Raw genomic sequence first — 72,089 nt, 5'->3', positions numbered from 1 at the left:
CCCCAGTATCAGAATTCCCACACTACACCAAGACGAAGAGAAAGATATTAGAAATCCCTAACAACGTACCAAAATATCCCCAGTTAAATAATAACTCTTTTTAATCAAGAAGAGGGGACTGTGAGCAAGAGGTGAGAGGAAGAGGGCAAGGTGGTGGAGAGACACATAACTAATGCAAAACAAATATACTTTGTGAATTTTTTTTTCCAAAATCTATTATGTCAGCTTTGCAGTATCTCCTTAATCAACTCAGGAAGAGCAGGGATATCCTGGCCAATCTTGTTTCCTTTGCATTCTTCCACACACTCTCTAGTTTTGTTTTTTGTTTTGTTTTGTTTTGTTTTGTTATGACCCATCTAAAGAGCAATATTTAAAATGCAACAAACAGCACCTATTTAACAATACTTGACTGGCTAAGTTTTGCTATGCATCTACACCTGTGAAATCATCACCACAGATAAGTTCATCAATGGTTTCTTTGTGCTCCTGCACAAATGACTGGCTTTGTCACATGTGATCACTTTTGTCTGGCTTCTTCCACTCCACATAATGATGCTCAGAGTCCCACACATTACTGCATTGTACCAATAGCTCATTCCTTTCACTGCCAAGTACCGTTCCATTGCATGGACGTACCACAACTTGCTTATCCATTTACCTGTTAGTGGAAATATGAATTGGTGAGATGTTTATTAGCAAAGATGAAGCTGCTGTGGACAGCCTTGTGTGAGTATTTGTATAGACACACGCTTTGATTTCTCTTGGATGAACACATAGAGGAAGAATGGCTGAGTTGGCATGGTTGGTGTTATTTAAGTTTTTAAGGAACCGGCGAATGGTTTTCCAAGGTGGTGTACCACTCTGAACATTTAAGAATTTTCAAACGCCCGTTTTAAAAAAAAAAAAAAAAAGATCATGTGGCTGCAAAATGCAGTGGGTGAAATGCTGTGATTAAGATTTTTTAAAAAAACGATATTTAGTCAGCTATGTCTTCAGTCAAGCCCTTGGAAATATAATCCTCTGCGTCTGCTTTGCTAAACAAGACAGTTCGAGTATTCAACAACGTGAGGACACGTGCCAAACAGAACGCATTCACCGACCAAATAACAGCTGTCCTTGGAGGGCTGCTGATGAACCAGCAGGGCTTTGATAGCACTGCAGCCTAAGCAAGGTGGCCCCGGGCCAGGAGCATAACTATCTCATTCATTTTAATGGTTTTGGCAACGTGCAACTACTCATGTCATCTTATTTTGATGAAGCTTCCAATTTTCATTACCCCTTTGGGAAATCAGCTTCAAATAAGCTGCTGATGGCACTGTGTGTGTGGTGTGTGTGTGTGAGTACACACGTCTATATACATACATACATTTGCACAGATTTACAAGATATCAACCTAGACATTCTCTCTTGCTCTATTACGACGGAGAGCAGAGCTGTGATTCAGTCTGTGTTAGGACAGCCAAGCAGTTTCTCACTTTGAAGTTACTCAGCCTAGTGAGAGACCTGCGGCATCGACTCCGCGAGCTTCCAGAGCTGGGACAAGGACACACAGGCCGATGTGGACGGGTGGGGGAAGGCAGGTAAGTCTGGACTAGAATAGCAGGGTAAGGGTGGCGGTGGGGATGGGGGTGGGGACAGCTCTCAATGGAACACAGAAGGTGCCAGGAGGCAGCTGCATGTAGAAGGTGCTGTCCTGGGCACTTCTGCTGTTTATTCCAATAATTTTCTGTTGCTATCACCAGCTCGTCCAAACTGAAAAAAAATTCTCCTTTAACGATGGCACTTTTGGGGGAGTTGGGGACTTCCTCCATTTTATTCTGCTGCATTCCTGCCCGTGATACTGTTTAATAAGTTCGAGTACCTCGCATCAAACTATGATCTAACACATGTCTGGGCATCCAAACTTCCATGAAATTTGTTAAGCTATAGTTTAGCACTGTTTCCACTATTAGCTGTTTTTTGTTTTTATTTTTGTTTGGCCAACGCCTCCCTATTTCCCTTCCCTGCAGGGCCTGGTTCCTTCTCTAGACCTGACTTCCAAGACTCACTTTATTTTCAATGCACACCAAGGCACGGATCCACTTTAGAGGATCACAGTCTTTCCCTCCCCCCCCCGCCCCCCGGCTCTTTGGGCTCCATTTACTTTCAGGGTAAAAAGGTCTCCCTGCACAGACATCAGTACGACCCCAGAAATGAAAGGGCAGCTTTGCTTGCTTTCCCTTATTCTTTCTGGGCACCCAAGGGTATTGTAGCATCTTGGGTGGCTCTTCACAGTTAATGACTATCATGTTTTCTCCAATCCCAATTCTATTTGAATTCCCTGTACCTACCTACTTTGGAGAAATTCTTAATTCCATTCACTTACACCCTTCTCCCCTTTCAGGAAGCCGCCTCCCGGCTGTGCCTCCTCAGAGAGCATCACCATCGTGATCTCAGTGGCTGTATGCAAACCTGGAATGGTTCATTTGGAGGAGTGCTGCCCTCAACTTATGTTGAGCAAAGGACATAGGCTTTAAGTTCTGGAGGCTGATTAGTAACTGGCTAACTTTGGCCACGTTACATCGAACCACAGTTTCCTTAACTGCAAAATGGGGTAATAACAACAACTACCTTTCAGAGGTGTATATGAAGATCAAGAGGGACTGTGAGTGCAAAATTACTCTAAGACATGAGTTCCTCTTAATACACATGGTTGGGGAAGAACAGTGGTCACAGAAGTGTCAGGCGTGATTTAAAGCCTGACTCTGGTAATAACTGTCACCCTGAACGACTTGCTTCATTCTTAGGCTTTCAGTTTCTTCACCCGTATAGCTTAGGATGATAATGATATACAAGTCTTCTAAGGAATGAATGATATTGTGCATGTGAGAATGCCTGGAGCCTAGTAGGCTTGCATAGAAATGACATACACTCAAAGTCTGGTGTAATTAGAGAATTTGAAATATCAAGACTTCCTAGAATCCTCACTCTGTAAACAGAGAACCTCATTCTTTCTGTCTTACCTTTCTGATAATTTTTAGAGCCAGACTACAGGAAGAACAATCCAGAGAAAGGCTCCTTCCTACCTAATTCTGAACTAGCAATGATTGAACAAGAATGTGAAAATGACTCTCTAATCTTCTAATTCAAAACAGCCACCAAAGAAAATACTAGATGTTGTGTGAATTTAAGGGAGTCAGTGGCCCTAAAGCCTGACTTCACTATTACTCAAGCCTGATTGGCTCCTTTTCCAATCAGAAAAGACCTTCATCCTTTCCCGTATTTCCACACTTGGAACCTTGCTCCCATGTCACTGGAAAGAACAGAGGTCATCTAGTAAGGGCTCCTCCTGTTTCTTACCTTCCACCTTGTCTTGGCCACCTGCCCCCATCCTGCCTCACTTCTCCAACCACGCGCCCACCATCTGTCTCATCCTTTCATTTTTTTTTTTTTCATCCTTTCATTTTTTAAAAAAGATTTATTTATTTATTTTTGATAGAGAGAGAGAGAGAGAGAGAGAGAGAGAGGCAGAGACACAGGAGGAGGGAGAAGCAGGCTCCATGCCGGGAGCCCGACGCGGGACTCGATCCCGGGACTCCAGGATCGCACCCTGGGCCAAAGGCAGGCGCCAAACCGCTGAGCCACCCAGGGATCCTCTGTCTCATCCTTTCATATGTGACTTCAGACTAAGTTCTCTTCAATCTTCAATTCCTTTCCACTACTGACCTGTCCTCCCTTCTTCCCCCACGCACAGCCATTGTCTGATTTCTCTCATTGTAAAACTACTGTCTGCTCCCACCTCATCTCATTCAAGCTGCACCCTCCCTGTCATGGCAGATGCTTCCTTTCTGCGACTATACATGCCAGCTCCACTTCTCCATCTCCTCCTCACACTTGGGCTGCATCTGGCCTCTGCGGTACCATTTCCCCCCTTTCTGACTCCTCAAAACATAGAGGTCTCACTTGGGTTTTCGATTGCCTGGAGCCGTCTATAGCTGGTGATGCTGCAGATCCAGCCTTCACTCTGGGAACCCCTCTCTCTTCCTCTAGCACATCCTCCCCAATGGTTTCCTTCTTACTTTCCTCATCATTATTTCATGGCCCTCCTCATGGGCAACTCTACCCCTGCCAACACTTCCAGGTCGGGCTGGCCTGACTCTGCCCCTTGCCCTACTGTGATCCCTGTCTCTTGGTGATCTCATCTACTCGGGGCTAGCTGCGCCGTAACTTGTGAGGCCTGGCATATCTTGAAAATGCAGGGTTCTTTGCTCAACAGCTATTCTAGATGGCAAAAATAGAGCATGAAACCAAGTGCAGGCCTTTTGCAACTGCACAAATCACATGTCGACTCCAGAACTTTGAAGCACATAGTGTTTTCTAAAACTGTATTTCCAGCCAAGACCCCTTTCCTGAGCTTTAGGCTTAAGCAGTGTTCTGCATGAACATCACTCCCTTCTCACTCAAGGTAGATTTTGTTTAAATCCTGGTGCTTTTGCTTACTAGTTGTGTGATTCTGGCAAAGTCATTCTCTCTGAGCTTCAGTGTCTCAGTGTAAAATCTGCAAGGTTATGGGAAAGTTAGTGCAGGTATCAAGCTGATAATTCAATAATAGAGGTTAATAATAGATCCTATAAACAGCTATAAACTGTCCACATTCATAGACTGTAAAAGCCCTGAAGCAGGAAAACTGCTGGCTGCTTACCCAGTTGTTGGAAATTGTGTGAATTATGACAAACAGGTAGTAACCCTGCAAAGAGCTTGGGAATAATTTTTTTTTAAATAAAAAACAATCCCACGGCATCTATTTTCACTTGGTAATAACACGAAGGTAATCAAAACAATATGAACAAGTGTTTCAGAACTACAGTCCCAACAAGCACACCTAAAAAACCCAACTGTATGGCCTTCTCCAGAATTTCTCACTTCATCGATCATTTCAAGTTGGAGACACTTTGGAACAGGGTAGTATCTCCTTTTAGCGTGATCCGATCCAGTTGTCTTCATGACTTTTACAATCAAGCCCTTCTATATCACCTAATAGGAAGTTCTTACACTCGTTGAAATGAGTAACCTGGTCCTCTCTCCACATAGTCGCTTGCTCAGAAAGCCACACCGGAATCCAAGATCCATTTCTCAATCTGAATAGGATGCCTTTCTGCCCTTCCTGGCCCTGGCCACCGTAGAGCCCCACAGAGGCTGACAAAGACCACACAAATCTGCACACTACCCCAGAAAGCAAATTGAGCTTGGGAATAATTTTTTGCCCAAAAGGAATATTTTAAGAACATACACAGTATTGTATGTCAATGAAGGAACAGGACTCTGAGAACAAGTTCACCTAGTGAAGATCTACTCAGTCTGGTTCTAGGAACTTGACATCATGTACTCTGAGCTGATGGCCAGGCTCCAGCCTCACAGGCAAAGAACACAGACCCACACAGCAAAACTAGTACAGGTCAGGCCTGAGCGGCAAACACCCATAATGAGACTGTTTGGCGAGTGATGTATTTCCTACTTATTTCTGGTCACCACAACCAAGAATTTTGGTTGGAACCCAAAATTCAATATGCCCCACACGAACTCAACAATCCTCATCCGTCTCGAAGCTGCTTTTCCTCAAAGCTGCATGTCAGTGACCAGTACGACTGCAGCTGAAAATCCTGACCAAGTTCTGCGCTGCTTTTCCGCCCTCATCCTGGCAACCACTCCCCACAGACATCCAGAAAGAGTATTAACAGTAAGTATAACGGATCCCACAGAGCTGATGGTCGGATTTGACTAGATGAAAACAGACAATAGCTCTATATGACCATAGGCATATAAATAAATAGACCATGTAAAATATTGTTTACAATACTGATTTCATGTTGAGTGCCCTGATCATATTATTATGTAATTACTGATTTTCTTCCTATTTTTTTCATTATTTTGTAGGTAGACTTACCACCCAGCCTATTTTATTTTATTATTTTAAAAAGATTTTATTTATTTATTCATGAGAGAGAGGGAGACAGAGACACAGGCAGAGGGAGAAGCAGGCCCCCTATGGGGAGCCTGATGTGGGACTCGATCCCAGGACCCCGAGATCATGACCTGAGCCAAAAGTGGATGCTCAACCACTGAGCCACCCAAGCATCCCACCACCAGACTATTTTAAATGTCTATAAATCAACAAGAAAAAAACACAAACACATCAACAGAAAAGTGGCCAAAGGACATGAGTAGTCAATTCACAGAAATAACAGAGATGACCTGTAGACTTCTCAAGAGAACCTCTATCTAGTCAAGATTTGGGAAATGCAGATTAAAATATTTTCCATTCATCAGGATGTCTTTTAAAAAGGAGTAATATTTAGTTTTTATCAGGTGGTGGTAAAAGAGTAATGTCTGAGATGAGCAGTACTTAATATGTGCATACCTTCTGACTCAGAAATTCTCCTTCGAGGTGGCTATCCTTAACAAATTCTTGCACGTATGCATAAGAAAGCATTCACAGAGCTACTTCATGGACACTTACTGTGGTAGAAACAAAAAGGGGGGCGGATAACCTCAAGGCAGATCTGTTGGAAAATATTAAGCAAATTATGGCCTATCTATGCTAAAATATTAAAGAACAGATTAAAAAAATGAAATGTCTTTATAAATTCAAACTTGGAAAAAAATCTCTTCACATTAAGTGGAAAAAAACCCCTAGTTCTTGTCAAATTAAAACAAAGTAAAATTTAACCGTATCACACTTATAATTATGTAACTGTATAGAGACAAGTTCGGAAGGATCTTCACTCAATAATTAAGAGTGGTGAGGGGTGCCTGGGTGGCTCAGCGGTTGAGCATCTGTCTTTAGCTTAGGCCATGATCCCGGAGTCCTGGGATTGAGTCCCATGTCGGGCACCCTGCATGGAGCTTGCTTCTCCCTCTGCCTGTGTCTCTGCCTCTCTCTGTGTCTCTCGTGAATAAATAAATAAAATCTTTAAAACAAAATAATTAAGAGTGTTGAGGGGTGGCTCAGTCCGTTAGACATCTGCCTTCACCTCAGGTCATGATCCCAGGGTCCTGGGTTCAAGCCCCACAGCCTGATCCCTGCTCAGCTGGGAGCCTATCTCCCTCTCCCTCTGCCGCTCCCCCCTGCTTGTATGCCTGTGCTCTCTGTGACCAATAAATAAATGTTTTTCTTTCTTTCTTTTTTTTTTTTTTAAGAGTGGTGAATGTCATGGTGAGAAGGGGACAAAGGGGAGAATGGCACTGTTTCCATAATTCCACATTCGAATCTGCTTAGCAGGAATGTTACTATTTAAAAAAAATGGCAGTCATTTAAAAAACATGGTTCATCTATTTTATCATCATTCTTGGATCAAAATACCTGATCCAGTAGTTGATTGTATCTGACTAGTATGTATGTGTTGGATAATCTAAGGCAGAGCTCAAAGCGATGTGTAGACGCTACCTCTGCCAGAATCCTTTGGGGAACCTGAAAAAAAAGGAGAGAGAAAAATACCAATGCTCTGGGTTCCATTCCTATTTAATTCTATAGACGTGGGATGGTCCCAGGAATCTGCCTTTCACAGACTCATGATGGGGGCGGGGCGGAGGGCGGGGAGAACCACTGGTGCAAGGAACTGACTTTGCTTGCATTTCACTGCCCTTTGAGTGGTTTTAAATCCCTGGTTCTCTTTAAAGAGAGGAGACAATAAGGCCACATTAACACGGGGTAGGAAAAGGAGACTGTAATTTAGTGGCTAAATTTTCAAAAATGCTGTGCAACCACCTGTGTTTGTGGATGCAGGTGCTGACCTGTGTCTACCAGAAGGGGTTACTTGTATGCAAAGCCACTTGGGCCAGATCTGTACCAACTCAGAGCAGGTAAAAGGATGTGTTTTCTATTCTGTTTTCCTGTTTCCAGGGTTTGGGCTTCTGTTCCTCATTGTGGTTGTACTTTTTTTTGTTGTTCTTGTTGTTTTTGTATTCTCCAAGGAGATTTCTCTCTGCTAGCCAACACAGAGTCAAGAAAACACAGGCCCCTGTACTTCAGCTATCAGAGCGCTTACACATCAGGGTTTGATACTTACCTGTGTCCTTCTCAAGACTGGGAGCTACTCAAGGACAGAGCTAACAAGCACTGAATTCCTGCTGACCCATATCAGGTACTATGCTGTTCACATATTTTTTCTACAACAAGGTTTGTTTTTTGTTTTTTGTTTTTTCCCAAAATCCAATCTAGAAATTAGTCGAAATAGGCCTACGAGAGGGGCCCTGGGTGGTGTAGTCGGTTGAGAAACCAATTCTTGATTTCAGCTCAGGTTGTGATCTCATGATCGTGAGATCGAGCACAGAGTCTGGTGGGGATTCTCTCCCTCCCACTCTGCCTGCTCATGCTCTTTCTCCTGCTCATGCTCTTTCTCCCAAAAATATTTAAAAAAAAAGAAATCTAGAAAGCAAGGAAGCAAGCTATGAAATCTCTGAGATTATACTGACTTCTATTCCTTCAGGGTGTTTTACTTCTAATTCTTTTCACATTTTTTATATGCCTTTAACACCGTCTTTTATTAAAATGATTAAATATTTAGGTGTCTGTTTCCATTTCCCGGGCTGTCTGTTCCTTTAGGCCACTAATGGACCCAGTGCCTGGTACCTAGAAGGTGTAGCTAAGAATTTTACACGACTTAGAGGAGTTTATCCCTTTTGATTTTTGTGCTTCCTCCTGATATAACAAAACCTTTAGAAAACACCATAGTTCAAGATCTACAGCATACTTCTTTTTTGGGGGAAAACTGTTGAATTTTTTTTGTAAAGATGCCGTTCTTAACTTGCAATAAATTTTCAGCCCTTTTTCTCTGGCCCTTTAACATTTGAAGACTAGGGGAAGAGAGGGGAAAAAATCGATTGTCCAAATATTGAGCCACTTTACAATGTTGGTGCCACCTGAGTCTTTAGCAGCCTGAAAGCTGATAATCGCTTTTCACCACCAGCAATTACTGCATTGTCCCAGGCTGAAGCTAGTGATTGCATCTAATGCAGCACTCCATTTCATGAAAAAGCAGTTCACAGTCACCTCACAGGTGACTTTTCCAGGTAGGACAGCTGACTCCAATTTCAGTTTTGCTTTGATTCCCGGTTCTTTCCAGACATGCTAAGCATAATACAACACATTGTTCTATTTATTAGTCTCTCAGAGAATTCATGATCTTTAGCTGATAACCAAACTCTCCACAGTTTATAGGGCACCTCAAGCATTTGCTCTCATTTGCTACCCAGGATTTCATCTATTTTTTTCCTGCTGGTCACTAATAATTTGCCAGAGGTTTCATTTCAATGCTGTGAAGACGGTGCTACTTCCATCTGCTTCTGAAATGCCATTAGTTCCACTAGGACCTTGCCACATTAGAAGAATTGTATTTCAGTCTTTTATTAGTTGTAACAGACTTCTGCTATCATTTAGGAAAAAAGAGGGTGGATCTATGTGTGTGTGTGTGTGTGGGGGGGGTGTTTTTGTTTTGTTTTGCCAAGTGAAGACTACATTTAGGTTGTACCCTTCAAGGATATTAAAATGCATTTCAGACCATCTCTGCAAACTACCTTGGTCAACTGATTATCCTAGCTTCTCAACCACCACCTTAAACATTGAGCACATGCATTGAAATACTTGATTGAAATTCAGACAATGAAGTTTTGTGGATTCACACCAAAGTCCTCTGTACTGGTGAATAATTCAGGGGTAAGATAACCCTTGGTTCACTCAGCTACTGTGTCCAGAGACAAAAGGGACTCTGAAAAATGCAGACATTTCTTTTGGGTCTCATTCATGAGGCTATCAAGCACACAGGTGAGGCCACTGATTCCCACTGGACTCATCTGGGCACATAAAATATTGTTCCTGAGCCCACGTCAGACATACACGGAGTACATCTTTAGGAGTTATCCGCAGATATATTTTTAATGAACTCCCAAGGTGATCCCAACCTGACTCATTTGGGAAGCACTAACTCAATCAGTGCCTCCTAACTAATATGCCTAACAGTCACAGAGAGCTCATTAAAATGCAGACCCTAAAGCTCCAAGCCCAGAGATTCAGATTTAGTAGGACTGCCCCAGAGCCCAGGAACTTGCATTTTTAACAAGCATCCCAGTGCAAATGGTGTTGGTAGACCAAAGAAACCCACTTGAAGATACACGGGTACAGCAGTTAACCAGGCTCTTGCAAAGACCGAGAATTACTGAGCGGGCCATCTGATCAGTGCTGGTTATTAGAAGGAATATTTCAGCAGTTGAGTGCAATATTCATAATTATTGGAATAATGCAAAAAGCTATCTTTCCATAGTGAAATATGTTTTAGCTTTCATACCGAAGATAGAGCAAGAGTATGAAGAAATAAGTAGAAAAAGGTACAAATTGCTATCCAGCAGGTATCACTTCTAGGACTACAGAACACAGGAAAAACGTGAAAGGCTCTTTAATTTTTCTCCCTCCTCTTCTCCCCCAGTCACTGCATGCTCACTGCAGGAAAACTGGAGAAGTTAAATAAACCAAAGGATGCAAGAATTTAGCATCTTCCCAGTACTTCCCCTGTCTGACGCTACTGTTAAGTTTACCCAGATTAACCTGTTTTTAAAACTTGTTTATTTATTTATTTATTTTAAAGATTTTATTTATTTATTCATGAGAGACAGAGAGACACACAGAGAGGCAGAGACACAGGCAGAGGGAGAAGCAAGCTCCATGCAGGGAGCCTGATGTGGGACTTGATCCCGGGTCTCCAGAATCAGGCCCTGGATTGAAGGCGGCACTAAACCGCTGAGCCACCCGGGCTGCTCTTGTTTATTTTAGAGAGACTGAGTGAGATAGATTGAGAGAGATAGAGCAAGAGAAAGACAGAGAAAGAGAGCGAGACAGAGCAAAAAGAGAGGGTTAGAGTGAGTTACGTTGAAAAAGAACGAGAGATAGAGCAAGAGGGAGCGAAAGAGCTACAGTGAGCGAGAGAGCGAGAGACAGAGTGAGAGAGGGCCCAAAAGCAGGGGCAGAGGGAGAGAGAGAATCTCAAGCTGGCTCCCCTGCCCCCCCATCCCCGAGGTGCAGCCAGGTGCAGGCTCTGTCCCATGACCCCCAGATCATGACCTGAGTGGAGAAGGAAGAGTTCGTAGCTCAACCACCTGAGCCACCCAGGCGCCGCTGGCCAGATCTCCTAAAAAGCAATCAGACTAGGTAAACGTCCTGCAAATAGTGCCAGCGGTTCTCAGGATCAACCCAGACTCCTCAGGCCGCTGAGAACGGGCTCACGATCTGGGCCCTTCCCGCTGCCCTACACCTTGCCCTTGCTTGGCTGTAGGTCAAGTAACCAGAAGTTGAGTCATTGTTAACAGACTCAGCCAGACAATGGATTATCCCAGAGGTAGCCAAAATACTTTCCAAAAAAATGTGTATTCTTTTCAAAAACTATAAAGTTTATGGCAGCTTATATTGGATGGGATTTTTAAATAGATTCTGATGACTTTTCATTTGTTTTCAAAGAAGGGTTTTAAAGACATTGAGATCAACTCTTGCCTTTAACACTATGGCCCAGCATGGACAGAAGCAACTTCTTTTGCAGGTGTGCAGGGTGGTGTGGTGGGCATGGGGTGGTCTGGGGAGACATCTCTAAGTAACAGGTAACAAGAGGGAGCCAGCCATGAAAAGATGTAAGGGAAGAACATTCCAAACTCTTTCATAACAAAATGTAAGTTTTCTTTAATGTTTATAGCACTTAAAATTTTTTTATACCAAACGACGTTGCCCTGCCCTAGCTGCCTGCCCTGCTTGGCAATTGGATAGCTGTTTTTTTTTTGTTTTGTTTTGTTTTTTTAGCTTTTCGACTAGGAGGCGGTTTCCATCATGTTAGGGAATGTCCCCACTGAAAGGGGATTCAAACCTGAGTTGCCAAAAACAATGATAAATGTTATTGGTAGCACGCGGGAGGAATACTGAAAACAAAAAGGCAGAACAATTTAAAACCATACATAAACAAAATTTTCCTTTAGTTTGCAGTTAATCTCACCGAAGTCATTTAACTTCATTGTTAGTTACCGGCTAAAGTTTCTGTACTTGAGGTACTTTGGATTTATATTTGGGGAATGAGGAAATTCTTGCAAATTTCAAATTGCCTCTACTAAAGAAAAAAATCTAAATGGTGAGAAACACCCTTAAAGGCTGTTGCAACCATTTATGAAAAATGATTTACCATAACATCTGGAGAAAATCAAGGTAAATTTTTGATGAACCAAGAAAAGGACCTCTTGGTCATTCACTGAATTAGTACTACTGAGAAAGAAGCTTTGGTAAATCCTACAAGTTAGTCTCTGTGCCGTAGTCATACTGATCTTTTTTTTTTTTTTTTTCCAGTAACACAAAACAAAACAAAAAAACCCCACCAATCTCTGGCTTCCTCCAGATGTTCACACGTGAATTTCTCTCAGCCCAACCCTGCAGACCACAGGACTCTAACTCTGACACCCTCCCAGTTCTCAAGATTTTAACAAGGTCATACATTCTCCACCCTGTAGGACAAGCACACTCGCTTTCCCTCTTTGAAAAGTAGGCAAACGTAATAACCCCACAACATCTGATGGAAAACAAGAAAATGATTCTTTTAACTAAAAAGACAGCCAGTAAATAGGACTATCATACATATCAAGGAGCGGGGGATCCCATCTTGTGGGAGGCGGTCTCATGGAGGCGGTCCGGGTCTCCCGGAGGCCCCACCTGCTGGGGCTGCACAGGTGCTGCAGAGCCTCGGCGGTCTGTGGCCTAGATTCCAGACCTGCCTAGCAAAGTCCTCAGAAGCAAGGACCCTGATGCTATTCCCACCCCCCACGGCTCTATCCGCCCCCGCCCCAGGGTTCTATGCCCTCAGGGCTCTATCCTCCACCCAGGGCTCTATGCCCACCCCTCAGGGCTCTTTCCCCTTCCCCCCCCCCCCCAGGGCTTTATGCCCACCACTCCGAGTACTCTATTTCCCACCACATCCAGGGCTCTATCCCCACCCCTCCCAGGGCTCTATCCTCCCCACCCCCCAGGGCCCTATCCCTACCTCCCCCAGGACTCTATCTCCCCTTCCCCAGGGCTCTATCCCACCCCCAGCTGCCTGCCCTTTTTCGGGCAGGTAGTCTCAGCATCTAACCATGTGATACACTGTTCCACCAATCGCCAGCGAGGAGAGGGTGGGGAAGTCAGCTCTTGGCTGGAACACCGGCAGCAGGCCAGCTGCCATTGGCCGTTGCTGTTCCTACCTGATGAGCCCCCCACCCCCACCACCACAGCCCTAGGATTGGGCTTTCAGCCTCCACCCTCACGTATTAACCCCCCACCCCACCCCCCAGTCTCTCTAAACTCTGGTAATTGTCTTTAAATGTTATCTGAGGGCAAAACCACTACTCCAGAGGGCATCCGGTTTGTTCTTAAATAGAAAAAGAGACTCATACAGAGAAGGAGCTCACAGCTACAAAGGTGTGCACACGCGCATCAGTATGTACACGTACAGGTAGGTCATCCCCCGCCTTCTGAAAGTTTACCCCCTGCCTTGTCACTTTTCCGGATCACCTACATTAGGATGATAAAGGCTTTTCTCCCGAAGCTGAAAATCCTCTAAACAGGTACTAATGGAGGTTTTTCATAAAGCTGAGTGGCTTAATAGCAAACCTTCAGGAAGCAGGGGATACTCTACTGAAAGTTCCATAGGCACGCTCTGCTTTGAATGGGAGGTGAAACCGGTATCAACGTATACTTAGGTTTGTATAATAATAACGTATGTATGATTGTTGTGCATTGGTGTCTGCAGACTGTAAGCTCAAGTCACAATTTTTCATTTTAATCCTCACATATTTAAGGCCTAAGAGTGGGTCTGACGCATAGTAGATGCTCAAAAATATTTCATGAATAAACATAATGAACCCCCAAAAACCTCAAATTTAGTATAAAATTGAATATATTGCTCAATTGATGTAGCATAGAACCACGTTAAAAATCCCATTATTTGTGAGATGCTGCACGTAATCAAATGAAAGTTATGAAACACAGACAATAAATTATAAAAATACTATAAGAATAAATTATATATGTGTGTGTATTAAAATGTGGGCAGATGTACTGTACGATATTGACATGGGTGTTAAACCAAGTCACCTGAAATTCTCTACTTCTACTTCTCTCTTGGTCTTCACCGGTTCAATACATTAAAAACTGAAATCCTAATACTTTGCTCATACTTCTATATGCAGTTCCTAAAATATCACCTGAAACTCAGTAAGTATTTGTTGAGTATAAAATAGCCTGATTTGATTGCTTAGGCAAATCAAGCACAGCCTAAAGGCGTATGAATTTTGCCTTTAAAAAGGTAGAAAAAAAAATCTTTTCCATGTGCCTGATTGTTAAGAACTGAGATACAAACATCTTTCTACTTTGTTTCCTGCATTAGTTTTCTGTTGCTGTGTAATGAATAGTAAGTTCAGCAGCTTAAACAGTACCCGTTAATCAGCTCAGAGCTCTGTAGGTCAGCCCTCCGTCACGGCTTGACTGGGTTCTCTGGTTAGGGTAGCATGAGGCTGAAATCAGGGTATTGTCTGGACTGCGTTCTCATCTGGAGACTCCGAAGGAAAATCCACCTCCCAACTCATTCTTGTTGTTGGCAGAATTCGGTTCCTTGAATGTATAGGACTCACATCCCCCCCTCCTTTTATTTGCTTACTAGGGGTTGCTCTCAGCTTCTACAAGCATCCCTACATTCCTTGCCATGTGGCCCCCTCCACCTTCAAGCCAGCCATCAAATTACATCAAATCCTTCTGGCACTCACTTCGAATTTCTAGTTTTTTCCATCTTCGATCGCTGGATCCAGATTTAAAGGTCTTCTGTGGTAAGGTCATGCCCACCTGAATACTCTCCCTCTCTTGAACTCCACTGATTTGGGAAGTTAATTACATCTCGAAAATTCCCTTTGCCATAACATAATCATGAAAGTGATGTATCATTACATTCAGATTCTACCCACACTGATGGGAAGAGATTATACAAGGGCAAGGGGCATTGGGATCATCTCAGCATTTTGCCTATCATATTTTCTTGCCCCAGGGCTTTGGCTTGAGTCTAGATATTATCAATCCTCTGCATGTGTGCACGTGTGTGTATGTGCACGTGCATGCAGGTGTACGTGCATATGTGATGTGAGAGAGAGCGAGAACATGTGTGGTATGTGAGGGGCTGAATCATTCTGATCTCTGAGGTCATCAGGTTGGTCTATGAAACAGGATCATCCACAATAGCATCATTTTAAAATATGAATATTCTGCTCTGTTTGGGCTCTTGGACACCTTCTGTTCTTCTTTACCCACCACCTTTCCTGTCCCACTTTACAATACTTGGTTCAGCAGGACTTTCCCTTTTCCCTTGGCTTCTGTCTTCACAGAAGAAGACATGCCACATACTTTTGGTGAAAATAGCTGGATTGAAGGACTGAGGCCCAAGAATATGAGCACAATTTTTCCTCATGGTAATGGTTAGAAAGCTGTGGTGCTTAGGGCAAGTCTTGTAATTAGTTTCCATGGAACTGATGTCAAGTGATTATTCAAGATCTGCCCAAGGGTTTTGATTACAAATGTTTTTCCTGAGATACTGTATTCCTGTCAGCGTATTTGGGCAAAAGCTGCCATTAAAGTAGTGCAAGGTCAGTTATCTGGAGGTGTGAGATGACATGTTATCTAGCAAGAGGCTTCAATCCTGTTATTTCTGAGTAGAGGCTCTGTGTAAGGGGTGTGGTTTAAAATTTCAAAATCATAAAACAGAGAGCCTTGTTCTGGGCCGGGGATGCTGCACTGCTGGCCTATGGACCTCCGAGCTTCTCCGGGTAGGCTTCGAGGAGAGCCAGGGACCTTTTAAAATCGAATGCTAACTATAAATTTGTATGCTTATGTTTCTAGAGAGGGAAGGATGATATGATTAGGTCCACTCATGAGTCCAGTTGACCGGATTTAAAAATCATCAGGCTATTTGAAGACTATCTTTTCATGATCAAAGAAATCAGTGCCCAGGGAGGTAAAATGGCTCACCTGCAATCACAGGACTAGTTTATTTGCTAGGCAGCTAATATCAGATTCCTAGGCTCTTGATGCCCATTCTCAACAACCTGCACTTTACCACACCTTAACTTGAGAAAGATGTTTGAAGTCAAATAAGCATGACAGTCATGTACTAACTACACCAATATTACACTGTTCCTTCAGAAGTAGTTCTTTAGAGGGATGCCTGGGGGGCTCAGTGGTTGAGCGCCTGCCTTTGGATCAGGGCGTGATCCCAGAGTCCCAGGATTGAGTCCTGCATCAGACTCCTTGCGTGGAGCCTGCTTCTCCTGTCTCTGCCTCTCTCTGTGTTTCTCATGAATGAATAAATAAATAAAATCTTAAAAAAAGAAGTAGTTTTTTAGCTACACGGTGTTCTTTTTAAAAAGAAGTGAGCTGAAAATGGGGGAAAAATATATTAAGTTGAGACATATATAGATACTGCTGTGTACTCAGTAAAAATTCTATAAATAGCCATTGAATAAATGTGATGTTCTACTCACAAAATGAAGGTACATGAGGGACCTGTTATTCACTAGTCATACTATATGCTGGAATTACCATCAAAATTACTTTGGGGGCAAATACAGGTTTTTTTTTAAGATAAGTTAGATGCAAGCTCAGAAAATCATAATGAAAAAATGTATTAATGATGATAATGATAAGAGTATTTGAGTGAATTTGATGTACCAAGCATGACTGTGCTAAATGATTTATCTAAATTATCTCATTCAGTTTAATCCTTGCCAACATTCCATGAATTTTTTAAAAGATTTTATTTATTTATTCAAGAGAGACAGACACAGAGAGAGGCAGAGACGTAGGGAGAGGGAGAAGAAGGCTCCACGTGGGGAGCCCGATGCGGGACTCAATCCCAGGACCCACGGGGTCACGCCCTGAGCCGAAGGCAGATGCCCAACCACTGAGCCACCCAGGGGCCCCCAACATTCCAAGATTTAGTTGTTACCATTGAATCCACAGAAGAAAGAGGTGCAAAAAGCTTAGTTAGCTTGCTGAAGGTCCGAGTTAGTAAATGGCACAGGAGGATCTCAAATCCAGATGGTATTCTGCTCTAACCTCTAAGCATGGGGTCCACTCTCAATAAATTGGAATAAACCATGCAACAGGCAAGTAACAAAAGCAATATTAATTATCCTCAAGGCAGCATTAATGAACCACCTCCCCACCCCCTCAAAATGCACCCACACAAATTTATCTTTAGGACTTACCTCAACATTAGCCGTACACTTTTCTTTTGCTGCTGGTCTTCCTTTGGGTCCAGGATTCACTGAATTAACAGAAAATAAATATTTTTTTACCAAAGCCTATTAATATAAAAAATAACAACATAGAAAAACCCCTAGAGACACCAGGAAAGTTGATTGTAAAAACTTGGGGCCAAAGGCAGTGGAAGGGGAATCTTTTTAAGGCAAACTAAATGTCTACTCAAAGTAGTGCAAGAAGTCTAGATTCACCACTTGAATAGCATGAGTATTTCCTTTTTTTTTAATTTATTTTTTATTGGTGTTCAATTTACTAACATACAGAATAACCCCCAGTGCCCGTCACCCATTCACTCCCACCCCCCGCCCTTCTCCCCTTCCACCACCCCTAGTTCGTTTCCCAGAGTTAGCAGTCTTTACGTTCTGTCTCCCTTTCTGATATTTCCCACACATTTCTTCTCCCTTCCCTTATATTCCCTTTCACTATTATTTATATTCCCCAAATGAATGAGAACATATAATGTTTGTCCTTCACCGACTGACTTACTTCACTCAGCATAATACCCTCCAGTTCCATCTACGTTGAAGCAAATGGTGGGTATTTGTCATTTCTAATAGCTGAGTAATATTCCATTGTATACATAAACCACATCTTCTTTATGCATTCATCTTTCGTTGGACACCGAGGCTCCTTCCACAGTTTGGCTATCGTGGCCATTGCTGCTATAAACATCGGGGTGCAGGTGTCCCGGCGTTTCATTGCATCTGTATCTTTGGGGTAAATCCCCAACAGTGCAATTGCTGGGTCGTAGGGCAGGTCTAGTTTTAACTCTTTGAGGAACCTCCACACAGTTTTCCAGAGTGGCTGCACCAGTTCACATTCCCACCAACAGTGTAAGAGGGTTCCCTTTTCTCTGCATCCTCTCCAACATTTGTTGTTTCCTGCCTTGTTAATTTGCCCCATTCTCACTGGTGTGAGGTGGTATCTCATTGTGGTTTTGATTTGTATTTCCCTGATGGCAAGTGATGCAGAGCATTTTCTCATATGCGTGTTGGCCATGTCTATGTCTTCCTCTGTGAGATTTCTGTTCATGTCTTTTGCCCATTTCATGATTGGATTGTTTGTTTCTTTGGTGTTGAGTTTAATAAGTTCTTTATAGATCTTGGAAACTAGCCCTTTATCTGATATGTCATTTGCAAATATCTTCTCCCATTCTGTAGGTTGTCTTTGAGTTTTGTTGACTGTATCCTTTGCTGTGCAAAAGCTTCTTATCTTGATGAAGTCCCAATAGTTCATTTTTGCTTTTGTTTCTTTTGCCTTCGTGGATGTATCTTGCAAGAAGTTACTGTGGCCGAGTTCAAAAAGGGTGTTGCCTGTGTTCTTCTCTAGGATTTTGATGGAATCTTGTCTCACATTTAGATCTTTCATCCATTTTGAGTTTATCTTTGTGTATGGTGAAAGAGAGTGGTCTAGTTTCATTCTTCTGCATGTGGATGTCCAATTTTCCCAGCACCATTTATTGAAGAGACTGTCTTTCTTCCAATGGATAGTCTTTCCTCCTTTATCGAATATTAGTTGCCCATAAAGTTCAGGGTCCACTTCTGGATTCTCTATTCTGTTCCACTGATCTATGTGTCTGTTTTTGTGCCGGTACCACACTGTCTTGATGACCACAGCTTTGTAGTACAACCTGAAATCTGGCATTGTGATGCCCCCAGATATGGTTTTCTTTTTTAAAACTCCCCTGGCTATTCGGGGTCTTTTCTGATTCCACACAAATCTTAAAATAATTTGTTCTAACTCTCTGAAGAAAGTCCATGGTATTTTGATAGGGATTGCATTAAACGTGTATATTGCCCTGGGTAACATTGACATTTTCACAATATTAATTCTGCCAATCCATGAGCATGGAATATTTTTCCATCTCTTTGTGTCTTCCTCAATTTCTTTCAGAAGTGTTCTATAGTTTTGAGGGTATAGATCCTTTACATCTTTGGTTAGGTTTATTCCTAGGTATCTTATGCTTTTGGGTGCAATTGTAAATGGGATTGACTCCTTAATTTCTCTTTCTTCAGTCTCATTGTTAGTGTATAGAAATGCCACTGATTTCTGGGCATTGATTTTGTATCCTGCCACGCTACCGAATTGCTGTATGAGTCCTAGCAATCTTGGGGTGGAGACTTTTGGGTTTTCTATGTAGAGTATCATGTCATCGGCGAAGAGGGAGAGTTTGACTTCTTCTTTGCCAATTTGAATGCCTTTAATGTCTTTTTGTTGTCTGATTGCTGAGGCTAGGACTTCCAGTACTATGTTGAACAGCAGTGGTGAGAGTGGACATCCCTGTCTTGTTCCTGATCTTAGGGGAAAGGCTCCCAGTGCTTCCCCATTGAGAATGATATTTGCTGTGGGCTTTTCATAGATGGCTTTTAAGATGTCGAGGAATGTTCCCTCTATCTCTACACTCTGAAGAGTTTTGATCAGGAAGCATGAGTATTTCCATCTGTTCTCAGTGCTTCCATACAACATAGTTCACGTACAGATTAAAAAAAAACAAAACACCAACTTTTCATTGACATGTAACAAACATGCAGTAAAGACCACCCATTTCCTGGGGGTCTTCAGTTCGATTCTGACACCTTTCAGGGTGACTGAATTTGGATCCTTGGAAGGATGTCTGATAGACTCTGATGGCAAAGTGGATCCAGGAGTGACCTCGTTGTTCCATGTGGCTTTACACTTGTGCCTCAGTAATAAGAACCAACCTGATCCACCCAGTTTATATTCAAACGTATCATAAGGAAAACTTGGATGAGCCAGCTGTTCTAGGGCATTTATACGACACCACCAGGAGTCCTGGCGTCCGTTACTGCTGTGGGAAGCTTTAAAATACCAGCGACAGCTGCCTGCATGTCCCCAAAATGTTGTGAAAATAGCTGTGGAAAATGGCTCTCATTTACTGAGGGTGTCTGCAGATGCCAAACCAAGCCTGGCTCTTGCACAGGGTGGAGGAAAGGTCACGGCCTCGTACGTGAACAGGCTTGGTTCTCACCCACCCTCATCTCCTCACTCACAGTCGACAGGCTGGACAGCATCAGTGATTTCAAAGAAGAGTCTGAGAGAATGAGGATTTTCCTCTTTCCTCTCCTCTGTCCCAAGTTATCAGATCCTTTGGATGAGAGGAGAATAATTCCAGTAAAACAGGAGGGCACGTGATATGATGAGCACTGGGTGTTATATGCAATGATAAATTATTGAACACTTCATCTGAAACTAATGAGGTACTATATATTGGCTAATTGAATTTACATAAAAATATATTAAAAAATAGTTAACAATTCAGGAAGCTTTCAGGCCTAAGGACTTCTTTGCATCTTTATTTTCTTCTTGAAGACGCCTGTGTACATATAAAAATATTAAATACAATCTGTGCACTTTTCTCCCATTAATCTGTGTTGTCAATTTAATTTTTAAGCGTGGCCACAAACACAAGGTAGAGAGGTTCCCTCACTACGCTTCCCTCTCCTTGAGGTCCTGTAAGCCTAGCCCCTCCCCATGCTTTCTGGATTTCACACTGAGCACTGGTTGAATGGCGTTCCTCCCAAATTCATGTCTACGGGGAGCCTCAGAAGGTGCCCTTATTTGGAAATAGGGTCTTTGCAGATGTAATGAATTAAGAAAGTCATACGAGATTGGTGCGGGCCCAGATGAGGACATAGACACAGACAAACAGGCAGGAAGTCCATTTGGGATGGAGGCAGAGTTTGGAGCGATGTGGCCATAGACCAAGGAACACCAAGACAGGCCAGCAGCCACCAGAGGCTGAAAGAGGCAAGGAAAGATTCTTCATTGGAGCCTTGCAAGGGAGCGTGGCTCTGTCAACACTTTGATTTTAGACTATGAGCCGCCAGAAATCCGAGAAAATACATTTGCCATTTAATGCGCCCTGGTCTGCACTACTTTGCCATGACAGCCCTAGCAAACAAGGATTTTGGTACCAAGAGTAATTCCTTGACAACTTTACGTCCATTATTTCCATTCCTTGCATCTTCCATTTCTCCTCAAGCACCCTCTTTTTTCACACTTACACTATCCTGATATAAATTTTTTTTTTTAATTCTCAATTTCAAGTGTCTTGATAGCCCTTCAATAACCTGTTTCTGTTTCCCACTGCCAAACACCTTCTTTCTCTGCACTATTAAGTTCAGTGAATAAGTCTCAACTATCATATCCAGTTCCAACTCTTAGGGCCGGGTGCTCCAGGCTTTTTCTTCATTTGGTTTCTCTCAACTTATCAGACTGCTTCAGGTGTTTCCTCCACTGTAAGTAGATGATCCTACCTCTAAGTCTCTGCTTGTGCTGTTTCCCCTTCTTTTATTTCAGAAATGCCTGAAAGCCCCTGTGGCCCCTCTCTCCTCCTCTGTCCATCTCTAAAAGCCTACTCGGCTTTCAAGACCTAACTAAAGGGCTCTCTCCTTTGCAAAGATTCTTTCACGTTCCTTGGAACACCCTTGTTCCTGCATTTTCTGAACTCCTTTCATAATTTATGTCATCACCACACTTACGTGTCTTGTTTTTTTCCCAATGATTCTGTAATATATGTTTTAGCCTAACTCGACTGTAAGCTGTTTAGTACCAAAGACTGTGCCATCACAGCTTTATGTCTTCATATCCTTTCTATACCCTCATAGGACTGAGCATTATTATGAGCACACATTAAGATTTAGATACATTCATGTTTATGAATTACAGGGCGGTCATGGGATCTTCGGCAACCATAGCCAGGGATTTCTGTCAGGAGAGAATGTGCTTAATCTACTAAAATTTTCTGAGAGGGTAAGTAAGCATGCGGACATAATTTCTTTAACCTTTCAAAAAGCCTTGACAAAGTTCCACACCAGAGGTTATTTAAAAATAAAAGTGAGTCACGATGAGATTGTGGGGAATGTTTTGTCATGGTTAGGGAACTGGCTTAAGGATCAGAAACATCCTGAACCAACGCTTCTAGTAACCAATTCCATATGCTTACAACTTTCCACCCAGAGAAAATGGGCCCTTCTCTGAACCGGGAGGTAAGATGGGGGGATCCCCAAATCGTGCACCACTCAGCTTTATTTAGCATGTTTGGGAAGAGAGGGTTTACAGTGAATTTTTTTCTCAGAATTAAAATGCCAAGTCAGAGGAGGGACAGCTCGAGAAAACCTTAGGAGGATACATGTCATCAAAGAAGTGACTGATGAGTCTGCATGCTGGCAACGATAAGGGAACACGTTAGGGAAAAAGCGACACAAGCTAGTTTTAGGAAGTGATGACTTCTGAGCTATCCATTACCACCAAGGAAGGGAACCAAGACACTGGGTTCTCTGGACAGACTAATAGCCTGCACCTCTTGAACAGTGTTGTTAAAATATTTGATCAACATTTCTAATAGAGGCCAAGAGATGACTGGGGAAGAGCTAAGAAGGTGGCAGCTCTCAACCTTTTTTCTATCATTCCATGAAATTCAGTTCGACCCCAAAGTTGCATATCTGCATCAGGGAAACCAAACAAGTCAGCAGTTGACCAAATGTGCCTATGTAGTGACTGTCTCCTATCACTCTAAAATGGATCCTGGATTCTCTTCTCCTTACTCCAAGAAATATGGTCACTCCAAATGTATTCTTATTTGATAATGGAGGGAGTTTTAATATAAGAACAGTTGGGGCAGCCCAGGTAGCTCAGTGGTTTAGCGCCGCCTCTGGCCCAGGGTGTGATCCTGGAGACCTGGGATCAGCCCACGTCCGGCTCCCTGCATGGAGCCTGTTTCTCCCTCTGCCTGTTTCTCTCTCTTTCTTTCTCTGTGTCTCTCATGAATAAATAAATAAAATCTTTAAAAATATATAAGAACAGTTGTCTTGTTGCTGAAAATTAGTCTTTGGAGGAAAGGGGAATGTACACATGACCTGAAAGACATGGATGGTCTGCAAGAGAGGGCTTTATTGCAGGAGTATGGTTCCCACCTTAGGAAAAAAAATGGTGTCTAGAATCATCTAGAATTATCAGGAGCAGGTGAGCCGAGAGAGGCATGTGGACAAGTGAGACTGGATACTGCAGCCTTTGCAGGTGCATATTTTGCAGCTGCAAATCTCAAGTCCAGAAATTTCTGCAACAAATAATCACAGGAAAAGTGAAAATTTCAACCCCTAGGCTTTCATCTTCCTATAAAAAAGAATTTAAACAGAAAACCAGTAAGCGAGAAGCTAGTCTTATTTTAGGTATAAGCCCATCTGCTGGCAAAGCCTAGATTAGAACAGTTCAGAGGAAAATCATGATTTTGAATTAGACAGATAACAGTGACTCTGCTCTTTAGCAACCCAAATATATAAAGTAGAAGTCATGCTAGGTTGAGCACCAAACAATGATGTGCAAGAACTATCTTGAAAGGGGGAAAGTGGGGCTTTTTTCTTCTTATTTCTCTCCTTTGAATTAAAAACAAAGTCCTGCAAAATGGTCACAGATATTTCTTTTTAGGCAAATTGACAAACTATTAGTTTATAAAAAAGAAATGAAGGAAGGAAGATACTGAATCTATGGTGATGGGCACAGAAGAAGAGCTGACCCTGGGCTGGCCCTTAGTGAAAGAAGTTGAATCAAGGATTAAGGAAACAGGGGCACCTACGTGGCTCAGTGGTTGAGCGTCTGCCTTCGGCTCAGGTTGTGATCCCAGGGTCCTGGGGTCAAGTCCCGCATCAGGCTCCGTGGAGGGAGTCTGTTTCTCCCTCTGCCCATGTCTCTACTTCCCTCTCTCGTGAATAAATAAATAAAATCTTAAAAAAAATAATTAAGGAAACAGAAGACCAGAGCAAGAAACAGATGACAGTGGGGAGGGCAGGAATGACTTGACTTCCAGAGTAGCATCAGAAAGGACTTCTTTTTTTCCCTCAAGGGTCATGAACACATTTTTCAGGAAGGCACAAAACATTAGAAAAAGTGAGTAATCTTTCTGATGGAAACAAACTACATCAGGTGTCCATGAATTCCTGAAAGGAAGAAGAATGATTTCCTCAATACAGTGAATGTTTAACCTTGCTGAGCAACAACACTGTGACAGTCAATGCTGGGGACACCCTCCTGGACAAGGCTCCACCCTGGCCTTCATGGAACTTACCATGGAACCCCTTTGTGAGGGGGCAGTACCACACATGTAAACACACACACGAAGCCCTCAGGGGCCTCCTGTACCTTTCTCATCTGCCTCACTCTCTCTCCTCCTCTGGGGGTAGCTCAGTCAACCTTCTTCCACAGCGAGTCACACCATGTTGTGGTGGACTGTTGCCCTGGGAGCTTCTCGAAATTATAGATTATATTTTGCGCATAATATAAATGAACTTGTCTACTTAGTTAAATAATTGAAAGAAGTGCCCCAGAGAGGTTTGAGACACTATATGGAGATACCTAACAGTCAAAGTGCAAAGGTAAATAAACGCAATAACAAATAAGGGGTGGGGGCGCCTGGGTGGCTCAGCCAGTTAAGTGTCTGCCTTCGGCTCAGGTCATGACCTCAGGGTTCTGGGATCAAGCCCTGCATCCAGCTCCCTGCTCAGTGGGGGAGTCTGTTCCTCCCTCTCCGATTGCCACTTCCCCCAGCACTCATACTCTCTCAAATAAAGAAAATCTCTAAAAATAAAAAATAAAAAAAAATTAAGAAGGGGTGAAATTGGAGCAAAGGGAAACAGGTTAAGAAAAATAAACTATACCTAGGACCAATTAGAAATTCTTAAACTTGATTTTGAAGGGTGGATGGCAGTTTTCCAGGATGAGTAGTGAGGTTAGGGGAATTCTAGAGAGCTCTAGAAAATCCTGGTGCTGGAAGCCAGGTGGGAGAGGTGGCGGTGGTGTGGCAAGGGCAGGCCGAGAGGGGAGCTGTATCACAGAGGGCTCCAGGCACCATGCTACGGGGGAGGTTTTCATCTTGTGGGAAACTGGGAGCCAAGAAGTGTCATGACTGGATCTATATTTCAGAAACATCTCTCTAACAACAGCTTGTAGGAGATGTGAGAGCCTAAGTAGGAGCCTGGTCAGGTCCTTCTTTTATTAAACTCTCCTCAAAACTCTCACCATTTTCTCTATGAACCTCAGAAGACAATCTTACCTCTTATTTTCCTATTTCCAAGAAGGCAGATGTACCATTCAGTGGGGACACTTTGAATACCTGCCCTTTCTGTCAGTCAGCTAGAGGCACGCCGCCACCACCCTTGCCTCCGTCACTGCTAGTCAACGACAGAGCTGGCTCTTCTCCTTGGTTTTCTCATCCCTTGCTTCTCCAGTTAAGTTGCTGTAACTTTTCTACATTTACAGTCGGTATTTTTTCTCTTCTAACTCACTCACCAACCCACTTCATTCTGCATTTGGGATCCCACAAAGGCCAGTGCATCCCACTGGCCTCCAGTGACCTCCAATTAGCTGTCTAAAGAATACTTCCATTCCTATCTTTTTTGACATCACCATGGCATCTGAACCAGCTGACTACCCTCTCTTTGAAACTTCTTCATTTCCCCTGTTACTTTCCATGTAGAAACTATTATCACCAAGTCTCTTGCTTTTTGCAGGCTATGAATCTTCTGCTTGTCTTTTAAAGTTAAAGTTGCTCAGAACTATGTATCTGGACTCCAGAAAAAGATGAATTGCAAGGACACATTTGGTTGGCCACCATCAGACATGGAGCCACATGAAATCTTAAGGAAAGAACAAGGTCCATTATGGAATCCTAAGGAATATCAATATTTATAAAGTGGGGAAAAGAAACCAGAAAAGACAATGACGATGCAATGCAATGACAATGCAATCAGAAGAGCCGACAGACAAAAGGGAGAGAAACGTGGGAAAAACCATGGAAGAGGGGCACCTGGGTGGTTCAGTAGCTTAAGTGTCTGACTCTTGATTTGGGCTCAGGTCATGAACTCAGGGTCATGAGATCGAATCCCACATTCAGTTCTGGCGCTCAGCACAGCATCTGCTTGAGACACTCTCTCTCCTTCTGCACCTCCCTCTCTCTCTCTCTCTGACTTAATTAATTAATAAAATCTTGGAAAAAAAAAAGAAAAGATAAGTCATGAAGGAGTTTCATGTCCTTTGGGAAGGCCAGATAGGGTAATACAGAGTCCACTGGATGAGACAAGGGTCTCGCATGGCCTTGGAGGGGACAATTTCAATGGAGTCATGAGAACAGAAGCCCATGTGTGTGGGTTACTCCAACAAATGGAGACATCAAATTCTACTTCATTTTTTAAGAAAGTGTACCTGAAATAAGGGGAGGAATAATTTGGGAAGGAATATGGAGGTCCTTTAGAATGGTAGAGATCTGAACACACTTAGAAGCTCTAGGCAGTCTTTAAAACTGTCAAGAGACAACTAATGGCAACTTAAGTGGACGTATAAGTATTTTATTTGGTTTATTGTAAAAAATATGATGTGTTGGCTTATTAGAATTTTTTTGGAGAGTCAGTTGGCTTTGTGTATGCAAATTATTGATGCGAGGTGGCATCATAAAATATAAAACAGCTTGGTAAATGCTGATATAGCAGAAAGGGGCACAAAGTTGGTATCCAGAGACCTGGAGCTGTTCCCAACCAACAGTTTAACCTCTTAGGTCTCTCTTTCCTCCTTGCAAGTTGACAGATTAACTAAGACGATCTAGTGTCCATAGGTTTTTCCAAGGCTTCTTTCTCCTCCAACCTCTTCCTTGTTTTTCAAACTAAACTTCTCTCTTTCGAAGTCTGTGGTCATGTTCTCCTGGGTTGTGGATTCCTAATGAAAATCTTTAAATTTTATATTTTCACTTGAATGGCAAAGAAGCAGTACATTTTGGATTATCTGCATGATGAACCTACGTCTATAGATTTCAGCCCCTGCATGTATTTTCAGATTTGCAAATGTACATCTCAGATAGCTTTTTGATCTCTAAAAGGATTTTAAGTAACTTTTATTATTTTTTTATATTTTTAAAGATGGTACTTATTTATTCATGAGAGAAACAGAGAGAGAGAGAGAGGCAGAGACATAAGCAGAGGGAGAAGCATACTCCCTGTGGGGAGCCTGATACAGGACTTGATCATAGGACCCCAGCATCATGACCTGAGTTAAAGGCAGTGTAACCCAAAATGCTGGCAGACAAGAAGAGAGGTAAGTTGAACCCCCTAATTGATGGGTTCTGGTCAAGTGAAGGTCAAAATACATTACAGTGTTCTCAAGAAACAGGTTTGGAGAAAGTAGGATGAAAAAATATGTTGGGAAAATGGAATCATGACATCACAAATAATACTGCAGGTGCAGGAAACTTAAAAGAATCTTGGCCATGGCAATTGGCACCCTTTTCACATTGAGCAAGAAGATTTCATTCCCACAATGCAAATTCATTGCCTATGTTACTTCATTTGAATTTTATGCATTTTCAATTTATGCTGAATTCATAATTATATTTTGATTTGATAGTTTAAAAGCTATGGATATAAGGAGTTAATGCCTGAATTTATATGCATGTAGATATTTAAGTAACATTTTAATTAAAATAATTTTAATTAAATAATTTTAATTAAATAATTGAGGTTAGCACATTTATCTTAAGAATTGTTTTTTCTTAAAAGATGTCCATACCTAAGGTTTGAGAATCTGGTCTTGATTTTAAAGTTTTATATATTTCTCTAAATTCCCTTGAGCAAAGTGTGGGGAAGCAGACAATATTGGGAACTAATATTGATACTGATGACCCAAAGAAAAGCCTGACAATTCTGGGGACTTTATGGGCAGAGTTTTCCCAGCCAGACTCATTTCCTCCCATCAGGGAAAAGTCACAGGGAAGGGTAGCATTAGATCTCAGAATCAATTTGTCAGATTGCTGGGAGGAAGCCAGCCCAATGGGGGCAGGCTGGGGAAAAAGAAACTCCACAGAGGCAATGTTGGTGTTATATATGTTAAAGGAATTGGGTTTCAAAGTTAAACAGTCAGAAAACCAAAAGCAGGTTTTCAAAAGGCCAGTTCAAGGCTGGAGCGTAAATAAATGAAGCAGCCAGGAGGGTATCTCCAATGTATCAGCAATGGTCACATCATCTAGAGAGGACTGTATTCAGTTGGCAGCTCCATGGTCCAAGTGAGGAGGGAAAGCAAAGCTTGATGAAAACAGTAGGACATGGCATCAAGTAAGACTGTGAAAAAGGATTAAAGACACCAGAGGTGTTTTGCTTGGTCAGGTAAACTGAAAGATTAAGAATTTATTTCTATTGACTAATGTAACCAAGGGGGAACACACGAAACTGGGCACCAGTAGTTCTCCATCTCAGGTAGAAAAAAGAAAAGTGGGGCACAATGTAGACTGTAGGGATTTCCGCTGGTCACATTCAAGGGAAGGACTTTAAAGGGAGCTCAGGAAGAATTCAGTGGATTCTCTCTAGAAGGCATGGACTCGGTCTCTAGGAGCACTTGCAAAGCAATTTGCTGAATTTCAGTTCCGCCAGAATGAGCTCTCAACGTGCTGGCCATCTCTGTGAACCTCGGACAAGGAACAGGAGAAGTCAGCGGGTGAGAGATGACCGACTCCCAGCAGGAATGTCAGAAGTGGAAAGAGAAGGCCGGGTCTCGCTTAGGGATGTTGCGGAGGAAGCCAATGGAGTGTGACTTGGCCAGAAACTGCCCTGGTAGGAAAAGGATGAGTCAGTGAATCCAAGGTTGCCTGCTGAAAAGGGGGAGGTCATGTTTGAAGTTCATGGAGTGGAAGGAGCTGTGTAAATATTAGGCTTTTTCTTTTTTTCTTTTTTTCTTACTAAGGTTCACATACAGCAAATTACATTTTATATTTGCTAATGCTTTTTTTTTCTAAGTGTGACTCCTCCAGCAGCTTCTTCGGCCTCTTCTCAGCAAAGGGTTGGTGGTGGTGGTACTGGTGGGGGGTCTTTTTCCCTCAGGTTTTTAATCTTTGTCGAAGGCCAGATGCTGCTGTTTCACTGGAGAGCTCCCCAGAAAGAACACTTGAACAACAAGACAAGGAGGGGGCAGATGTACTGAAAATCTAGCTTCTTGCAAGGCAGATTGAGAAATTCTTGCAAGTGTACCTCGTCCGGTTTCCACTCTTGTTTAACCTGGCAAATGTGGACTGGAAAAAGAAAAAGAAAAAAAAATGTAGCACACTTCAACGATGCTGTGAGTTCTTAGGTGGCTACTTGAAAAGTTCAGACATCGGGCACAGCTCTCTGAAGAGTCCAGAGAGAAATCTGTTGTAGAGGGATGGTTACTGTGTGAGACATCCTGGGAAAACATTGGAAAATGTGACTTTTCTCACGACATTTGCTGCCTCTGCCTTTACCATGAGCAAAATCTGAGGATCAATGAATTCCTATGAAGTGAAACCTGATGGCTCCCTCGATGCCCCTTCCTGAGAAAGTGGGGGACCTCTTTCCGGGAAGACGCCTTCTCTGTGTGTGTGCTTTATACCTGGAATTGAATTAGGGATGGGGAAAGGGAGGATATTCGGGAAAGGTTTGAATAGCATTTTTTTTTTTTATGACCACACCTTCTTGAAGTTGGCATGTGAATCACACTGAGGATATTTTTGATAAACTCGGATGTTGAGAAACTGGAACCAAGTAGAGTCTGAGTAAATTAGCTCCATATACTTTGAACTAAAAATGGAACAGATCTATCAAATTATGGAATGTTAGTCTACATCAACTAGAAACTAGTGTAAGTGCCTACAGTCGAAGATGATTTTTGCATCCCTCATGAAGTTCCCTGAGGCTTATCCTCTCCACACATTTAAATGAATAACCACAGAGACTAATGAGTGATTTACGAGTGGATGAGGGAGAGAGACCCTCTCTTGTCATTACTACAAAGTTCGAAGGCAGGGGTGGAGTGGAAAGAGCAATGGACTAGGAATTAGCACATCTGGGCCTTGACTCCTCCCTGACTGGTTTACATAACCTCCCCGGGCATAAATTTCCCCATTTGGAAAAAAAAAAGAGTGCCTCCAGAAATCTCTCTGTAACCTCTGCTTATTGCCCTCCATGTAACTCAGTCTCAACAGGTCCAGTTTTGACCCATTCCCTGCATCTTCCCGAACCTTCTGATGCAGTGAGAGAGCCACTGTCCACCTGACCATCGGAGAACAAAGTGATAACCCACCCCCTTCGCCTCCATCCCTTTCTTTCTACCCTCCCTAATCTGCCTCTCATTCAGTTGGTAGTATGTGGGAGGAAAGAAGACATTCCATTTCCAGGCTTGGCCCCTAAACCCTCTGCAAGGTTTGTAAGGAATGCAAACAGGTAGGAATTGGTAAGCCCCCTGGGTGGGGGTTGGCCTGCTTTTCGGGTCATACCTAATCACAGAATGGGAGCTGTGATGGGGCTCAGAGTCTTCATGGAATACCAGCCTCACTTCTCTTGAGATAAGGAGACCGAGTCCCAGGTTGATGGAATGACTTGGCTGTATTTCTCACGCATGGATTCCCAGAGCTGCGGGCCCCCGGAGAGCCTGCCTTATCACAAGAACTGTTGGCTCTCTTCAAGGTCTCAGGTGGTCAAGAGCCAACAGAAGGTAATGATCAACGGCAATGATTAACTCATTACCAGTGCCTTGAACAAACGTCTTACCCTTTAATTGGTTTTACATCTGACTTTGTTTCCTTCTGTCTCTCCTCCTCCTGCCCCTCCTCTTTCTCCTGTCCTCAGTGCTACATCCTCCTGTTTTCATACTGTCAGCTACACTGCAGAAACCAAACTTCCCCTGGGAGCAGCTGCCACCATCATTACTGAGACCCTGGGCTTTTCTGTGGCCCTTTTGGAGGCCGAGTAGGGCACCTCAAACCTCAAACCCTCCTCTCTAAGGAAAGGCACTCTGCCTGCAGGGTGCAGAGAAGGGAGCCTTGGCTCATTCTGGGGAACTGAAAGCTTTTGGCATTGGGGATCTAAGGCAGCTGGCGCTTGGACACCTGTGCTTCTGGATGGTCTCCAAAGTAGTTGTAGCTGAGTTTCCTTATACTTGGTGTCTCTCATCTAAATAGGTTTGGGTCCTATGTCTTTCACCTCTCCCAGGTCCTGGGAGGTCCTCGCCGTGTAGGTCTCAGCTGAGCAGTGACGCTCGGGACCTCTGGCCAGATGCTGCTGCTTGGCCATGTCCTGTATCTGGGGGCACTGCCTCTCAACACCACCCTGATCCTCTGTATGTATGAGATGAACTGAGCAGCTGCTACAATCACTCCTCCGATTTCCTAACAATAATCTGAGAACATTTTGGGAAGAGTACATTTAAATATTTAAAACCAGACCAAGGAATCCCTGAGAAGAGGCAGAAGACATTTCCTTTTGTTTGTTTCTACCCCAAGATTTGTTGACCCACATTGGGGTTTGGTTTATAACATGAATGTGTCAAGCATCTAGAGTTCAATAGAATGAGGGTAGGCTGTGGTGGGGATGGGAGGCAGACAGCGGGAGGAACTGGGAGTATGGTGGTTTGATTTGGTGGGGGTACTGAGGGGGGTAAGGTCTGTGAAAGATGAGAGAGGGAACAGGCTTGGGCAGGGAAAACCTTAGGAGAAGGAAAGGAAGGAGAAAGGGGGCCTGGGGGTTTCTAGAGCAGAAGTGCCTGTGGGAGGTGGGGGGTCTTCTTGTAGGGGTTGGGTGAAGGGACCAGGTCCTAGTCCCCCTTGGTGCTGCCAGGAAGACTATGGCCTTAGAGAAAGACTAGCAGATCCTGACGGCACTTGTCCCTGGAGGCCATCACCTAAGAGCATTTGCTGAAGCGCTGTAGCTCCTGAAGTGGGGGTCAGAGCAGAGTACCTCCAGGGCGGCTATGGGGTGGGAGGGGGGGATAGGGGGAGAGGGGTAGGGGCCAGGCAGTACATATGAACACATTACAAAGAGAAGGAATGGTGATTTTCAAGCAGTGGGTATCATCTTTCTTTTCCTTTTATAAAAAATAACCATTAGGTGTGCAGATACTTTTGATTACTGGCCACATCTGAATGCATTGATCAAGCAACACAACTATATTAGATGGGAAGAGCCTGGAGAGAAGGGTTTGGGATTGTTTCACATTCCCCCTGGTCCCAGAACAGAGGTCACAAACTATGGCCCACGGACATGAAAACATGTCTCTGTGACCGAAGTGTTACAGGAACACAGCCAGGATTCGACTGTGTACGGCTGTGCTCACACCTCAACAGCACGAGTATGGCCCCCAGGGCCCCCTTCTGGTTCTTTACAGAAAAAGTGTACCGAGCCCCGGGCCCTGTGACGGGGCCCTAGGTATGACTGGCCCAACACTCGCAGGCCGAGCTGGAAGCCTGTGATGGTTTCTCCCTCTCACCTCCCTGCCATTGTCCTAATGGCACAGAGAGACAAGGGTAGGCCGCTTGGGATTTGAGTAGCCACTGCCTGAGGTTTAAGTTTTAAATCACGAAATGACTATTTATTGTGTGTGACTGGTTAGCACATTCAACTGCTATTATCCTGCAGGTTTAGTTTATCACATTAGCCACCAGGACTAGAGTAGGTGAGATTTACGGATGGGGATGGGACGGGAATGATGAACAAAGGTCTGGGCCGGGCCTGATGCTTTAGGAGAGGGCTCTGCGAGTCTGGGATGGAAGACTATTAAGAGTAAAGAAATGAACTAGGGTAATCGTTGCCTGACATCAATAATTTATGATGATGGCAAGACAGTTGTTCAGCAAGTGTTTACTGAGCACCTACTAACGCTGGGTCTGGTTCTAGGTTCTGGAGATACAGCAGTAAGCAAAACATACAAAAATCCCAGTCTTCACGCCACTTCCACTGCACTAAGACAGACGATAGCAAAATAAATGATACGTATATATTGTGTATTATACATAGTATGTTGAATGGTGCTAATTGCCAGGGAGAAAAACTAAAGCAGGGAAGTGGATTAGGATATTACAGGGGTTTGGGGAGCAATGCCATATATTTTTATGGTGTGCCAGGGCAGGACTCTGGAGAGTATGAATAAAGAGAACACCAAGTATTTTCATGAATCTCCTCACCAGCCTCATCAACAAATACTCTGAAAATTAGAGGGTGCGGGGGAAGACATTCCATATCGACATTCTAGAAGTATTTCCCCAGACAACATTCAGCATCTGAAATTCTTGACAGATATGTTGTGCAAAAAAAGAAATGAATAGAAAAAATGGAATTATTGCTGGCGACAATCGTTTCATAAACCTGTGGCATCTGCAGAAGTAAAATGCAAAGTAACAGTTAAGGAGGTTCGTGAACGTCAAACTGATTCATCTCAGACCCACTTGCAGCCCGGGCTGCACTTGCCTATAGGTTACAACAAATTGAGGGTCTGCCCTCCTCAAAGGGTTTCAGGCATGAGTATAGGGTTCCTTGCAGGGTCGAAGCACCACACTATAAAAGTGCAGGCTATAAATTTTGCTATGCTTCCCGGCTAAATGGACGCTTTGAGTGGAGACAGACTGGCGGGAGCTGAAGTAGTTAGAGCTTTGATTCACCGCAGCTCTATCATTCCGTCCTGCTGGGAGTGCTGCGTGGCGATGGGAAGGCCTGCTGCAGGGCTGCCATGGGGAGACTGAGTCAGCACCAGGGGTGTCCAGCCTCTGCCGGACTGTAGGCCATCCTATGGTGACTTACTTAGGGTGGTGAGGCCTTGGGGAGATGAAGGGATGGGGTGCTGGCTACTAAATCTGTTGGGAGAGTAGTGTCCTCCCTGACCCTCATCTGTTTTCCGGTAGGGGGGTCACTGATAGGAAATCACTTGTGACAACTTGCTATCTGAACTCAGTACAACCCCTGCCAAGGCCAATTTGGAGCATTTGTTTCAAATATCCTGGATGTGGGGCATCCCTACTGATGTTTTTTTGTTTGTTTGTTTGTTTGTGTCTTTTATTCTGGTGCTAAAAATGCTTAAATGAAAGTTGGCCAAAACAACGAAGTCAACAACAAAAACATTTGATTAAAAAAAAAATGAACTGCAGATGCTGGAGATGAATGTAGTCAGATACTGTGTGGTTCGAACGTCGCCGAGGTCTCAAGACCTGTATTTTTATTTTAACTCCAGGCCTCTCCGTGTGAAAGGAAGGAATGCACAATTGAAATCAATAAGAGATTCTATGGCTGTGAGATTTAAAAAAAAATTATTATTCATTCTCTTGTTAGTTTTTCATCAGCTTTCATTTGGTGTGTTTTTATTTACTTTGATGTTGGTAAATCTCTCCTAATGCTGTAATTATAGAAGTAAGACTGAATATGTTTTGCTTAACATCTGCGAGGAAAATGCAGTGTTTGATTTGTTTCTTTTTTAATTTGCAGTTTGGAAGAGGTTGATTAATCCGTTGGTAGAGTCATCTGTTCCATCTTAAGTTACACCCATTAGAGGTTGTTATAAATCCATCTGTGTAGTCAACTGAAATTTTTGGAGATTAAACGGCTGCATGAATCTGTAACTATATTAAAAACTATAGTTTCACTCCTTAATTAACGAGGACATTTCTAAATAGTGCACGTGGACCACATTTTGAATGTTCTTCTGTGAAAAGAAATTTCATTCACTTGTCTGTATCATGAGTTGTCATCATACGCATCACCTTCTGTCATCTTGGCTTGTGGTACCATATTGAGTCAGAATTTTAGTATTCATTTAAAAAAAATCCAAATATTTGGTTCTGTTAAATCATATCTGGAAACTTCTTATTCAACTGTCTTTTGAAGGGAAGATCACCAGAGAGGAATGTGTGAGGATAAACACGTGCTCACTCACACTACCTCCCTGTCTATTGCTGTTATGCAGATGGGGCTTCATATCAACTCCGAATGCCAGCCATGAGGGGTAGTGAAGCCAAGTGAAGGGGCAGGAATCTCAGAAAGCCTCAAGGGAAACCTGTAAGTGCCATGATAGGTTTTCTTTGTTTTTTCTTTTTTAAGGTTTTATTTATTTTAGAGAGAGAGAGAGAAAGAAAGAAAGGGCATGAATGGGAGGAGGGGCAGAGGGAGAGCAAGAGAGAGAATCCAAAGCAGACTCCTCGCTGAGCATGGAGCCCTACACGAGGCTTAATTCCACAACTCCAAGATCATGACCTGAGCCAAAATCAAGAGTCACTCACTCAACCAACTGAGCCACTCAGGCAACCCCCATCCCCATGATAAATTTTCAAAGGCAAGTGCCTGATACACTGCTGGTTAAAATAAAAATCAGAATTCTAGAACGTCCAACATTTTCCATTTTGACCCACTTCTTACAAAATGTTGAGAAAGAAAAAAAAAAAACACAAGGAACTTGATTTGCTGCTTCACAGTGATCATAAATTGAAGATAATTAGTACCTGTGGAGAGTTGAAAAGCAAAATGGAGGTACAATTAGAATGTTGAGGCTAAGCTGGCTGAGCTGCCAAGAGGGAAAGTCAGAGTTCCTGGGAGGAACAGGACAGCCCTGTCAGCGGTTCACCATTATGTTCATTCCCTTTGCCTAGTAGGGGAACATCCTGGAAGCCGGGTGCTGTTTGCACCTTTCATCTCTGTGCATATGATGGGGTAACAAACTTTTAATTATTTCAAGGGTACTTCTGATTTCTGGGAGCTGGAATGCAACATATTCCCAATTTTCAAAAAAAAAAAAAAAAAAAAAAGAAGAAGAAGAAGAAGAAAAGAAAAAAAAAACAGGACACAGATACTCTGATCACATGGACTCAAACATTTCTAGGTCAAAAAAGTTGCTGGATGTTAGGAGAGTAGATTCTAAGAGTTGTCATCACAAGGAAAAAAACTTTTTTTTTTTTTAGTCAGGTCATTATGTAGTTCACCTTTAAACTAACACAGTGCAATACCGTCGATTATATCTCAGCAAAGCTGAAAAGAAGTTCCTGGATTTGGCATCCAGATTTAGCTGGTTCTACTAAAATGACAATTTAATAAAGGTAGCAACCTCTTCCAGTTTAAGATCATTCTAAATCCCTGTTTAAAACTCTTAGGAAAATATAACACAACTAGGAATAACCTAGACTATTTTTTATAGCATTTATTGTGAACATGATACTATATGGAGAAAAAAAGTATATTTTATACATAAACATATCCTAACCTGAAATTTGGAGATCTTTCCATTTATATAGATTTATGAAACTGTTAGACTCATGCAGGAAAATAACTGTACAGTTGTAGACAATTATACCGTAAATGAGTCCTTTATGTATACACTATATTCTTTTTTAAGTAGATGAAGCTTTAGATAGTGACAAGTTTTTGCTTTTCCCGAGAATAGTACTCATCTCATTATGGGTGCTGAGAAGCAAGCTGAGTAAAAAATACCTCCTGGAGAACAGCATCACCCAGTATGTCATTTTTTTTTTTTTGCAGTCTTCTTCGGTTTTTAAATGTTTTCACCTTGTATCAAAAGATATTCCCCTTCGGGGATAAATGTATCCCTATCTTCTATCCTGCGACCATCTGCAAGGCGGCAAAGATAGCAAACTATTAGGTATCGATCCCCAACATCCCCACAGGGCTTGAGAAATTGATGTGTGGTTGACTGGAGAGACAGAATGAGTGACACAGAAGAGGATTTCAGGGAAGAGCCCCTTGGGTTGCCCAGCTGATGTCAGGACGCCACTCAATTGTTTACACAATTGTTTGAAAAAAATGTCTTTGCCTGAGTGAACTTGAAGAAATGAGGGGCATGGGAGTTAGTCCAAATTCGTATCTTTGTGAACTGAGGGTCGACTCCAGAAGCACAGCCAATGTCCTTGCTTCGGAGGTCAATGTGCAGCTTCTGAATTTCAGTCCAATTAGGTCAATGTAGCTTGTACATGGCATTCTGCTGCAGGCCTGGGTGGTGACTCACAGGCGCTCTTCTGCTGTTGTTAACAGCCTCAGCTTTAAGGGCTTTGACAAATGACATTGGAAAATGCATGCCGGGCTTGAGCCAGGGTGCATGATGAAAACCGTGTATATCTTCACTGTTCATTGCAATACCAAATTTATGATTAAGTTTCTGTTTCTCAAATTGGGCCTATTGAAAATGATCTTGAGCAATCTTAGGTTCTTTCACCAATCCCCGAACTAACAAACTTTCCCTATAAAAATATTTGGTCCCCTTTCTGTTGTCACTGCTCAATTTAATTGAATGCATATTTTTGCCCATAGATCTCACTTTTGGAGTGCAATTGTTAGGATTTAACTCTTAAATAGTTGGGCTAGGAGTCTACATCACCTAAAATTGTTCTGGATGACCACGGGATTAAAGTTTCGTATTTGCTCCCCATTTTGGAGAGAAGGTTGAAGGAAGAGAGATGAGGACATTGGACTCATCATTGAAGGAAGGTGTCCTGGTGCAGACCTGGATGTCCTCCAGTTGAGCAGGACTGAATAAGATGACACTGGGACATCATAGCTTGCTCTCCAAAAAGACTACCAACTGGAAATGCCCCGCTATTAAGAGAATTACCTGAATTTGAGGTTGAAGCATTACCTGGACCTCCAGGGAAACTTTAAAGAAGATATTTTTGGTGAACCTGGCATAAAATTGAGTGATTACAGGCAGAACATCTCATGATTTGGTGTCCAAATTGTAAGATGCTGCACTTAGGTTTGGTAAACCTTGCATTTTAAAGCTGTTTCAATTAGACTTTATGGGTCTTTTGGAGATTCAAAGATAGGGAGGTTTAGTAGAAATAGCATGGCACAAAAAGACCTGGCTTCCAATGTCACCCTATTGCTTAGTGCATGTCTGATGTTGGGTGAGTCACTTAACATTTTTAGGCCTCATTTTCCTTAGAGATAAAAAATTACCTCTAAAGTCTCCTCTAGCTGTACAATTTTAATTTTTAAAAATATTTCTGACTTCCTTTATACATTACTATACAAATGAGAAAATGCAGAGTGAACCTGAGTAGGTGAAGGACCAAGCCTATCATTACCCCTACTCCCCCGTCCCTCACTTCCCCTAACAAAACCCACAGTTCCCAAAACTCCTGCTAATGCTTCTGCATTTTCTCATCAGGAAAATCTCCAGGTAAATGATAAAAAATAAGCACATGTAATTTAGCTGAAAATAAAAAGGCCCATGGGCGATTAGAACAAAATTGAGTGGTTTGGGTAAATAAATTATCTACTAGCTAGTATTATTTTTACAGAATTAAAATATGCCTTTATATGCATGTTACAGATTTTAAAAACAGTCTAAGCAACATATAATTATCCAATCATATAAGAATCCACACATAGAATGTCTCTCTTCTCCAACAGCCAATCTTATTTCCACACTCCAGAGTCAACCACTGCTAATGATATAGCATGTATATCTCCTAAGCCACATTTAATTACGTTACATGCACATGTTTATAAAAATGTACATACACATTTTTCGACACATAAGCAGATCATGTTAGATTATGCTCCATCATTGGAAAGCTCAAAGTGTCTGGCTTTGAACTAATCACAGAGATAATCTTTTCAATGTTCCTTGTTTTATTGGAAACTAAACTGATACAGAAGTCAGCTCTATCTTCCAGGAAGATGAGAATGGTAGGAATTAACAACTTTTCATATCTTGGCTTTCTAAAGACTTGTGAAAAGCTCACTTTTGATTGGCTGGATTAAATGTTATCAGTGAAGATAATAGTGGTAAACGGTGATTCCTGGACTAATTATTATCAATGACTTGAAAACGTCTTGTGAAATTCATAACACATAATGTGGTATTCACCCAAACTCACTTTTCTAAGTGTCTCTCAACAGGTTGAGGGTTTATGTTGGGGTGGCTGTTGTGCATGAGGAACAATGGATGCCACTAAATCTAATCTACTCTACCACCAGATTCCAAAACTGGACTGGTCCACTCACCCTCTTACCTCTGTAGTGCCCCGGGCATATCTTTGCCATACAATCTTCACAGCAAGAGATGAGCTGCACCAGAGTGACAATTGGCATCTGCTTTGATCTGCTGTGTCCTAGCACTTAGAACAGTATCTGGTGCATAGTAGGTAATCAATAGGTATTTGTTGTTCAACCATATTTATTTTACTGAATTCTATTCTACTGTAAGCTCTTTGTCAGTATTCACCTGTACAGTTCTACGGCTGGTTTTAGAAGTCAAAATTGTTGACTATTATATAAAAAGAGAAAAATAAACAAGTAAAGGGAGTAAGTCAACAAATGAATAAAGTAAGGATAGGCTATCCACACCAGAAATGGATATCATTGTTGATCAAGTGAACTTGTTTGGGCCTCAGTGGGAAGTCTGAAGAGTAAATGTATCTTGATTTGCTCTTACTTTTTCCTTAGCTACCTTCATCTGCTATCTTTTTCTTAGCAAACAAAATCCCAGGTCCTTCAAATTTGATAAGGTATGTGTAACTTTGAACAGATGCTCTTAAAAGAACCGCTTATTACTTCAGTAATGGGTTATTTCTAAGGTTTCCAATCTGTTCTAGATATAGCCTACCAAGGGCTCACATTCATATCAGGCAAGATAAGATCATTTTCATTTCCACACTCTTTATATTTCCTCTGAAGTTTACAGCTTGTGTGTGTGTGCATGTGTTTGTGTGCATGCAAATTACCATTTTATTCATATAGTTAATATCATTGAGGTTGCTCTTGGATGAGAATAAGAATTAAGGAAGTACATTCATAACTTTTATCAGGACAATGGGAATTCCTTATACTAAGAGGTCATACCAGCAGGAAATAATTCTTATCTCTAATCTGCTCCACAACTTACTCCCAAGAAGTTGCTACTTGAAGGGTTCACAATTTTCACCACCAAGCCAGGACTGCTTTAGGGCTATTTCCCTTTGTTACGGCATTTCCATGTACGTGGATTCTATCTTTTTACATATTTATCTAACTGCATTTACTGAGAATTGCTTGTTTCACATACACCATCTACAAAAAGACATGTCCAACTCAGATCTAACTAGCATTGGTTAATTAAATTAAGCTGATCATAACCAAAAGAAAATGGCATTTTAGTTACCACACAAATGTGTGATACCCTATTAGGATTTTTGAAATATTGAAAATAGTTTATGTGTCCTATGATGATCTTTACGGACCTCTGTGGAGCTGGGGACTAGCTATTTATAGGATTCCCATACATTTTAAAATCCCAAATGAGGGACTGGAAGGGTTATGCAAAGGACATGGAAAAGAAACTATGGATATCTATTGAGTGATGGCTGGAGGCCCAGTCCTCTAAAATATATACATCCCACTCTGTATCTGTGCTTTCTGGATTGATGCTGGGGGATCTATTTGCACTTAATCAGCATAAGCGCACAAAACTACTCTTGTTGTGACTTTACACATCAAATTACACAGTAACCATATTTACAATAGGAAGTAAACTGAGCAGGTTCACAGTGATGCTTAGAGGTGCTGAATTTATTTGTCTACTGGCTGGGTCTGATTTACCTTTTTCTCTTCTAATTTGTTGTAATAAAATATATTAGCACATTTATGTCCTTAAGATATACTCAGTGTAGCACAGGTTAGAAGTAGATATAATATTTGGTTCTATGGAGTGGAGGTAGACTTAGCTTAAGTGATAGAAGATGGTCCTGCATTCTCTCATCTGTTGTTCAATGTGTTAGTGTGTATTTGGTGTTTCTTAGAATTCCATGACTATAGTGACCATGATGTTTAAAGAGCCTGATGATTAACAAATATTGCAGGTATCTTTTTTTTTAAGAGTTTAATTACTTGAGAGCAAGTGCACGAGCAGGGAGATGGGCAGAGGGAGAGGCAGAAGCAGGATCCCCACTGAGCAGGGAGCCTGACTTGGGGCTCCATCCCAGGACCCCGAGATCATGACCTGAGCCGAAGGCAGACACTTAACCCCCTGAGCCACCCACACCCCCCTCTATCTTACAGGCATGATACAAATCACACTCTAGGACAGTTCATTAATCTGGTTGGGAAGTCTTAGAAAATCTCTCAGAACAGTTGCCCCGCCACAGGTTGAAGCAGCACATATGTGGTGACAGCAACCAGTGGCAAGCTAAGTGGTATCTACAAACCTCATCTGAACCAGTAGTACAATCTTACCTTTTTGCTCTCTCTCCCTTCCCTATATGCCAGCCCTCAATTTCTCATTTTCCTAAATATTCCTTAAATGGTTTTTAAGAAGTCTAATTTCTTCTCGTGTTTCTTCTGTCTCTGGAGTAAAATTAAAATTCAAGCAGGTGAGAGTAAATGGAGACATAAAGGATTTAATTAAGAGAAAAAAAAATCTACCAGAATAACCGGTCCATAAAGAAATACAGGTGTCTGTATACCGGATAAACCCATGGGTTTGACCCCAGTGACAGAACAGGGATAGGTCTAACTCCCATGAGGGTAGGAAGAGGGAGAAGGGAGGATGAGACAAAGAGGTAGGCGGGGTACAGGTCAAAGTGGGTGTCCCACTGGTCAGCAGAGTGTGAGTTTTGCCTAAGTGGTTTATAACGAGCACATATTCATATGACTAGACACTCCTGCAAACAACAAATGGCCCTCAATTTTTAGGTGGCAACTGAACTCAAGGCTGCACATTCTGGATAAACTCAGAAAGGATGCTCTCAAAGGATCCCATGTAACACAGCATTACGATGAGACTGGCCTTTACCTCATCTTGGTTTTAGGATAATCATCACTGTATGAAATCTTCCAGGTGATTCCCATTGCAGGCTCCAAAGAATGCTCACAGTAGTAATTCTGACACTGGATAATGCTTAGAACTTTTTCCAAAGTGCTTTCTCATTCATTCTTTGCCTTAGTCTTTCCAGTAGCCCCAGGGCACTAAGTTTAGGCACTAGTATCCTATTTCATAGATGAAGGAACTGAGGCTCAGAGTGGCCCGTCACTTGCTCGAGGCCACAGATACCAGCAGTCCACTCTTCAGTGGGACTCAACACACTCTCTGATTTCTGTTTGAACGTGCCATCGTGGACAGAAGTCTCCTTTCCTTTTCTTCCTTTTATAAATGCCAGGGAGATTTTTGAGAGGGTAGCCTTCAGGCTGACCAGCTTTCTGGACTGGCCTCTCTCCTTTTACAGGCCGGTGGGTGGATGGCTGCTAGAGGATTTGTTCCTCACCACCCCTTCATTCCCTCCCAACTAGAGATTTCCTGTCTCGATAAGAGGAGCCTGGCTCCAAGGAGCAGGGGTGGGCGTGGAGTTGCTGACAAGAAAGTTATGTGTCTGTCCTCTGGAGCCACGTCGAATGGTCTCAGTCACAGGTCCTCATGCAGTTGTTGGCACTTTCCAGTGAGTTTTCTGTGGCAAATAACCCCAAATGCTTTACACAGGGAATAGCTTGCAGATGTGGCTATGATAACCTGCAAAGCATGACTTAAATATAGTAATTGTCTCTAGCCTGCTCTTAACTGTGGCGACAGAGTTTCTACTATGTCATTAGGGAAGGAATTTCCAAGTCTTGGAACACAGCAAGCAGAGCTTCTGGCAGCGACTGTTTTTAACGAAGTTAATTGGCTTCTGACCAGAAAGATGGGGTTAAAGTATGTGGGAACAGGAAAGATAAACGGCAAAGAGTGTCCAAAAGTTAGGAGAAAAAAAAGTTCTTGTTGCTATTGTTATTCAGCTTAGTAATAATCACTTTATCTCTCTGTGCTTAACCCACTCTCTTCTTTGTTCTGATTTTCTGTTACCTTTCCCAGTAAAATTACTGCAATTTAAAGGTGAACAGTTTTGCTCTGCAGACTTTCTTTACCAGCCCGCCTCCTGGCTCTGCCTAACAGAGCCAAGTAGAAAAGATCCACTCTTCACCCACTGGATGAAGGTGAGAGGTAACCCACGCCAGTTCCCACTTAACAAGGAGATTTCCTCCACCACCTTGGCTGGTGGTCCTCCAGACTCCCTACCTTCCAAGACCTCACTTTTGGACACTTGTTACTGCTAGATTTTGCTCCTCTATCCTGAATTTTTATTACTAACTGGTTCTGGTTTTGCCCTCTGCAAGTAGATGGGATTTGTCTAGTCAGTTATTTCATGCCACAGGGCTTCAGTTTTGGGGGGAAATCATACCTCCTTTATAGCCAGAATAACTAATAAGTTTTGTCTCAGTTGCCAGCTCCAGTGGATTGGATCATGGCTGTCTGGAGGGCTAAGAGCTCAGCAAGAGAATCAGGATTGATTAATAATATAGTTCATGGACAAAGGATGAAAGAATGAGTGGTGTTGCAGGTGCCCATATTTTTAGACTTTGTTCTTTTTAAAAAAAAAAGATTTTATGTATTTATTCATGAGAGACAGAGAGAGAGAGAGACAGAGAGAGAGAGGCAGAGACACAGACAGAGGAGAATCAGGCTCCATCTAGGAAGCCCGATGTGGGACTTGGTCCTGGGACCCCAGGATCATGCCCTGAGTGGAAGGTAGGCACCAACCGACTGAGCCACCCAGGGATCCCTAGACTTTGTCCTTAAATGTAATGTAACCACTGAGCACCATGGTCCTTCCAATTGTTCTTCATATGCCATGGTTAGATACTTCACTATCCCGGATGATTTTCTCTGAACAATAGTCCTCTTGAAAAGTAACTCCCAGAGGTGAACACAGTACTCCTAGTGTGGCCTGACTAGATCATAAAACAATGGGACTATGATGTCCATTATGTCATATTCATCAACATAGTCAACAACTGCATCTTTTGTGTGACTCATATAGAGCTTGTGGCCTACTACCACCTCTAGGTCATTTTCACATAGCAATCAACAATGCAGTGTAATTTGAGGGGTACCACAAGTGTCCAACCACCCCAAAGTGCCTTCCCGTTAGCCTGTCAGATGCTACAGTCTCAATCTATGTGACACAGCATATCTCCCATCCCTCCATTAGAATGACTTTTTTGGGTTGGACAATTGTGTTTGTGGGAATGAGTTGAGTCTAGGCCACTCCTATGAAGATACTAGAAATCATTAACACATTGGTACAGAATGGCTTTCTCATTGATTCAATGAATGCTCACTGATTGCTTGCCATGTGCTAGGCACTGTTGTAAGCACTGGGGATAAAGCAAAAAGAATACAAAAGATGAAACTCCCTGTCTTAATGGAGTTTGCACAATAACATGGGAAGACAGACAACGCAACAAAAAAATAATAAAAACAGATGGTAATAGGCACTGTGGAGAAAAAAATAGAGTAGGGTTGAGGGAAGTGGGAGAAGGGGAGATGGCTGGGATGTAAAATAAAGAGAGGACCTCACTTAGAAGATGAAAGCCCTGAAGGAGATGAGAAAGGAAGCCCCGTGGAGGTCCAGGGGCAAAACTCACAGGCAGGAGAAGAGCAGCTGCTAAGGCTGAGGGAGGCTGCAGGAGCAAGGCTGGGGAAAAGAGGAAGACCAGAGTAGCTGAAGAAGCGGGTGATGAGAAAAAGACTAAGAAATGAGTAGACAGATGAGGGGCGGGGGGCAGATGGCAAAGGCTGCGCAGGCTGTTGCGAGGACCATGGTTTTTATTCTGGGTGAGGTGTAGGACTCCAGGAAGGTTTTGAGTAGGAGATTCCTGGGTTGCTCAGCGGTTTAGCGCCTGCCTTTGGCCCAGGGCGTGATCCTGGAGTCCCAGGATCGAGTCCCGCATTGGGCTCCCTGCAGGGAGCCTGCTTCTCCCTCTGCCTTTGTCTCTGCCTCTCTCTCTCTCTCTGTGTGTGTGTGTTTCTCATGAATAAATAAATACAATCTTAAAAAAAAAAGGAAGTTTTGAGCAGAGGGGCAACACCATCTAACTTCCTTTTGCAAAGGACTCCTCTAGCTGCTGTGTTGAGAACAGACTCTGGGTGGACAAGGCCAGAAGCAAGACTGTTCATTAGAATGTTCTCCGTCTAATCCAGGTGAGAGATATTGGTAGTTTGGACCAGGCTGGTAATCAAGGAGGAAGTGGCAAATGGCCTAAATTTGCGTGTATTTGGAAAACAGAGTCTAAAGAATTTTTGGATGTTTAGATCCAGGGTATAAGAGAAGAAGGAGGCAATCAGGTTTCTGAGTCTGAGCATTTGTAAAAGTGGAGTTGCCATTACTGATGTGGGGAAGACAGGAACAAGCAGATGGGGCGACCTGGATTTGTGGACATCTGAGTTGAGGTATCGTGAGGCAGGTGGATCTCTCAGGCTGGAGTAGAGCAGAGCAATCTCCAGCAACCTGGAGGTGGAAATCCCACAGCACAGGAACCGCCAGTAAAGCCCCGAGGCTGGATGAGATCACCAAGTGGGGGAGTGCGGCACGAGGAAGACAGGACAAGGGACTGAGTCTGGGGCACCACAACTGGAAGGACAGGTTGCTGAGGAGACTGGCAAGGGTGTTCGAGATGCAGTGACTAGTGAACAGAATGAAGTCATGACAGGATGGTGTGCTAGAAGTCCAGAGAAAAAAGAATATCCAGGGGGATGACACAACCCAGGGGATCAAATGCTACTGGTGCCTGCGTAAATTAAGGACTGAACATCACCACTGGTTTTAACAACTTGAGGGTTACTGGTGACCTGATAAGAGCAGATTCAGTGAGATAGTTGAGACCAAAGCTGGACAGAGTAGATTCAAATGATGGGAGGGCATGGCAAGCAGAGACAAAGCATTTCACTGGTTTGCTGTAAAGATGAGAATAAAAATGGGGAGTATATGGAAATATAACTGGAGGGAAGGTGAGATCAATAAATTATTATTTTTAAAATGAGAAAATTATAGCATTTTGTTCCCCTGATGGAAATGACCCAGTAGAGGGAGGTTTTCAGTTTGATTCTTTGTCATCAAGATTTGAGGGGATAAGACCCAAGCTAGTATTTTTTCATGGGAGGAAGAGGGGTCTAATTCTCAGCATCCTCTAGGAAATGGGCAGGCTGTGAAGCAGCCCTTTGCAGCTGGATTAGCAACCTGGCAGCAGGAACCGACTAGTGTGGACAGGACGGTGCAGGGCGGGGAGTGGGAGATTGGACCCTAAGGACACCTCTCCCTGCTTCTCACCACTGGGAGATGCTCCTCCGGGGCACAGAAATGACGTGCAAGCCACCCTAATGTTGTACCTACTTTGTATTTCTACTTTTTTTTTTTTTTTTTTTGCTTTAAACCAGCCAGTCAATCCCTCTGTGTGTGTTAAATGCCTCCTAATCTCAATCTAATTTCCCATTTGTCCAACTCGCTTTTGTGTCTTACTTGGTTTTCGAAGATATATGACAAAAGGTGGTTTTCTAGTTATGGAATTCTCTCTGTTCCTGCTAGTGTTGGGCTCTCTCCCAACTCTTCACCTGCGTTTATGACTTTTCTTTAAATTTAAATTTCAGCGGGGCCCAGACAGCACTTTAGCATCCCCCCTGTTACATCTCACCAGAGACCTGCCTAGTTAAGCCAGAGCTGGGATTCCTCTTAGGCGGGTGGCTCCCTGGGGCCCACCTTATGCTCCCTGTGACTGAAAAGGGTGGGTAAATTCATCTACCCATTCATCCATCTATCCAAATAATATTTATCTAGTACCTACTTGGTACCGGCCATTGTTTCTGGCACCTGGGGGTTAAATAGGGAATAACGCAGACCCGGCTCCCGGCCTTAGGAATCTTCAATTGTAGTAGAGTTTACACACAAGAACACTGAAATCCAAATTACTGTGATAAGTGCAATGAAGAAAATGCACAGGATGTTGTGACACGAGATGACACGGAAAGGAAAGGAAAGGAGGGCATTTTCTTTAGATAGGGTGGTCACAGGCTTCTGCACTTAGAATCCTTTCACTACCCCCTACAAAAGTTACACCCCCTGCTGGGGGAGGTGAGTGGGGCCATAGCATCCATTGTGTTATTTGCCCCCAGATGCTCCAGAGCCTCTCTGTGAGGTGAGAGTGACATCTGGTAGTCACTGTAAACTGTATTTATCTAGTCTGAGGTAAGATTAGGAGGATTTAGCAGAATATTAATCTAATAGAAATGGATGTTGGCAGTTGGGGTATTTTCCTTCTGGTGCCTGGGGCCATCTGGTAACTCAGGAGCTTTTTCCATGTTTCGCCTGGTCAGGAGCTCTGTCCTAAACATGGGATATAAAATAGCACTGGACTGGAAGGTGGGGGGAATTGCAGTTCAACTGGAGGGGAGAAAGTAAACATGTGGTTGAATATTTAGGAATCGTTATTGATTATAAACACTGAGTATCAAATAAGAAGGCTTTTAGTGACAAACGGGACTAGGAGTTAGCACAACCTGATGATGACTTGTCAGAGTGAGCATTAACCAAATTGCCTCCCTCCCCAACGTTACGTACATACTAGTGAGATCAACCTGCCTGACCAAGGCCAGCATTCATAATTTGACAGCTATCATATTAAATAATGTTGAAGGGAGAGTAAGACTTGCATGACAGGTAACCAAATGTCAATCAAAACGAACACGATGGTCCAAGACAGGTTGAAAATTCAAATACATAATAATAAAAGACATTTGCTACACATGGAACAAGAGCCACACAAATGGCACGAAAGAAAAGTCTACAGAAAGAACGTTTTGCAGAAGAGCCTCTCCCAACTGAAGTTACCAAGGCCCCACAGGTATGGAGATGAAACAATACTAGCTATTTTCAAGCACTTTCTACTTTCCAGCATAATTAATTAGTGCTTCTGAATGGAATAGAGTGAAGATGGCCAGTGGGCTTGTGTAATTTAAAGAGTTAATCTGGGTTCATGCTGGTAAATATTATGGGCTGACATTGATCTCAGTCCTCTCCCAGTCCTCCATGAAGCCACTTCATGCAGCCAGGGCTTCCCCTAGCCCAGCTGGGTTAGATAACAACGATGGCAGTACCTTCTAAAAGTTTAAAATTCAGTTCAATCCACCCTAATCTAATCATGGGCTCACAGTGGGCAAAATTACTTCTTCCCGCTAAGTGAGGCTTAAATCTCTCCAATGTATTTCTACTTGGTTCCTTATTTCATGTAATTCGGGTCATGTTAGTCTTTATAATGGTCCTAAACCTTAATCGTTCCCATCTGTTCAATATTACATGGTAATTTGGTCGTGAAAGAGTACTAGGCTAGGAGCCAGTTGGATTCTGGTCCTAGCTTTGTCACTAATTAGCTGTGTGACTCCAACAAGTTCGTTCATCTGGGTCTTGATTTAAAATCTCCTCCTCTCAGACCAGCTTTCTCTACTCTTTTTTGACTTCCCCAAAACCTAGGACAGGAGACAGTTCTAGGAAAATGATTTGGGACTTCCTACTTAAAGAAGTGAAGGCAGAGATGAAGTAAAAGGAAGGAAGAACTCTCATCTCCTCGACCTACGTATACAAACGTTCCTGCAGCTGGATCTGGTTTTTTCTTCACATCTGATATAATGAAGGGCACATGCCTGCTTCTAGTAATGCCCAGATCCTCCATCTGGGCTCTGAATCCATCTCCTTTGTCCTCTCAAATATCCTTCTCTGTTACCTCCTCTTTTGCTCTCAGCTCTCCCACTCTTGGATCAGTCCCGAAGCATACAAACTTATTCTTGTATCTCCTTGAAACTCTCTGTCCCAGATGCCCTGTGGTTATGACTCCATTCTCAGCACCCCGTTGACTCTGACTTCCTTAAGGAGCTGAATACATAGGGTGCCATGGCAAAGCCTTCAACATGATCCCCTATGGCCCCTTCTCTGCTATACTATTCCCTTTCTCATTTTCCCCATATGCTTACTTCACAACCTAATGTTAAATAAATAGTCATAACATTGTATGTACTTATATTACACGATTATGCCTCTATGGTTTCCACCTTTGAGTACAGCACTGTAATTTGAGTATTTTTTTCTTGTATGATTTTTTTGTATTCCCTAGAATTAATAATTACTTTTTAAAAAACATTTACTTAATTTTCCATGCCCCATTGCTATTTTTATCCCAGTGACCCAAAAGCATTGTAAACCACCCTCTTAATATTTCCCATACTTTGCATCTATTCCCTTTTTTATTTTCCTGGAGACCTCCTTCTGGAAACCCTTCTCTTTTGGCTCTAATCTGAACCTGTTGTTTTCTAGGCCTGCTACTCAGCTGTCATCTGGGGCCTTCACTTGACTGTCACTTGAGGACATAAATATGGTTCAAGGGGCTCCTGGCTGGCTCAGTCGGTAGAGCATGCGACTCAACCTCAGGGTTGTGAATTCAAGCCCCACTGGGTGTGGAGCCTACTTAAAAAAAATATGGTTCAAGACATTTTATCTGGCAGCCATTTGTGGGACATGTTGGAGCCAGGAAAGATGGAACTAGTCTTAACAGACTAGTTCAGAGGACTTTTGAAGGAGCTCAAGCTTGAGATAATTAGAACTTCAACTGTATGCAGTCTCCCTTCTGGTACAGTGTTAGTTGTCAATAATAATAATTATTATTATTCCTGTTTAGGTCAGGGTTCACTCATGCAAGTGGAGTCACTCTAAGTATTATAGAATAAGAGTTTTATTTTGTAACTAGACTTGACACAATTGTGGGAGGCCAGTGGAAATAGAAGATCAGGGATCCCTGGTTGGCGCAGCGGTTTAGCACCTGCCTTTGGCCCAGGGCGCGATCCTGGAGACCCGGGATCGAATCCCACGTCGGGCTCCCGGGGCATGGAGCCTGCTTCTCCCTCTGCCTCTCTCTCTCTCTCTCTCTCTCTCTCTCTGTGACTATCATAAATAAATAAAAATTAAAAAAAAAAGATCAGAGGATTTAACAGCTAGTCAAAACTAGAAGCCAAGCCAAGTCTAAATACTGAAGTGAAATCATGAAGGGAATGGGAAAAGTCTGAGGGTCTTCAGCCTCATATCTGATGAGGGCTTGGATCCCTTGTTAGCCAGTAGGGTCAGCAATCGGGAAGAAACACTGGAGAGCAGAGAAGAGCCAGGATATGCTGGATCTCACTGGCATCTCCCTATCTGTCTGTCATTTTTAGCAACTACTGTGACCTCCAGAGAGTGGTGACTACTCCTTCTCTTCTAGACAAGTACCTCTTTTGGTCAATTTTAACCAGGAACCATTTAGATAAGGAGAACAAAGTTCCAGCTTAACCAAACTGACAATCTGAACTGTGTCTCCCTTCCAAAATGTATAGGTTGCAATCACAAGCCCCAGTATCTCAGAATGTGACTTTACGTGGAGATAGGATCTTTGAAGATGTAATTTAGGTTAAATGAGGTCATTAGGGTGGGCTCAATCCAGTATTACCAGTGTCCTTATAAAAAGAGATTAGGGCACAGATACAGAGGAAAGACCCCATGAGAGCATGGGGAGAGGACAGCCATCTACAAACTCAAAAGAGAAAGCCCAGTAGAAGTCAACCCTACCAACCTATGATCTCAGACTTCCAGCCTCCAGAAAAGAAATCTTGTCATTTAAGCCAGGCAGTCTGTGGCACTTTGTCATGGTAACCTTAGCAAAACGACATACGGATCAATCGAGTACCATGCCTTCAGTTTGTACATTTCTTTACACGTAGCAAAGCATTCAACATAGTCATAATGAAGATACTGATAATTATAGCTAACATTGTAAGGAGTTACTGTGTGCTAGGCATTGTTCTAAGCACATTACCTATATTAACTAATTCATGCAATAGCCTTGTGAGATAAATAATATTATTTTTATTCCCATTTTACAGATGAGGAAAAATAAAGATATTCAACTATTTGCTTGAAGTCATACAATTGGTGAATATTGAAGCCAAGACTCAAACTATTGGCTCTGGCTTCCCTGGCCAGACATTTCTTTCCACTTGTGTCATGTCACCTGTTCACACACAGATCTCAGGCTCAGTCTTCCCCTTTGTGGGTCATAGATCTAACTTCCTAGTCCTCTTGGTGGATTTCTGTTTTTGTTCACAGGGGAAATCTGCCAGGAAACCCGTGTACATTTCCCATGACACACACAGGGTCACAGGGTTCCCTGACCATAGTGCTATAACTGTAGGTCCAGATTTCCCAGAAAGGAAAACCTCCAACCCAGGGTAGTGGGGTCATCATGTGATATAGGATTGTTCAAATGGCAAAAGGCATCAGGTAGTACTTTTTAAAGATTCTACAATAAAATTTGATTTCTAAACCACTTCTCTTTGAGTGGTCAAAATAGTTCCCTTGCCTGAGGTCATGTGATTACTCAGCAGATTTCAGTTCCCAAGCCAGCAATTCTAGAAATTATCCACTTCACTCTCAGAAATCACATATCTCAAAAAAAAAAAAAAAAAAAGGAAAGAAAAAAGAGAAAAAGAAATCACATACTGCTGAAACTTCTCCTGCTTGTACTAAAATGCACTAACATCTGTTAAGAACAAAGAGGTGTATCTATTTGGCTGTGTCAGTGATCTCTGTTTGGTTCCAAAGTGGCATATTACACGGCAGTTGGAACAAAGAGGCCGCCAGCAGCCATGTGAAATGCCTAGTGAGGCCACTGAAACAGCGACCTCCCTTCGTACTGCCAATGAGACTGAATTGTAATTACCCACTCCACTTCCCAAAACAGTCAGTCACGTTCTACCTGGAGCTTCCGAGTAAAGTTAAATCCTGTTGTGACATTAGAAATATGCATTTCCTCTGCATGCTAAAAGACTCACCTAATATTTTTCCCTCTCGTGTAATGGGGAGATTTAACCCAATCCCCAGAGGGAAAATACTAGGTACCAAGCCCTGTGTAGATTAAAACCGACAACAGCGATTACTGCTACTGTTTAATGAGCACATATGATGTACCGGTCACTGTTCTGAAGGCTTTACGTGGATCCCTTCTAACTCTCATAATCCTTACGAGGTCGAGACCATTTTTATCGTCATTTTACTGGTTAGGATGTAGAGGTCCACAGAATTTAAAGAGAATCACAGCACTAGTGAACAGTGGGGCTGGAATTTGAACACAGGCTATCTTTCTTTAAAACCCCTACTCATGGGACGCCTGGGTGGCTCAGCAGTTGAGTATCTGCCTTCGACTCAGGGTGTGATCTTGGGGTTCCGGAATCGAGTCCCACATCGGGCTCCCTGCATGGAGCCTGCTTCTCCCTCTGCTTGTGTCTCTGGCTCTCTCTGTGTATCTCTCATGAATAAATAAAAAAATCTTTAAAAATTTTTAAAAAAATAAAACCCTTGTTCATAGCGACTACTGAAGAAGAAAGATGAAAATGAACGATTAGTTTTAGCTACTGATAATATGTTCTGATTCTGAGTTGTTGTGTATGTGTGGCAGTGACCATGACCAAAGGGAGAGGAAGAAGGTGTGTGCGAGTTCAGGAGGATGTGATGGGACAAGTCTGTTCCATCTTAAACCCTCCCACTCTCTCATCTCCTAGGTAAGGACAGCTGGGTCCTGACTGTTTGGCCTGAGGTCCATGCCTGAGAGCCCAGCAGAGGGGTGGGACAGGCCTGTTTATTACAAAACATGGAGTCCAGGACTTTCTCCTGGCCACAGAAGCAGGTAACTTTGATGGGATATTGAACCAGCACAGATACCCTCAACTCCCTCAGAGGGTATGACCCTCCTCTAAACTACTGGGCTTTCTTTTACTGTCCATCTTCTTAGACGACCAGTTGTACTGGTCAAGGCTTATGGTGATAACCTGCAGAAGCCAATTCTGGTGAATTAAAGTAGGAAAGGTACTGACTAGAAGGATTTCAAAGACCTCACAGAATAGATGGGAAGGGTAGAGAACAAAGAGGAGAAATGAGCCAGACTCCAGGAGGCTAGGAACAGAGATGCACTCAAGATCATGGTGCAGGGAGAGTGTCACAGGCTGCCGCCCTGGCTGCACAGGCCGGGACACTGTTGGTCCGAGGTACGTGGTTCTCCTATGTTATCTCTAGCTCTGGCTGCATCTCAGGGCCAGTTTCTTCAGAAGGTAGAAGGGTTGGATCAGCTGATAGTAGGACATTTGCTGTGGAAACCGTAGGGTCCTGATGAATTGTAGAGACCAGTATATGAAAGCTTGACTTGACTTTTGATAAATTCACATAAAATTACCTGGCTAAAAATAAATAACCTAAAGTTTGAGAGCAGGGGCCTAGAGATGCACAAAACAGAGAAAGGACTGAGAGAACAGGTCTCTTAGTATACAGATAACCTTGAAACTGTTCTTGGCCTTGCAAAGCTGGTGGGAGATTAAGAAGGATTGCCCAAAAGAAAAATCTGCTCTTTGCTCCACCACTGGCTCTGTTATCCCTGCTTATCTCAGAAATAAAACTTGAGTCTAGAAGGGATATTGATCTGATGAAGATCTGCTCAGGCTTATTTTCCTTTTAATCCTCCCGTGACTTACCTGCCCTGTCCCCCCAACCCAATGTTATTATAGCATAAGTGACACAGGAGGAGGGAGATGGTCTGATTTGCTTACCAATTATCAGTGTAACCAAAGAAAAGAAGCAAAATTACTTCCTAGCTGGTCTTGACTCACTAAGCCCTCTTAAATCCTTAAATTAATCCTCTTAAAACAAAACAGCAATGTTTAAGTGCTTTAAGAGTACAAACTTTTTAAAAGACCCATCAAATTTCAATTATTTTTATTTTTTTATTTTTAAAACATTGTTTTTATTTTTAAAAGGATGTAAATTAGGAACCTGAATGAGATACGCTATTTTATAGAAAGGATGAGAAAAAGACAGCCTCAGTATTTTTACTCTGTCTTCAATGCTGGCCTCTCATAAGCTCAGAGTTGCTATTCTGGCCCTTCGGACTTATTTTCTGGTTTTACATGGTTGAAAATATCAAACACCTTTTTGTTCAAGGAAAAATGCATTAACAGTTGTCAGACTCCAAACACCAAATATGACAACTCTCCTTGAGTCAGCTAAGCAATATTGATAGAGTGAGTATTATGGCTAGAATACTGCCAAAAAGGAGAGCAAATTCAAGACAACAATTTAATACAAAGAATAAAGAGGGTAAACATTATATCATGTGAAGAAGAAGGTTTCATGTGAATAGTTATCACTTTAAGAGAGAACTCTGAACCCCATTTATCTGGATTGATTGATTGATTGATTGATTTTCTTCTCTGTTCACTTCCTTTCTTTCCACTAATGGATCTGATAAACTTACCTACGCCAAGAGTGGTGAAGGCCAAGGGCTCTTGAAGTCAGATAACCTTGGCTCATATTACCTCTAACCTTGAGTAACCTAACTTCTCTGTTCTTCCTTCAGTTTTTGCACATGTAAAATGGTGACAATAACTGGTTGTTTTGAGGACTAACAGAGTTAAATACAAAGTGCCAATAAAATAAAATAAAGTAAGAAATACAGTGCTGAGAAATCTCCCAAATAGTTTAGCTGTGATGAACATGGAGGTAAATATATCTTTAAAGTGTTTCCATTTACTTTGGATAGATACACAGGACTGGAATTGCTGGGTCTTAGGGTAGATCTATTTTCAATTTTTTGAGGAAACTCCATACCGTCTTTCACAGTGGTTGCACCAGTTCACATTCCTACCAACTGCATAAGGGGTCCCTTTTCTCCACATCTTTGCCAACACTTGTTTTATTTCCAGTCCTTTTGATAGTAGTAGCCATTCTACTAGGTGGGAGGTGCTACCTCATTGTGGTTTTGATGTGCATTTACCTGATGATCACTGATGCAGACCATCTCTTCATGTACCTGTCGGCCATGTGTATTTCTTCTTTGAAAATCTGTCTATTCAGATCTTCTGCCCATTTTTAAAGTCAGAATGTTTGGGTTGTTTTCTTGCTGTTGAATTGTATGAGTTCTTTATATGTTTTGGATATTGGCCCCTTATTACATATACATGATTTGCAAATATTTTCTCCCATTCAGTAGGTTCCTTTTCATTTTATTGATGGTTTCCTTTGTTGTGCAGAAGCTTTTTAGTTTGATGTAGTATCATTTGTTTATTTTTGCTTCTGTTGCTTTGTTTTTGGTGTCAGACTAAAAAAAAAAAAATCATTGTAAAGAACTTTACCACCTGTCTTTTTTTCTAGGAGTCTTTTGGTTTCATGTCTTAGCTTCAAGTCTGAAATCCATTTTGAGTTAATTTTGGGGTATGGTGTAAGATAATGATCTGGTTTCACTCTTTTGCATATGGCCGTCTAAGATTCCCAACAACATTTATTTAAAGACTGTCCTTCTCTATTGTATATTTTTGGCTTCTTTGTCATAAATTAATAAACTATAAATATGTGGATTTATTTCTAGGCTGTCTATTCTGCTTCCATGATCTCTGTGTCTGTTTTCATGCCTATATCATACTGTTTTTATTACTATAGCTTTGTAATAAAGTTTGAAATCAGAGAGCATGATGTCTCCACCATTGTCCTTCTTTCTGAAAGTTGCTTTGGCTACTAAGCCTCTTTTTAGGTTCCAAACAAATTTTAGGACTGTATGTCCTATTTCTGTGAAAAATGTCATTGATATTTTGATAGGGATTGTATCAAATCCGTATAATGCTCTGGGGAGTGTGGGTGTTCTATGGAGTTATTTTGCGGTATAACTTTGGTAATGCTTTCCTTTTATGTTCCAGATTTTGCTTCATAAGCCCTTTGGGGGTGAAAATGAAAATGGAATTTATACTAAGGAGTGAAGTCTAGAGAACATAAAATCATGGCTGACTTCCTGGTATGTCACCTTGACAGTTACACAGGGCTCCACACTCAGAAAGTCCCTGAGCCTGATTTAATGGTGTGCCTGGTTTAATGTTAATTGCAGCATATCATTAAAGACATTCAATATGTCTTGGGATTCTCAAGAATGTTGGATTAAAGGGCACTGTGTTTTTGTTTTGCAGTGGGTTCCACAAATTATGAACAGCACAGGTTCAGTGGGTATAGCATTAGTGTCTTAAAGCAGGCTAGACCAATGATTGGCATTTTTTTTTTTTTTGAAAGGACCAGAAAGTAAACATTTTAGGTTTTGAGGACCAGTCTCTTGCCATAAGTACTCAATTCTGCTACTGTAGCTAGAGAGCAGCTACAGATAATATGTAAATTAGTGAGTTTTATGAACTTTATTTGCAAATACAGGTAAACTGTATTTGGCCCATGGGCTGAAATATGTCAGCCCTGAGTAGACAAATGTGTTTGATGTTAGGTAACTAAGAACACTGTCAAAGAGGAAAATAGGCGGGGTGGGCAATATTCTAGAACTCTTAGTCATGCCTGGAACACTTTCAAAATTTTTGCCATAACTACTCATATTATTTCTTTTCTAACAGTTAATAATATGCCAAAAATGTACATGTAATGGTGCACTTTACAATCCCCCAATGACTTCATGAATTATGAATTATTATTATCTTCATTTTGCAAAAGAAACCCAAGTTCCAAGGATAAGCAACTTGACCAAGTTCCACAGTAAAGGACTGACATCCAGAGCCTACACACTTACCATGATATCGTCCATTATCTGTTGGGATGTGTGTGGCAGGCGACTGGCTACTAGGAATACTTGAAAATACTGACATGTGTAAATGATTTATTTTTTAAATAAAGAAAATATTTAAGTTAAAAAAATAAGTGATAGATGTCAGCTCTCATAAACATCATCCTAACTCACTAACATTATGCTTTCTTGATGGGAGGGGAGGGATTATACCTTAGAATTCACACTTGTATGTGTCCCTTGGGTACCCATGGCAAGGGGTTGTGCAAGTGTCATCTGGACTGCACTGCCATATGGGAATTGCTGCCAAAGTTGCCAAGAGTAGGACAGTGACACAATTTGAAGATCTTTGCCAATAAATCTCTTTGTCAACCTGAGGTTAATATCTAAAATGCTACTACTGTTCCTTTCTGGAAGACTGAAAGGTATCTCCCCAGGCAGACACCTTCACAGTCATCTAATACATACACTGGAATGCTCAAAATCTATCCCCTCTTCGCAAAGTCAGAGATCCTAAATGCACTCTAAATACATGACTTCTGGTTATAGACAGAGCATTACTGACTCCAAAGACTGATGAAGAAAGAGAAAGATGAAATCAGAAAAGCTTCTTCTTCATTGAGAATTTTGTCATCGCCACAAGGAGAGAAACAGGCATACATCACTTCTCTGATTCTCAGTGGAAATCACCATGCACTCCCTGGGGGCAGGAAGAAGGAAAACCTTCCATCTCAGGGGTACCTTGGGATTTTTTTGACTTCTAGAAAACAGTCTCTGTCAGCTTAGGGAGACCAACTTGTTGGTTCTCAGAGATGTCCTTTAAGGTACATAGCAGCTTAGCAGATGTTTTTCATGTGTCTGGTGCCAGGCTGTGAAAGGAAGGCTCTGGATAAGAAGCATGGTGGTGATATGAAAAGGAAGAGAAAGTTGGATGGCAAGTAGTCTTAAAATTAGGCAAGAGAAAATTTACATTGGAAGATTTTTTATGCACCCTTTTCCCCATAGCTATCCAACTCTTAGGAACAAAGGACACAAACCTAGTTTATTCCTATAAAATCTTGAGCTCAGTAACCATTTATATTATCATTAGAAAACCAGCAATATACAATTCAGCACCTAAGACAGAAAGTTAGCATTGGCCTCCTGACCTGCCAGGCGGGGATTACCATGGAAATTACAGTTTTGTTTTTTTTTTAAACAGTGTTCTTTTGAGTTGAGAAAACAATGATTCCACTTTTTAAAAGTCTCTATTTTTTCTACTCAAAAAAAGTAGTGAGGCCGTAGAGTAGGCCACTACCTTTAAGAAGAGCTTGATGACAAAAGTAGAATTGGATATCTCTTGTGACTTTTCCATCACTTTGGTGGAAAAGAAGTGATCCAACTCTACCCTTGAGAAACCAAAGTGCTCCAGAGTCAGGGCAAGTGAGTGGCTGGCTGTTCCCTACTCCTCCATCTCTTTCATTTCCTCATTTCATCTCTGTCCCTGCATCATTTTCCCTTCTTTCTCTTGCTTTTCATTTCCCCCTCATTCCAGCCACCGGACAGTGCCATGAACTTCAGAGCAGCTTCCCAGAGGCAGGGAAACCAAAGCTAAATATGGCTGTTAAGCCATGACAATGGCCTTCTATCTCTAACCTAGCTCTAAAGAAGGCTGACTGGGGAAAAGTTTGGTTGTAAGGAGTAGAGATAACAAGGGTGGGATCAGGTGGTGGGGTTCACTTAAATATGGGGGGAGGGAGCATCTGCTACCTTATGGCCTTAGCATCACTGGGACACAGTTCTCCATCAGGCACCCAGCACTCGTCTGCTTATTACTTTGATGGTACTAGCCTTGTACCTACTATGTTCTTAGACATTGTTTCCTTATCCTCACCATGACAGCAGGACAGGATGGTCATGTGAGCAAGACAGGAGATGAATAGAAGGGCCCAAGAGGCATTCCTGAAGTACCCTACTGGGTAAATTTCTGCTTACATCTGCCCAGGAGATAGCTATGTTACACTGGTCCATGCCCTACACAGTCGAACAGATATGTAAGCAGTGAAAAGGCCATGAGTCCATGTGGGAGGCCCCAGGCGGGCAGGGGAGGGGAGGCATCAGATCTGTACCACTGAGGATAGGTGCTCAAGGAGATAATATGCTGATTAAGATAGGATAAGAATTAATTTGGAGGGGTCAGTTCCGAGGCACAGAAGAAAAAGCTTCTCCGCACTCAATGGACACATCCTTGTTTAATCCTGACAAATCTGTATCAGTTTTATCCACTGCTGTGTAACGAATTTCCCCCCAACACATAGCAACAACACTTGTCTCACAATTTCTGTGGGTTAGGAATCTAGGTGCAGCTTATGTAGATCCTCTGGCTCAGGATCTGTAGTAAGGCTGTAATTATGGTGCAGGTAGGGATAGAGAAGTCTCAAGGCTTGAATACGGGTAGCTCTGCTCCAGGCTCACTACAGTGGCTGTTAGCAGAGCTCTGGTCCTCTCTGGCTGACGGCTAAAGAGGGGAGACCCTTGCCTCTCTTGTTCAGCAGCTCTCAGCATGACAGGGGCTTCCCTCAGAAAGCAAACAAAGGAGACAGTAATAGATAAAAAGTTGAGCAAGTTGGAAGTCACGGAATTTTTGTAACCTGATCTTGGAAGTGAGCTGTATTCTATTCCTTAGAAGTAAGTCCAGCCTGAGTCAAGAGAAAGGGATCACCTACGAGTATAAAAACCAGGAGGCAAGGATTACCATGGGCCATTTAGCTGCTTGCCATCGATAATCAATTTGATGACCAATTGTAGTCTTCATATTTAAGTGTAAATAACTTTTTGTTGCCTTAAAAAACAAAATCCATCCTCAAAAGGTAATGATGTACCACCATTGAGGATATTAAAAAACAAAACTGTCATGGCCTCTTCAAGTATTAAACATCTGACCAACTGAGGAATCTGTGTCAAAGAAGGCAACATCATTTGGGGAATTTAAGATCTGATGACCATGTACCTCATTAGTTCCATTCAACTCATATTTTTGTTTTCAGGGTTTTTGTGTATTGGCAATTAGAATGGATGAATGAATGAATGAATGCATATTTCTCAAAGTGAAAATATATTCCTTGTGTGAATCTAGCTCCTGCTGTTTTGTGGAATCCTTGAAATGAGCAGGGGAGAGAGTGACTCCCCTTTAGTGATCTATTCTGGTCATCTGAGCTCCCAGGCAGGCAGCAGAGATCTGGGTACCTGAGTCCAAATTCTCTGGGTTGCTGCATCTAAACCTACAACAGGCTGACCATCACACCATGTCCCCGAGCCAGCTGGACAGCATGGTGGGAAGGCCACCCAGTATCAGTACCAAGATGGACAGAACAAGGCTACAGCGTAGCTTTGTCCACCCTGCTCTTGATGATTTTGTGGCTTAGAAAATTCGATTCTCATGGTTTGGAGGAAGGGAAGGTCATATTTAAAAACTTGGAGATAGTGTGAAACAAGAAAAATGGAATTTTGATTTGCTGGGTGTTCCAGGTCCTGTTGGTTTCTGGTCAAGCTTCAGGTCGCTTATTAGAGCTCTTCAAAGAATGCAAAGGGGAGACTCCAACTCTCCTAATGGGGGTCAGAACAGGGCTGATTTCCTACACGTAAACCTGCTCACATTGCCCCAGTAGGGGCTCCAGGCCTTTGGCCTCAATCACATTCCTCATTTCATCTAAGTTGCTCCTGGTCCTAGTTATTAAGCCAAAGCTCTGTTCTAAAGACAAGGTTTCACTGATTGGGTCTTTTTTTTTTTTTTTTTTTTTTTTTAATCTCTGACTCCAAAGATAAGTTATATATTAGCAAGATTACTAAGAGGTAGGGTTGGGCAGGAAGGCGGAAAGTTTAACTCACTAGTGACTAGAGCAGGCTGCTGGGGTCACTACAAACCAGTAGGAAAGGAAGAAACAGGATAGAGGACTGGCGTCCATGCAGGACTGCACGAGGGCCGGAAGGAGAGGAGACTCAGGGCAAGAACACTGCCTCGGCCCATGTGGTTCCCAAGGACTCTGGAGCCCCAGAGGTCTCCTCGGGTTTCTGCTCACAGACAGGAGCACTGAAGAGCCAGGACAGAGGGCACGAGCTTGTTGGTGGGAGTGTGGAGATGAAAACACGGAGACCTTGAGAATTTTCTTTTAAATAAAAGTCGTGCATGCAGCAGTTGTATGTCAGTGTGTGGCTGTGTGGATGTGACGTTGCGTGTGCACATGCACGCCCCATGGGGACCTGGAGGCTGGCCTTTTACTCATTTCCGCACATTGAGGTCAGTAGAAGACTCCTGTGTTGGCTGGTTAGTTCCTCCCTTGCCAGGTGAGCCCCTGAAACCTGACTTTGTACTTCCTTCTGCCTAAGCCGAAGGCGTGTGCAGAGCACACCGTCCACTCGGACCAATCCACTCGGGGCTTCCCCAGCCTCCGCTCCTCCTGCCCTTCGTCAGTCAACAGGTCAACAGGTCAACAGGTGGACGCCTGCCCCCGAGCCTGCCTCGCACCCGTGTGCACAGGGTAGCAGGCCTGTTTAGCTGCAAGTAGACACACAGGCGCTGACAAAAGCTAGAATCTGTCAAAAAAGAAAAGGGAACAAGAATGGTGAAGTCTGAGGTTTCATTCTGACGTGAGTTATAAAAAGAGACCTCACTTTTTTCTTTTATTTTCCCTAGCAACTCTCACTGCATTTTCATCCGTCCTATTAAGTGATAGGGTGCAAGATTCATCCACAAGTTACTTCAAGAGGGGCAAAAACCAATTCCAATAGCCCAGCAAACAGAAATGGGCTCTTGGCAAGTCAGTATATGCTTGCCCCTTGATGGGGCCAAAACTATTAAGAGGAGGCTGGGGGAGGGGGGGTGGCGGGGGAGGGGAGGGAAGCCAAATCCTGAAAGGAAGGAAGGAGGGAGGCAGTGACACAAAATATAGGTGGTTTCACGTGACAATATTTGCACCTCGACAAACACCCCTTTTATCAACTCTTGCAGGTAAAGGAACATGTGTTCATAAGTGCGTCTACATTAACAAAGGTGATCGGCAAGAGGAGTTAATCATTGTCGGAGTTCTTGGTGAATTGTTGGCTCGACGTCTGGCCTATTTAGCGAAAGCCAGGCTTGCTTTCCATGAGCATGCCCCAAACTCGATCTCCTGGAAGCCACTGCGTGAGGCCACCGTCTGGTCGCCAGCACCGACGGAGGGCACTTACCGTTCAGGAGCTGGCTGAGAGCATGCTCTCCTTCTAGCCAGTGTGATTTGGCTTGGGGGCCTGAATGTCCTGTTGTTTTTTTGGAACTGGCCACAGAACTTTGAAAACTGAGAGTCCCATTTGGGGCTGATAACTCATGCTTTGGGCAAAAGTAGTGCCAACATCCAGTCCTCTTAAGAGTATGAAAGTAAAATTTATTTTTCCCTCCATCAGGAAAGAAAATGAAGTCCAGATATCCAGTGACTCATTCCAACATTCAGTGGAGGATGAAAATTTGGCCTCAACACATCTTCAAACATTTATAGAGTGTTTGCCAAGTACAAGGTATCATTATAGGTACTATGGGAAACAGAAAAATTGGAAGACATGAGTTCAGCCTTTAAAAATCATATATTCTTTTTTTAATCTTATATTCTTTTTGGAAGTGGAGGTACACTCTATGCTGGGGCACCCTAACTGAGGTGAAAGGGTGCCTCGGGAGCTGCCACGAGTCCCTCTCGAGCAATTATATGCAAGAGCTTTGTATGTATTTTTTGAGGTGACAATGTCAAGGGTGTTAAATATTCAAAAGGATGCATTTTCTAACAAGTGTCTAACAACCCGGCATCTATTCATTATTTAGTAATAGTAAAAATAAGAACGAATGTTTATTTTTGCACATACTATGGGGGAGGATTTAAGCTAGGTGCTTTCCTTTTTAATCACTGACTTTCAGGATAACCCAATGGAGCAGATATGATTATTTTCCCATTTTCCAGATCAGAAAACAGACTTAAGGAAGTTACTGGTTGCAAGAGCACATGATGGATTGGTGGCCACTTAGGATTTGCACTCCAGTCTCTTTGACAGTGACGTCTATGTTCTCAATCTCTGTGATACACAATAATCAAAGTAGGAGGTGGCTCCCTGGTTGAGCATCTGCCTTCAGCTCAGGGCATGATCCTGAGGTCCCGGATCGAGTCCTACATAGAGCTCCCTGCAGGGAGCCTGCTTCTCCCTCTGCCTGTGTCTCTGCCTCTCTCTCTATGTCTCATAAATAAGTGAATAAAATCTTTAAAATAAAAAAAAAAAGGAGGTGAAAAGAGATAATGGACCAAAAGAGAAGACAGGCCAAGAGGAAAGAGAATGTGGCGCTCCGTGGAGGGCCATGTGCACAAGTCACCTGCTATTTAAGGATGTGAGGATTGGGTAAGGCCTTGTGAACAAGAGGCCGGCAGAGGAGAAACCTGGGCAGGGAATCCTCCTGGGAGGTTGCCAAGTGCAGAAAGGTTGACAGGAGGCAGAGTTAACCGGGGTGGGACAAGAGGATAACACTGCATTAGCCTGTGTGAGTGACATTATAGCATTTCCCTCAACAGGTAACAAGACTAATGCCAGGAACCACACACTGGACTGGCCTGGCCTGGAACAGCCCTCGTCATGCTGCTGTGAGCCCTTGGGGATGTTGTTTACCTTGCTGGCCCTTGCTTTTCTCACCTGTAACTGGGGGCATGCTGGTGAAGGTCCCCTCCTGGACGGATTACCTCCGAAATTACAGATAACATTTTGTCTGTAAATATGTAAATTTTGAAAGCACACCTTGCCCGAGTACCCTTCCTTCAAGAGGCTCCGTGGCGGACTCTCTCACTGTCTCCTGATGTGCATACACATGCACGTGTGTGCACGTTTCCCATTTGAGGCTCTCATCAAGGGATGAGGTGTTTGTGTTTAGTCTTCTTTTTGGGAAACCCCATCATCGGCGTGGTAAAGGTCCAAAGTCTGGGACATTTGGGTCATTAGTAGGAAGAAAACCGAACTGACCCCTTCCCTGGTAACACATGCTTTTCTCTAACACTTGCTTTCTCCTCTTAAGCATGCTCCTGCCTACAGCAGCCTGGTGAGAGAGTATGTGTGCTCAGGGGACTGTGCTCCAGGCCGAACCTGCAGGTGCCCGGGGCCGGTAGAAAATGTTTGACCAATGATTGCTCACTAGGTATCAGAGGCCACGCAGAAGGCAAAGGCAAGTCTGTCTGTCTGCTGCCCTGGCAGGGCTGTAGAGAGCAAGGGGGATCCTCTCAGCAGATTGACTTTCTCCCTGGACTTTAAGTGGCACTGGACACACTTTCTTGGGGTACAGAGAGCTTTAGAACACTCTAGTTCAATGTGGGTGGACCGAGGAATCTGCTTTTTCAACAAGTTAGATTCTTATGGAAATTAACTTTTTTTTTTTTTTCCCTTGGCCCTTACCCCTGGCTAACCTCATATTATGCAATCATCTGATGATGGTCTTCTATCCTCCACATACCACTCTCCTGCATTAGAATGCCTCATGGCTATAGAAAATGTGTCTTTTGGTTTACTGCTATAAATATTTTCCCAGAATCTGGCACTTAATATATGTTTAATAATTACTTGTTAAATGAATTCAAGTCTGAAAAACAGTGCTCTCTTGAGAGGCTGCCAAACACTGAAGACTTGTGCATTTCTTTTTTTAAGATTTTATTTATTTATTCATGAGAGACACAGAGAGAGGCAGAGATACAGGCAGAGGGAGAAGCAGGCTCCCTGCAGGGAGTCCGAGGCGGGACTCGATCCCAGGACCCCGGGGTCACGCCTTGAGCTAGAGGCAGATGCTCGACTGCTAAGCTAGCCAGGTGCCCCAAGACTTGTGCATTTCTTATAAGAAAATTTCCTTCTGATTTATTGTGACAACGTTCTTGTGGCTATGGCTGCATACAAGGTGAGGGATGGAAGGAAAGATTGGTATCAGCCACTACACCACCCCAGGACTCAGGACATGAGTTTGAGCCAAATAAATGGGATAACTCCATTTTAAACTAGATCATTTGCACCAGGAACCTGTATTTTCAAAATGATTAGTCATAACTATTTCCAAAACTACCACTTCTATTAAAATTCGACTTCCAGCCTAAACCAATCGAATAGGCAGTTTAGAATGAAATAATGTGCTCTTGGGATTTGACTGTAAATCCATCTCTGTATAAAGAAAGTTGCTGCCCACACATCACAGCATCATGATGGTGAAACACAAACATGCTGTAAATACATTCTATTTGCTGGTTTTGCAGGCTGGGGCAAAGCTCCACTGTTGATATAATCGCTGCATACTTTATTGAAGTCTCAAATGAAAAATACATTCTTTTTTTTTTTTTAAATACATTCTTAACTTTTAAGATCCCAGTGAAGGAAAATACAAGAGATATCTCATCCACAGACTACGCAGAAATATGAGAGAGGCCTGCCAAGCTCCAAGTAGAACAAGCTTCAGCCAACTTCAGCTGCCATAAACTTAAATATGTGTTCCTTCCACTTGAGAATGGCTTACTTCCGTCACTTAAAGGAAGAGCTGACTCTTCCACTGCAGACGTTCACCAGCCTTGGAAAAAAGCTATAAAGTAAATTAAAGTGCCCACAAGGTATTTACTGATCTACAAAATGTTAACCAACCTTACGATCTTTCCAGCATGCCTCACAAGGAGGCTAAATGGATGAAATTGTGTAGTGATAACCAAACTCCCATCTCCAAGCTTACCTGTAAATAGTCACTCTCAAGCAAAGAGGTCAGAAAAAAATACCAGAGAGGAGAGGAAAAATGAACTCCTGTTGCTTTGATGAGAAATGTCCAAATGCAGAATAAAGAGAAAAGAGAGGCCCCAGGAAAGAACATATGATTATCTCTACACTGTTTCAGGACAACCATCCTGATAATGGTGCTTTCGGCCTATTGACTCTATGGTTTGTCTATCAGAGCATCCTTTGGATAGAGTTCATACAGCCAGGCCACCACATGTTTAGGGAACAAGACCAGTTAGAGATGAGACCATGCCTGTCACCAAATGTAACACATCTCTCAATCACATGTGTGGCGAGGGAAAGACATTTAAAACTAGACATCAGGACTGAGCTGGGGTCGTGAAGTCCAGTGAAAATTTTCTTAAGCCTCGAAAGGAATGAAGGCAAGACCACTCGAGCACCAATTCTTTGTAAAGAAAAGAACAATGGGATCTGTCATGTGACGACAGACCAGAATCTGGGGAGTGAGGAGCCTTGAAAAGGTATATAATAAGTATGTTGCATCAGTATTGCCTTGTAGGAAATCATCTCTCAAAGCTCCATGCCTTGTGCCTTGTCAGGTCAATAGATTCTCATATCTTTTATTTTTTTCTGTTATTTTATTATAGAAATAAAGGAGAAGGAAGAAGCAAAGGAACACTATCATTTACTATGTGTACAGAACGTCACATAGGTAGTCATAAGGTTCCCAGATTTCCTGATTTGGGGGTTTCCCTTGAATGCTTAGCAAATGTGACCTGAGGCTCCATCCCACACAATCTCTTCTTCATGAGTTTCTCCTTTCTTGATAAGTCTGAGATTTGCCAAAAAAATAAAAAATAAAAATAAATAAAAATAAAAATGCACCCACAGTCCTCTATACTGACCTTCATCATCTCTTACTGGACTTCACCTCCAGACATTTCTCTCCATTGCTCTTGCCTTCTACCAACCTCTTGCTGTCTTCTCTCCACCCTGAGCAACAGCCTTTTTCTTTTTCCCAGAAAGCACAAGTATCACCTAGTTTTAATGTATGATAAAAGTTTACAAGTGGCTTGAGAATCATGTAAGGCAGTTACAATGCCAGGATGGAAAATCCAGACCACACACCACATATTTCCACTCCTGGAAATGAACTAAGCTGCTTCACAGGAACCCGCGACTGGCTGTTTCCTTCTGAGGCCCCAGTTTGCAACCCTGCTACTTATTGACTTGCTCATTATCTAGCTTCCCCTATTAGAATGTAGGTTCCACAAGGGCATGATTTTTGTATGTGTGTAAGTCACTGATTATCTCAATCAGTGTCTGACACCTCATAGGCCCTCAGGATTTATTTGTCAAGAGAAAAAATATTACTTACCCCTTGGTGTAAACCTGTAAGATGAGTAATATTAATCTCATTTTCCAGAAGAGGAAAAAGAGGCTAAAAGAATATAGTGGTTTTCTCAGGGTCCCACAGGAAGTTATAGAACACTTTTTTGAGAGAGTGAGAGAGAGAGAGAGAGAGAGATGTGCCCATGCGTGTAAGCTGGGGTAGAGAGAGGCAAAGGGAAAGAGAGAGAGAATCTTAAGTAGGCTCCAGGGTCAGTGGGGAGGCCGATGTGGGGCTCAGTCTCATGACCCTGAGATCATGACCTGAGCCCAAATCAAGAGTTGGACACTTAACTGACTGAGTCACCCTGGTGCCCCAGTTATAGAACACTTTTGAGGAGTTCCACAGACAATGTTATTTATGCTACCTCTTCTTATTTTCATACTGTTTCCCAATAGCATCTGGCAACTCTAGCCCTGTCTCAGTTTAGTCAAGGGTTTTAACTGAGATTAATCAAAATTTTCAAGGGGACCACTTCTCAGGATAATAAGATAATGTGGTGGTGGGAGAGCTCCAAGGGAAAGGAGAAATCTGAAGAGAAATCTGAAGAAATCTGCAGGACCACATAATGCAAAGGTATGATCCTTCTTAGAATTCGTCCTTACTAAGTTCAATCCTCACCTATGCTAAAGACAAAATAAAACCAAAAACCCTAGTCCCTGGTAACTTTGCATGGTTTTTCAGAATTGATTTGTTCCAGATTTGAGAGTTCTTTGTTCTCTCTCCTTGGTCCAAAGCCTAGTCTTGAGGAGCCTGTTGCATTTTGGTGCACAGCAAATCTGGGTCACTGACAGTGAAACAAATCTACAAATTTGAAACCATGGGGCACACCGTGCTAAGCCTGTACATTCACAGGCCACCCTGAGTTTAAAAAAAAAAAAGAAAGAGAGAAGAATAAAGAGTCAAAGAAGCAAAGAAGGCCTGCAGCAAAGATCACTGCAGTCCCCAAATCACTGTGTATCTTCGAAGCTTTGCTCCTTAGCGTGATGTCTAACTCGTAGTAGGTATGTAATTAGTATCTGATGGTTGACTGACTGGGTGGATTCCCCTCGTACCACCTAGTCTCCTTGCTTTTGAATCTGCACTCGCTCTAGGTTAGTTTGTTCTTGAGGCTCTCCAGGGGCTTCTGAAGGACTGCAGAGCTTATAGCTTCGTGATGTCACATCGAATGACGTCAAATCTCTTGACCTCATATGCTTAAGGTTCAGTGAATTTGCAGAAAAAAGCTAAAATAGACAAAAAGAGGACAGGCTGCACAACTGAAGTTTCACAGCATGCATATTTGTACTGCCCTTCGTTTTTCGATATAAATACTTCATTCACTTGCTTTAGACAAGGGGTTTGGGGAGTAGGGGCCATCTTGTTCAATAGCTCCATCTCCCCGGTGCTTTAAATTGATTGAAGATTGTACTGAGTAGGCCAATCACATACCTTCTTTTTTTCATTGAAAACAGGTAGGGAAGATAGTACTCCTCTCTGACTGTGACGTTATTAGGGACTAGGAGTGAACACAGAGCTGACTACAGCTAGATTCCCACCACCTGGGGGAGAGGGTTAAGCACATGCTGTTAGCATTATTCATAACAGCCCACAAGTAGAAACAACCGAAATGTCTGTCAACTGACAGAGAAGTAAAGTGTAGTATCTCCATAAACAGAATGTTATTCAGCCATAAAAAGAAATGAGGTTCTGTTCCAGGCAACAACAAGGATGATCCCTGACAACATCCTAAGAGAAAAAAGTCACTCACGAAGGACCATGTATTGTATGATTCCATTTATATGAAATATTCAGCCTTTTCTATTGAGAGAGAAGGGAGATTGGTGGTTTCCTAGTGGTGGGGGTGATGGGGAGGTTGGGAGGAGGGTGATGGAAGGTGATGGCTAAGAGGTGCAAGGTTTCTCTTTGAGAAAATAAAAATATTCTAAAATGCATTATGAAGGTGGATGCACATCTCTGTGAACACACTAAGAGTTGTTGGATTGTGCACTTTCAATGGGTCATTTTTATGCCCCGTGGCTGATATCTCAATACAGCAGCTAGGAGAGAGAGCGGCGGAGGGAGGGAGGGATGGAGGTGGGGAGAGAGCCCCAGAGAGAGGGTAACAAAAACAGAAGCAGAGACAAGAGATGCACACAGAGTTTCCAGATGGTGTTTGAGTCACTGCTTCTAGACTTCTGTTCTGCATATTTCATCCTTGCTCTTTCCAAAGTTTGGATGGATATGCCAATAAAATCCCAAGACTTGCCTCTCCCTTCTTTCCATTTTTTTCTTGCTTAAGTTAATTCAGGTTGGCTGTCTGCCACTTGCCATACAGCCCTCCTGTTCAAGGGGAATCATAGTGGGAGAGAGGTGAGGATATGGCACCCCATCCGATCACGCACCCCATGATCTTCACATTGCGTAGAATATGTCCACAGGTCCTTAGATATGATGGATGCTCAATAAACATTTATGAAACTTCAGTAAACCTTTCCAACTTAAATGATGGAGCTTTTCCATGGGGAGTTGAGTCCAAAGATTGTCTCCTTTTAGCTTGAGTTGGTTTGCTTCAGTGGCAAAGCAAAAAAACAAAAAAAAAAAAAAAAAAAAAAAAAGTTATTTCCAAAACCCTATCTGGGAGATTTTTCTGGCACTCAGAATTCCCCCTGAGGGAAAAATTTAAACTTTCACCTGCTCCCTTAAATTGAACTGGGCTCTACTGAAGGACTTGCAGACCTATTTCTGGGTGTTCTCACACTAAGTGGTGGGCAGAGTTTGGAAAATTAGAGAAATTTTCAAACCCAAGCAAATGAAATAATTGCAGGTTATAGTAACCAGTAGACAGCTGTGGCACCACTGGCCCAATCCGGGTCAGGCCTCAGCATGCAAATGCACACACACCCACTCACATCCGTGTCTCTGTGCAGAAAGAGAGTTTGTGTTGTCAGATATTCCTTTAGTATTTCTAGCTTATGGAGAAAGTAAAAAAAAATGCTAATGAAATTTCTATCATATTTACTTAAATAAGTGAAAAATGCATTTGCATGATGCAGCACAAGGGTTACGTTTAACTTTTTGTAGAAGAATACTTGTTTATACCAGTGATTCTCACACTTGTACCCGAGGGCCTCGTAGTCACCTGGGGGGCTTGTGAAAACAGGTCTGTAGACCCTATTACTAGATACTTCTACAGATATATCAGATGTATCAGATCAGATGTACTTCTGATTCAGTACATCTAGGGCAGTCCTGAAAATGTGCATTTCTGACAAGTTCCCCAGGGGATGCTGATGCTGTTGAGAGAGTCACTACGAGAGTCACCGAGTAGATGGCTGGGTGCTTCATTTTCAAAACCTGATATTTGACTTTACGGCTAATATGTCTTATGGTTTAGAATGGTCATACGACCCTGGGACCTGAATGTGAATGTTTCATAGCTCATTTCTAGTTCTTGAAGCCTCAGTTTCAAACTAAATGGTCATTACTTTAGTTTTTGAATGTTCCGCTACAAACATGAGGTCTTATCCAATTAGTATGGTTGCCCTTTCCACATGGGCTCATTCCCAACATCACCATAATTCTTCTGGACAGTTGAAAATGTAAATTCCCAACTGAATAGGGTCTGGCAGAGAAAGAGGAGGAGGTGGGTGGAGAGGCTGTTCTAAACTATCAACTGCACAGTTATCTAAAAATAAGCCTGCTAAGTCAAGAAGACTGGCTTAGAGATGAAAATAGGATGATTAAGAACATTTTGCAGAATTGCATCTGAGATATAGAAGTCTTCATGTGACATTTCCTTTTTTTCCCCTCCACTGGGAGAAGAGAAATGTGCTGAAATGCCTAAATACCAAACTTTGTGTGACTTCAAATAAAATTATGAGAAAGGGCAAGTCAGCACAAGGGACACAAGGACTTTCAGTGCTCAGCTTCAGAATGCTTTTGCTAAGCTTGCTAAACCCTCTATAAAGCAGTGTTCTGTGCATGCGTAGCATGTAGGGACACATATCAACATATGTTTTTAAGATTTATGTATTGATTTTAGAGATATAGAGAGAGCACGAGCAGGGGCAAAGGGAGAGGGAGAGAGAATCTCAGGTAGAATCCCTACTGAGCGTGAAGCCTGATGTGGGGCTCGATCCCAGAACCCAGAGATCATGACCTGAGTCAAAATCAAGAGTCAGATGCTTAAGTCAGTTAAGTGGCTCAGATGCCCCACATAGCAAGATTTTTACATCCATGTATCTGCATATTTTATCAGGCCTCTGGGTTTTCCAGAAATTTTAATGTAATTTGTATAGAGAATTGTACATATAAGTGTGCAGCTTGAACTTTCAGAAAGAGAACACATGTAATCAGTACCCTGATAAAGGAGTAAGTCATTGCTATTTCCTTACAGTTCCTATGCTGTTACCTCTTCCCTCCAGCATAACCATAATCCAGTCTTCTGACAGCATATAGGGTTTTGCTGTTTTCTCCCTTTTATGTAATGGAATCACACAGTATATATTCTTGTATGTCTAGCTTCTTTCATGTTTCTGAGAAAAATCAAGTCCTAACAAGAAACTTTTTAAAAAGATTTTATTTATTTATTTATTTATTTATTTATTTATTTATTTATTTATTTATTTTAGGGAGAGAGCACAAGTGGGGAGGGAAGAGCAGAGGGAGAGGAACAAGCAGACTCCTTGCTGAGCTTGGAGCCCATTGTGGGGCTCAGTATCACAACCCTGAGATGATGACCTGAACTGAAATCAAGAGTTGGATGCTAAACCAACTGAGCCATCCAGGTGCCCCTCAAGCCCTAATATAATCTTTAAAATTGAACTTTGTGATTGAAAAAGTAATATATACATGGTAAAACCAAAACCCAAAAATCAAACAATGCTAGAATATATAAAATGACAATAAATAGATATTCGTGAAATTTAGTGGTAGATAATTCACTCTCAGGGGTGTACAGTATATCCCACTGTGTGGCTAGACCATAACATATTTATCTACTCTATTATTAATGAGCATCTGGGTAATTTCTGATTTGGGACTATAATGAATAGAACTGCTATGGACATTCTAAAATATACCTACTGATGAACATGTGTATTAAATTTGTTTATTTATTTTTAAAATATGTATTTAGTTGAGAGAAAGTGAGAGACACAGAACACGAGCAGGGGAAAGGGGCAGAGGAAAAGGGACAAGCAGACTCTCTGCTGAGCAGGGACCCCAGTGAGGGGCTTGATCCCAGGACTCTGGGATCATGACCTGAGCTGAAGGCAAACGCTCAACCTGCTGAGCCACTCAGGTGCCCCCTATGTATTAAGTTTTACAGGGCTCAGGGAACAGAATGTTAAGTCATAGATTATGCATATTTTCAGCTTTAGTAGGTACTGGCAAATCTTAATAGTTTCCAAAGTGGTTC

The 72,089-nt window shown here is 42.5% G+C and overlaps 1 long non-coding RNA gene across 4 annotated transcripts; it reads left to right on the top strand.

Moving 5' to 3' along the window:
* Positions 1–13,282: 13,282 nt before the first annotated feature.
* Positions 13,283–66,538, top strand: LOC112660201 (uncharacterized). 4 transcript variants are annotated; one of them, XR_007406879.1, is made up of 5 exons: positions 13,283–13,487; positions 22,028–22,111; positions 55,703–55,797; positions 61,978–62,088; positions 63,123–66,538. It is a non-coding gene; the product is annotated as an uncharacterized LOC112660201 (long non-coding RNA). The 4 variants fall into 4 exon arrangements; XR_004814100.2 differs by having other exon boundaries at positions 64,939–66,536; XR_007406878.1 differs by lacking the exon at positions 63,123–66,538 and adding an exon at positions 62,523–63,103.
* Positions 66,539–72,089: the final 5,551 nt, after the last annotated feature.

The sequence above is a fragment of the Canis lupus genome, chromosome 2, assembly GCF_003254725.2.
Source record: "Canis lupus dingo isolate Sandy chromosome 2, ASM325472v2, whole genome shotgun sequence".
NCBI classification, from domain to species: domain Eukaryota; kingdom Metazoa; phylum Chordata; class Mammalia; order Carnivora; family Canidae; genus Canis; species Canis lupus.
Note: the sequence above shows the minus strand (reverse complement) of the source record. Positions and strands in the feature narration are given on the sequence as shown.